Source organism: Mus musculus, chromosome 6 (genome assembly GCF_000001635.26).
Source record: "Mus musculus strain C57BL/6J chromosome 6, GRCm38.p6 C57BL/6J".
Lineage (NCBI taxonomy): Eukaryota > Metazoa > Chordata > Mammalia > Rodentia > Muridae > Mus > Mus musculus.
This window is the reverse complement of record NC_000072.6, coordinates 87,994,129-88,064,990: the sequence shown is the minus strand read 5'-3', so window position 1 is coordinate 88,064,990 and position 70,862 is coordinate 87,994,129. Positions and strand designations below refer to the sequence as shown.

The following is a 70,862-nucleotide window of genomic DNA, read 5'->3' as shown; positions in this document are numbered from 1 at the left end:
TGCTACTGGGCGGGGGGTGGGGGTGGGGGTGGGGTGCTCATAGGGCTTGACCTCATGAAAGAACCTGAGGTCAAGAAAGTATTTGAGAGATAGACAATAGTGATAAATTAATGTTCTGTTGTTGTTGTTGTTGTTACTTATTCATTTTACATCTTGCTCACTGCCCCACTCCTGATCAAATCTATGTTCTTAAAAAATACATCTCTCCAGCCGGACGTGGTGGCACACACCTTTAATCCCAGCACGAGGAAGGCAGAGGCAGGCAGATTTCTGAGTTCGAGGCCAGTCTGGTCTACAAAGTGAGTTTCAGGACAACCAGGGCTACACAGAGAAACCCTGTCTCAAAAAACAAAGAACAAAAAACAAAATAAAAAATAAAGATTGTGACTACAGTTGCTTGATTAGCCAGAACCACATACAAACTGTGGTTATGAGGGCCAGGGGAATGGCTCTGTTGGCGAAGCATCTGCCATGAAAGCACACAAACCTGTTCGAGTGTGCTTTTCCTGTAAACACTATGACCAAAAGCACCTTACAGAAAGGGTTAGTTTCACTTTACATTTCTACATCACAATCCATCACTGAGGGAAGTCAGGGCAGGAACTCAAGGAGGGAACCTGGAGCAGAAGCCACAGAGGAAGGTGGCTTATGGCTTGTTCTCTGCCTCCTACTCAGTTAGTTTTCTCATACAGCTCAGGCTGCCTGCCTAGGGGTGGTGCTTCCCACAGGAGGCTGGGCCTCCCCCATCAATCATCAGTTATGACGATCTCTCAAAGACACCATCACAGGGCAATGCTTCTCTTGAAGTTCCCTTTCCACAGGTGATTACAGGTTGTGACTTTTGGTATCAAGTTGACACTAAAAGCTAACTGGACAGGACCTGAGTTTGAAATCCTAGCATGCATGTAAAAGCAAGATATGGCAGGTAACCTCTATAACTTTAACTCCTAGAGGAAATAGGAGGGTCAAATGTAACAGGCCCCAGCCAGACCTTAGCACAACTGACTCCATGATGGAAATACCATTAGGGTCATAAAATTCAGCACGTAGACAGTACCACTTGCCAAAATGAAAATAAATACCTAATCCATCAAAGTCCATAGTTCTGGGAAAGTCCCTAAATGTGCTAACCTTGCTTTTGGCTTCTGTAGTTTTGCTTCTGTCTAACTGTTCTTGTTAACTGAAGTTCTTGTATATATATAGTGATTAAAGGCTCATGACTACATTGGAGATCCTGAACACTTGTCACCAGCTGACTAATAAAGACTTTCTATTGACTTAAACCCATGTTTGAGTAGTATTCTTTGGTGGCGACCTCACAACACAGAGACAGGCAGATTCCCAGAGCTTGAAAACCTGAGTCCAATCCCCATAGTCCCCACGGTGGAAAGAAAGAATGGATTCCATAAGCTACCTTTGACCTCCATACATGTGCCATGGTATGTGCCTGCCTTCTCTCACACAAATGAGATGTTAGAGAAGATGCCCAGTGTTGAATTCTGTCCTCTATCACACATGTATGTTCACCAGCAAAAATTGTGCACACACATCCACCACACACACACACACACACACACACACACATTGACAGCTTTAGTGTTAATGTGTGTTTACCTTGTGTGAGACCTAATGTTTGATACACATGTATGTTAACCAGCAAAAATTGTGCACACACATCCACCACACACACACACACACACACACACACATACACACACACACACACACATTGACAGCTTTAGTGTTAATGTGTGTTTACCTTGTGTGAGACCCAATGTTTGATACACAACACCACCAAGATTAATTGAAGGTGCATTATAATGTAAATGACCAAGATTTTATCTTCTTCCTTTGCACATTTTCTCATCTTTCTGTAAAATGAACAATTTATTCAGAATAGAGGTCTGATTTACAATTCTGGAGGCTGGGAAGTCCAGGAGCTTGGTGCATATATGGTAAACACCTTCATGCTATGTGATCCGTAGCAGAAGGCAAAAGGACAAGAAAGGTCCCAACCTACTTTGGTAGCCAGAAAATTCACTCTCAGTAACTACCTTACTCTGCAGCACTCATCAGTCCATTTTTGGGCAGAGCCCCTGGACCTTTACCTCTTTAGCCCCCATATAAAATCCTGTTGCACCGAAGGTTGAATCTCCAATCCTAGAACTTTGGGATCACGTTCAAACTCTAGCATTTTCCTAGAGTATTTGTTCTCCTGAGACGGTACGGTGAGCTAACAGAGATAAGCACAAGTTGTAGATCCTAAGAAGAACAAAATAGCAGGATTGTGGGGGCTGGGGGTGACCTCGTTAGGATGGTCAGATTATTGGGAGCCTGAAGAGATGCTCCTGGCTTGAGGAACACCGAGTACTTGTTCCCTGATGTGGAATGTGCTTGGCATGTTTGGGGAACAGCATGTTATGGCAAGGTGCCTAGAACTGAGTGAAATCAGAGAAGGGGTGTAAGGTAGACCAAGTTGAGCCCAGTGGGATGGGGCAAGGGATTGAAGCAGGGGGTGACATTTAAGAGCTGAGAAATCTATACAGACCTCTCAACAGGATTCTCAAATACTGTTCTAATTCAATGGGTTATAACATCTACCGGAACCCTAAAAAGAACTAAAACCATTAAACTTGAAGAAGAAACCTCACAAAACCCAGGGAAGCACTTGTTGACGCCCATCAGTTATAGTAGAGCATGCATGGAGAATACCATTAGAGAGCATGGGGTGTAGTGTGGAGAGAGGCTCAGAGCTTCTTCACTCTAGGCTCATACATCCTAGCAGGTGTGCAACCCTCGCCCCGGGGGCTTCTGCACAGTCAGCCCCAGGAGCTGCCTAACCCCATCCTTTGGGTTTTTGAAACAGCTGGTGATCATCACCATCTTCATTTTCTGCAATAGTTGTTTATTAGATCATAAGATGCTCATATCAGGCCAGGCGTGGTGGTGCACGGCTTTAATCCCAGCTCTTGGGAGGCAGAGGCAGGCAGAGCTCTGTGAATTCGAGGTCAGTCTGGTCTACAGAGCGAGGTCCAGGACAGCCAGGGCTCCACAGAGAAACCCTCTTTTTAAATTAAAAAAAAATGCTCATATAACCCAGGAAGTTTCAAGTGATTGACGTTTCAAGTGTCAGAGTCATGGTTGAAATCAAGCATGAGGACAAAACATCGTACACGCACTCCTATTGCTCAGGAAATTAAAGAGGTTCCCAGAATCCTAAGCGAGGGTTTTTCTAGGGCAGGAAGCAATTGTGTATATTTCTTTAATTTTTTTTTAAATTAGCTTTATTTTATATGTATGAGTGCTTTGCCTGAATTCATGTCTGTGTGCCTCTTGCAATGCGGGTGCACTCAGAGGCCAGAAGAGGGAGTCCGATCCCCTGGAACTGGAGCTACAGAAGGTTGCAAGTCACTAGCTGGATGCCTAGAACAGAATTCGGGTCCTCTAGAAGAGCAATCAATGCTCTTAACCATTGAGCCATCTTTTGAGGCCCTAATATGTATGTTTCTTATATTTCATGATGCTGTTGAACAACACAGTTTAAAACAACACACTACAACAATATAGAACTCTATGGAGCACTACGCAAAATATATCAAATAGAAAATTTTTGTTTATTATACTATATGTCTTGATTTTTTTTCCCAGTTAACTTATTTGTTTTAAGATGTCTCCTGAGGGCTGGTGAGATGGCTCAGTGGGTAAAAGCACCTGACTGCTCTTCCAAAGGTCCGGAGTTCAAATCCCAGCAACCACATGGTGGCTTACAACCATCCGTAATGAGATCTGACTCCCTCTTCTGAAGTGTCTGAAGACAGCTACAGTGTACTTACATATAATGAATAAATAAATCTTTAAAAAAAAAATGTCTCCTGAATCCCAGGCTTTCCTAGTTCTCCTGGTCCTCTTGCTTCCAGTTTCACAGCTGCTGAGATTACAGGGCAGGGTGTCCTACCACCACCATCACCACCACCACCACCAGGCCTAGCTTATTTCCTTATAAATTAAGAAACGAAATCCAAACAAGAATGAGTGTGCTTGTTTTGTGCCTAGGAAAAACCACTTAAAGGAGGAAAGACTGACTTGGTCAAGGCTTCAGACCTTACTTCCTTGACTCCACCAGTGTGGGCTGTGCTGAGGTGAACATTATGAAAGGGAACATGTGGTGACGTGCAGGAAGTGGTCAGGTGGCCAGGAAGTGGAAGGTGGGGAAAGAACCAGGGGCCACATAGTCCCTCAACAGCACACTGGAATGCCCATTCAGTATAGTCCAGCCATGGGCTAATCCATGATGAAACTAACTAACACTGTGAGGATCCATCCCCTCCAAAGCCCCACCATCTGGAGACCAAGCTGTAGGGTGTGAGCCCCGTGTACGGAACAAACATTTCATAATACAACTCATGACAGTGAGCAAAGGAGTTAAACAAGCATCTCTACCCTGGGGAGTCAATAAACACGTGAAATAATATTCAATAGTGCTAGGATGAGAGAAGCAAAAACCAAACTGCAATAGGACCATATTACATTAGTTAGGACAATTATTACTGGCCAGGCGGTGGTGGCACACGCCTTTAATCCCAGCACTTGGGAGGCAGAAGCAGGCGGATTTCTGAGTTTGAGGCCAGCCTGGTCTACAGAGTAAGTTCCAGGACAGCTAGGGCTATACAGAGAAACCCTGCCTCGAAAAAACAAAACAAGATTAAGTATTACTAAAGCAAATAAAAACAAAAGCTAAAAAGAAATGGAAAGAAGTGTTGTGGACTGGCTGGGTGCTGTTTGTATGTTGATGCTAATTCCACTCTCCTGGGAGGGGTTGTGGACAAGGAGTGAGTCATACTCAGGTGACTTCTGGTGAACCAATCCCTAATGAATAAAGGAGCCAATTACTGGGCGAGTAGATGGGACTTTAGGGTTGGAGAGGAGAAGAGAGGAATCAGGAGAGAGTTAGGTCCTTTTGAACAGGGATAGCGTGAGGACAAGATGTAATTACAAGTGTCTACTGGTTTCAATGGCGCAGATAAGTCAGGATTCGCCACTGGAGGATTTTGATTTAATAAGGCTTACAAGTTAAGATTTTCGTTGTTGCGCCCAGCGATTGAGTTACTGTAGTTTCTGAACTAAGTTTGTGCTGCATTTTCCTTCACACAGCAGCTCATCTGGGTTCTAGAGAGAAAAGTAGAGCGGGCAAAGTGTGAGTTTGCCTGATGTGCGCCACAAAGGCCATGGGGGATTTGAAGCACAGGGTTGGCGTGTTAGCGAACTACCAATGGGAACTTGGCAAGCTCGGTGGAGACATTTCAGGAGCTCTGGGCCAGAGAGTCTCCATGAGATTAAAAACAGGTCAGCCATTGCCCGCCAGTGCATGGCCGGCCAGGCCACCGGGGCAGAGAGTTGCCAACTCAAGTGCAGGAAATGTGCGGGTTTCTTTTTAATATTTCCCACAACATCAGGAAAGAAAGTAGTATAGCTGGTATGGAAAACAAGAACCTAAATAGAATCATCATAAACATAAGTAAACATGTATATGTGCATATATATTATATGCCTTAAATATGTGCAACTTTTCCTGTGGAGAATTATTTTTGTTTTGTTTTATTTTGAGACAAGGTCTCTCTATGTAGTTATATGGCAATGGCAATCCTGGAACTTGATAAATAAACCAGGCTGACCCTGAATTCACAGAGACCATCTTGCCTCTGCCTCCTAAGAGCTGGGCTTAAAGGTATGTGCTGCCTACCACATCTGGCTGATGTACAACTTTTTTTTTGCTGTTCTTGCAGAGGACCCAGTTTGGATTCCCAGCAGCCACAGAGGTTTGTAAACATCTGTAATTTTAGTTCTAGAGCCCTGACCGTCTCTCCTGATCTCCACAACAGCCTCTTCAGAGGTGTGCCAGAAATGTAACTGGTGCACATACAGACAGGTAGGCAAAACTCTCACACACTTAAAACAAACAAATAAATAAATCAACACATTAAAAAATCTAAAGATCGGGGGCTGGAGAGATGGCTCAGTGGTTAAGAGCGCCGACTGCTCTTCCAAAGGTCCTGAGTTCAAATCCCAGCAACCACATGGTGGCTCTCAACCATCCGTAACGAAATCTGATGTCATCTTCTGGAGTGTCTGAAGACAGCTACAGTGTACTTACATATAATAAACAAACAAACAAACAAACAAACAAATAAATCTAAAGATCATTTTAGCAAGAAAAGTCAAACCCAACCGAGAAGAACAATGTCCTTAGAGCTGGGGCTATAGCTCAGTGATGAACTATGATGAACTCAGCTTGTACCAGGCCCCAAGTCTAACCCAGCACCACACATTGTTTTTAAAGTACAACTATGATTTGAAAAGATGTTCAGGCAGGAGTATTCATAGTAGCCAACAGATAAAAGCCAAATGTCCACCAGTGGATGAAGAGCTAAACAAAGCATCATATTTATTGAACATGAGAAAGTAGAGAGTGGTAGACAAGCTTATAATTCCAGCACATAGGAGGTTAGGTGGTGCAGGATGGTCACCACAAGTTGGAGGCTAGCCTGGTCTACCTTAGTGACTTTGAGCCTAGCAAAGACCACAAGGATTTCTGTTAATTTCCCAGCCTCCACTTCCCCTCAAAAACAAAAACAAACAAACAAAAAAACCCCAAGTTTTTAAAGGAAAGAAATTTTGAGGTCCTCGGTTTGTAGAGTGCCTACCTACATGCACAGGGCCTGAGTTCAGTGCCAGCACTGCATACACTAGCATGATGCCTTACACTTCTAATCTCAGTACTGGAGAGATAAAGGCAGGAAGAACAGGAGTTCAGGGTCACTCTTGACTACACAATGAATTCAAGCCAGCATAGACTACATGAGACCTTGTCTAAAAACAAACAAGCAAACGAGGCACGGGGGCACACGTGTTTAATCTCAAGAAGCAGAGACAGGAGGATCTTTGTGAGTTCCAGGCCAGCCAGAGCGACATAAGAACTCATGCTATGGAGTGAAGACAAACACAGCAAGGCTCCATTTTTAAGAGGTCAAAGTAGTGAACTGTTCACTTCTTTCCTTTCCTTTGGGTTTTCAAGACGGGGTTTTTCTATGTAACCCTGGCTGGCCTGGAACTTGCTCCTGTAGACCAGGCATAGAGATCTGCCTGCCTTTGCCTCCTGACTGCTGGGATCAAAGGCATGTGCCACCCACCGCCTTCCCCCACTTTCTACACCTCCACCTCCATTCACTCCTGGATGAATAGTTGACTTCTTAGAGAATGAGGGAAAACTGAAGTAATAGGGGCTAGGGAAGGTTGAGAGAGATGAGAATGGAGTTACTATTCAAGGGCACAGGTCTGTAAGATATTGTACTGGCTGCTTCCCATCTCTGTGATGTACTAGTTACTTCCTTCTCTTTTGCTATGATAAAATACCAGAATTGTGCCGCATATTCTAACAATGATCTTAATCAAGTTATGGAAGGAAGAATTTATTTTGGTTTGCAGATACAGAGAGCGAGAGAGAGGAGAGAGAGAAGGAAGGAGAGAGAGAAGGAAGGAGAGAGAGAAGGAAGGAGGGAGGGAGGGACTTGATGCAGACTTGCCAACAGATGGCCAGAGCAGGAAACTGAAAGATTATGTCCCGTCCACAGGAAAGGAGCAAAGGGAATGAACTGGAAGTGGGCGGAGACTATAAACTCTCAAAGCCTACCCCAGTTATATACTGAAACTGGCAAGGCTGACTCCTAAAGGTTCCATAACCTCCCCTACACAGCACTACCAATCAGCACCAAGTGTTCAGATCATGAGCCTGGGACTGGTGAAGTGAAGAGAGATTTGATGAGGTTGTGTTTTGAAGCTCCTGGGTACACGGTCAGGCGGCTCCATTGGTTTGCCTTCTGGCAAGAAATGAATCATGATGGAAATGTCCGGTAGGCACAAGCAAAGGCAGAGGAGAGAGACAGAGACCCAGGCTCTCGCAATTCCCTTCATAGGCATAATTCCAGTGACTCATGCACCACCCACATCTTACAACGCCTACCAGAACCATGCTCTGAGGAACTTTCATGAGCTTTCAACTCAATGCTCCCCAGCCCTGAGAAGACACTTGGAAGTGAAGTCTAGCAATGGGATTTGCCTTGGAGGAGAAAGAGCAGCAGGAAAGAGGAGGGAGTGTCAGAGAGAGACTTGAGTCTAAGACTACATCCTGCGGTTCACAGTAATCAAGCACACCAAATGCTCATGCTTTGGGGTATCATGTTCTGAACCCGACCCCCATCCCCAAAAGGAAAAGTAATATCTGGGAGGGCCATGCTTAACAAAACTGGGGGACTCATACTATCTGAAGCTGACTGGCATACACAGAAAGACTTAAATTACAAGGACAAACTCTCCCTGGAAAACAGAGAGGGCAAACTATAGGTGAATTAAACTCACACAACAGAGAACAGGAAGCCATTCTTAATAGCAAGAAGTGCACATTGTTCAGAGATGTAAAAGTAACTACCAGGACAACCAATGACAAGAACAGAACAGCCCGAGAGTGGCGGCCACAGTGAGGTAGGGTGGTGCACGGCTGATTCCCAACCCTTGGAAAGTACCAGGAGTACAAGATCATCCTTTGCTACATAGCAAGTTTAAGACCAGCGTGGGCAACTGGAGTTCCTGTCTCAAAAAACAAAATATCAACAACCGAAAGATTGACAGCTGCTTATAGCAGTCCCGGGACAGGAAGAAGTGGGGCAGACATCTGTACTAACACAATTAGTGCTGTTCAGGGTTTGTTCTGTTTAACCATATGCGTGTACTTTGGCTTTAAAAAGTAAATAAGGTGCTGGAGAGATGGCTCAGCAGTTAAGAGCATGTACTGCTCTTCCAGGGGACCTGAGAACCCCCAAACTACCTGTAACTCCGGTGTTGAATCTAGGGGATTCAACACTTCTGGCCCCCATGGATACCCACACAGAGATACACACATATACACGTGCTTACAAAATCTAAATCTTAAAGAAGTGATCGAAAAGACTGAGGCAGGAGAATCAAGGCCAGCCTGCGTTCACTTTGGGGCTGTCAAGACAGCTCAGTCAGGCAAACCAGATACCTGAGCTGGATTCCCAGGACCCAGTGATGAGAGGAGGTACCAGACTCCTTTGACCTTTGTCCTTTAACCCTCACATGCACTAGCTGACATTCACACTCTCCCCTCCCCCACTACGTGAGTTTAAGGTTTTTTTTTTTTTTTAATAAGTAAATAAAACTTGTAGAATCAAAAGCACTTGCCTAGTATGCTCAAAGCTCTGAGTTGCGGCCTGAGCAACACAAATTAAAATAGACTAGATTTAAAACTTTTAAAGTTATTTTAAAAATCAAATTGCAAGGCTGGGTGTGGTAATATAATTCCGGATGTCCTGACAAATCAGGGGAGCCCTCTCCTTGATATGCTGGGGTAAGAATGAAGCAGTTAGAGAATTGTTCAAGTTAACAGTAGGCCTTTTTATAAGCAACACTTTCAGGTTTGTGTGTGTGTGTGTGTGTGTGTGTGTGTGTGTGTGCACACAGGGTGAAACAGTTGAGAGGAAAACCCCCAGTTTAATTCTTCAGGTGCCACCCTGTCTTTGAAACATCCAGGTGGGCTCCTAGTAGACTCAGCCGTCTGCCCAGTGAGTCTGCTTCTGACTCCTCAGGGGAGGGGATCATGACAGATGTGAACCACCAAGCTTTGCTTAGAAAGAAAGAAAGAAAGAAAGAAAGAAAGAAAGAAAGAAAGAAAGAAAGAAAGAAGGAAGGAAGGAAGGAAGGAAGGAAGGAAGGAAGGAAGGAAGGAAGGAAGGGAAGGAAGGAAGGAAGGAAGGAAGGAAGGAAGGAAGGAAGGAAGGAAGGAAGGAAGGAAGAAAGAAAGAAAGTATGGCTCTTACTTTGTGTGGTGGTGGTTGGGGGATTATTGAGACAGTCTCTCTATGTACTCTGGGATGGCATGGAACTAGCTATGTAGGCCAGGTTGGCCTCAAACTCAAAAAGATCCTGCTGCCTCTGCCTCCCAGATGCTGGGATTAAAGGTGTGTGCCACCATGCCTGCTGAGAATCTCACTTTATAACCCAGTGTGGCCTCAGATTTGTACTTTAGCCTCCTAAATGCTGGGATTACAGGCATGAGCCACCGTGCACAGTCTGGCTTGAGTACTACTTCTGTACCCCTCACCCCCATCCCCTGTGTGTGTGTGTGTGTGTGTGTGTGTGTGTGTGTGTGTGTGTGTGTGTGTGTTCCCATGTTCCCATACGCCTATGGAGGACAGAGGTTGATGTCCAGAGTGCTCTCTGATTTGGCTAATCTAACTAGCTGTCATGCTGGGCTTCAGCATTAAGCTGCAGGGTTAATGTTTTGCAGCAAAGGATAGCGGATACAAAGATTTGGCCCATTGTCCTCCTGGAGCAATGGTTGGGAAGTCTGGTATTCTATCCTCCCAGAGGTGGCTAGCAGGCAGCATCCCCTAAAGTCTCCATCCCCTACCCCTACACTGCCTTGCTCTCCTTCCCAGCTCTTGGAAGACTGAGAACCAGCCCAAAACCATGCCCTGCCTCCTTACACGCTGCCTGAGGAAACAAGACACCTGTGATCCTGGCTGTCTCATGTCTCAGGCCTTAAGAACACACGTCTTAGGACTCTTTTTGGCAGCGGTGGGGAAGGAGAACCCATACGCCTGAACCCCACAGCAGTCAGTGATTTATGTGAGCTCCCTCCCTCACCTTTCCTAGCTGCTCCCCATGGGCGTGTCGAGGGAGGAGACTGTAGTGGTCCACTTCTGCCACTTGCTAGTGAACTTCCAAGAACCTGTTTTTCTCCATTCTTAACAGACTTTCTGAATTCCCCCTAACATGTGAGGTCCACTCTACCCTGCCTTCGATTATGTCTCCCAGTTGTCAATACCAGGAAAATGGGAAAAGTCCCCCATCCATCTATATCTGAGCCAGGAACCCACCACAATTTGCCCTCTGCCTGGATGCCTTGGTCTAGTTTCCTGCTCTCTGACGGCGTAGCTGAGCAATGTAGCCATCAGCAGTTTCCAGGATGAGTTACGACACCCTGTCTCCTCTCTATACCTCACGTGTGCTTGTCTCTCTGCTGACAATAACCTTCCTCTTCCTATACTGGCAGAATAGGTTTTGTCTTCCGGAGTCACCTGATAGCTGCCTCCTCTGGGAAGTTCTCCCTGAGTGTCCCACCTCTCTGATGACATTAGGAGCTTCTCCCGGCTTACTCCAGCTTCTTTGCTTTCTTCAGATAGCATTTATTCTGCTGGACTAATGGCAGAGACAAAAAGTTGTCCACAAACTATTATTCCTTTCCATGGCATATGCCTGTGGCTAAGAAAGAAGCTGTCCAAACTGGAGCCCCAGGTCGAAGCTTCCCTGGCTTGTGGGAGTGGTCATACAAGTTGCTCCTGCCACAGGTATGTGAGCAGAGTGATGTGTCACTAAGTGGGTGTGCCTCTCGACACACTTGTCCTGTAATCAGCTGTCTATAGACAATGACAAGCTGCTTTAGAATAGTGCTGAAGAATGGCTCTCAAATGGTACCTTGGATCTGTTGATGGAAGGAAGACATCTGCTTTTATTTTGTTTGAAATGGAATTTCTGTGGAGGCAGAGTTGTCTCAAATCCAAGTACTAAGTAGCCCTAAATCCTTATCGTCTAAGATTAGATAAGGTTGGGTGCAACAACAGCGGTGGTATGGCTATAGGCCAGATATATTGCATAGCATCTCGGGCTGTCTTACTTAGAACATACCAATACCTTAGTGTTCTATGCACTCCTTGCTGGACTGCCTCTTTGCTAGACTGCTCTCAAAGAAAAATGGGGACTTTTTTTTTTTTGCAGTGAAGGGAAGGGGGACAAAGGAGCATGGAGCAGATATGCAATGCTGTGGATCTTGATGAGGGCGAGGGAGTTCAGGCTCCACACGGGGTTCTACCACTGAACAAGACAGACAAGGGCACGAGTTTTAGCGGGGAAGAATCACTGGCCGTGTGAACCCTTCACTGTAGAGTTTTTTCCAAATGGTGATGGGGAAAGGCAGCTCTGTGAGAAAGGTGGAGGCGAGGCTGGACTAGGCAGGTGGCTCCTCACTGCTTCCTTGTTTGACTGATTCTATGACACTCACCACGATCTAACATACTACACCACACATTTCCCTCACTCACCTGTCTCCAGTTTGATTTTTATTTTGCACTCCTGAAAATTGAACTCTGGGCCCCGTGCATGGTAGGTAGAGCTATATGTGCACACTTAACCTGCTCTGTTTTCTGTCTCTTTCATAAACATATACATTCCAGGAGGGGAGGGGCTTTTACTGGTCTTATTCACTTCAGTCTCCTAACCAGCGCTACCTCAAGCTGTCTGTGCCTGCCAGGCATAATGTTCAGTGTATGCTTGCTAAGTGAATTAATGAACGATGCACATGAGTTGGATGGGAATCGAGCCTTCAATAGAGCCTTCAGAGTATCTGAGATGCACACAGAGAGAATAAGGCAAGGGACTCTCAGCCAGGTCAGGATAAAGCCAGAGCTTCAGCCCACTCTGTAGAAATAGTGGGGAAATGGAAGCATCTCTGATATTTATGAGTGTGAAGTGATAGGCTGGGAATGGGTAGCTGCAGAAGTCGGCTGAGGCAGAATTAAGGAGATGTCGGCTGTGTGAAGTGCTGAAAGGGACCCACAGTCATGGTGTCTTTTCTGCGTCTCTGGGCTCACGTGCCTGCCATCTGCGGTGTTGGGTATTGAGTGTTGAAGGCTCGGGTGTAGGAGGTTCAGTCCAAGGCTGGTGAATCAGCAGAGGTGAGTGGGTCACAGCTGGATTCAGTGGGTTGATCCTTTGGACAGCTCATTTTCAGGGGCTGTCAGGAATGAACATAAACATCAGGTTGGTAGGAAGCGGGGCCTGGTTGGAGGGATCACGGGGCGGAAGTGCCTGAAGGGTCACCTTGTCTGTGATCTCTTTCTGCTTCCTGCCAACCATCAGGTGAGCAGCTTTTCTCTACCATGCCCTTCTGCCATAATGCTGTGGTAGATGTGGACTGAAACTTCCCATGCTGTCATTCTTCTCTCTCTCTGTTAGTTATCTCAGGTTGTTATTGAAGGTCCTAGAAAGAGACTAACACATGGCTATGGAGTGATCATGGAGTGGACACTCTGCCTATGTGGAAGGGATTGGTATCCTTTGGGGGGAGATTTTTTGTTTGTTTGTTTGGTTGGTTGGTTTCTCGAGTCAAGGTTTCTCTGTGTAGCCCTGGCTGTCCTGGAACTCACTTTGTAGACCAGGCTGGCCTCGAACTCAGAAATCCGCCTGCCTCTGCCTCCCAAGTGCTGGGATTAAAGGTGTGTACCACCATGCCCAGCTACTGGGGGAGGGTTGTTAAGAGAGAGTTTCTCTGTGCAAGAACTCTGGTTGTTCTTGAACTCTTTGTAGACCAGGCTGGCCTTGAACTCACAGGTATCTATCTGCCTCTGCCTCCAGGAGTAAAGGCCCTTGCACCCAGCAGGGATTATCATCCTTATCCCATAAAAGAAGGAAATGAGGTTAAGTACCTGGGACTCTGGAGGTAAGAGGTGGAATTGTTTGAATTGGCACGCGTGTCTTGGCAGCCTAGGACAGAGGCTGAGAACAAAGCTCAATGGCTTGTTGCTGACTGTGGCATCCAACTTAGGGCAGCAAGACTGATGTAGAAGAAAAGAAGAAAATATAGAGGCGGTTTATAACCTGTCCAAGCAGCGCAGTGCTCCATCCATCCACAGAGGACTGCCTGATCAAACGCAGGATGCACGGTTAAGCATGAAGTATAGATGGCTATGGATAGTGTCAGCACACGCACTCATGTGTGCCAATTCGGACAGCCCTGGTCCCCGGAGCTGTCTCTAGAGAAGCTGGTCATATGAAGGCTTCACCTTTTAGCCCCTCTCCAAATTCAGAGTCTAGTTCTTCAGTTTACCCTGGGGAATTGTGTTAGTTAGATCACTGTAATAAATGCCTGACAAATTTATGAAGACAATAGGATTGTCTCTTGGCCTTTGGATTAAGATCAAGTGTAGTTGAAGAGGAAAGCTTTATTTTGCCTCATGGTTTTGGATGTTCTAAACCAGGTGCCTACACACACACAGGCACGCACGCACGCACACGCACCAGGCATAGATGTATGTATACACACTAGTAAATTAAACAAGCAAACAATGCCCCTGCCCCCAACATATGGCTTTGGAGGTTCCTGTCTGTGCTAATAAAGTTGTGTCAACTTGACACAAGCTAGGGCCATCTGAGAAGAGGGTAATGCAACTGAGAAAATGCCCCCATCAGACTGGCCAGTACCCATGTCTGATGGAGCACTTTATTGATTGATTGATTGATTGATTGATTGATTGGAGGGCCCAGCCCACTACGGGGAGTACAACCCTGGGCAGGTGGTCCTGGGAAGTGTGAAAGAGCTGAATGTGAGCTTGAGGGAAGCGGAGGATCAGAGTTCCGTCTCCAGCACCCACATGACTGCTCACAACCATCTCTGACTCCTTTGAGGGGCTCTGATGTCCTCTTCTGGCCTCAGAGAGCACCAGTAACACATGTGGTGCATAGGCATACATGCAGGGGTAAAAGCATTCGTGCACATAGAATAAAATTAAAATAACATAAAATGTAAAAAGAGCCCAAGGGCAAAGGTGGCACATGTCTTTAATCCCAGCACCCAGGAGGCAGAGGCAGGCAGATCTCTGATTTTGAGGCCAACCTGTTCTTCAGAGTGAGTTCCAGGACAGCCAGGGCTACACAGAGAAACCCTGTCTCGGGAAAAAAAAAAAAAAAAAAAGAATTAAAAAGAGCAGAATTGGAAAAGCAAAAAAAAAAAAAAAAAAAAAAAAAAAAAAAAAAAAAAAATCCCCCAAGATTATGGTTCTAAGTCTTTGGGAGGTGATTAACTTATTCACGAGGGCCCTACAGTTACAAATGCGGTTGGTTAGTGGCCGTAGATCATGGCTCAGGGAGTCTGGTCATTCCTTTGCCCTCTTCTGCCAAGTGAGGATGCAGCAAGGACATTCCATGTTGGAAGCAGAAAGCCACAGCCCTCACCAGTCACTGACTATGCTGATGCCTGGAACCTGGACTTCCCAACCTCCCAAGCTTCAGGAAATAAACTTCTATTCTTAGACATTCCCCTATGTAAGGTGCTCTGTTTGCGGGTGTAGCTTTGTTTGTTGCTGTTTTAAAGACAGCGTCTTCTGTGGGACGGGCTACCTCTGAGTTCTCTACATAGCTGAGGACGAGGATGGCTTTGACCTTGTGACCCTCCTGCCTCCTCTACCTCCTGAATGCTGGAGTCATAGGTCACCACACTTGGCTGCAATGGGCATTTAAAATATCAACATTGGAGCTGGAGAGATGGCTTTGGATTAAGAAGACTAGCTACTCTTGCAGAAGCCCTGTGTTCACTTTCCAGCACCCACATGACAGCTTACACCTAACTGTAACTCCAGGGCTGGGGCCTCTTGTACCCTCATACAAACATACATGCAGGAAAACACTAATGAACATAAAAGTGATGTAAAAATATAAGATATCAAAATCAAGGACTGGAGATTAGCTCAGTTTATGAAATGCTAAGGATCAAATCCTAGACCCCATTTCCTCAGCATATCTCCCAAGTTAACACGCTCCTTCATTTGTTTGTTGTTTAATGTTTAACCCATGTGTCCATTTAGTGCAGTAATCTGTGTGTAGGGGGTCATGGCCAGATTAGTAGCTTGTAAATGATTGGATGAGCTAACCTTCATTTCCTTAGCACCTAGCAGACAATTGCCTTAAGCCACTGCCCACAGTTTCCCTTACCTGGCAACCGCCAGGCTTCAGTCACTCCACGGTATCAGATGGAGTGTGTTCATCTTGTTCACACACAATCTCCCACGGTAAGGTGAGGCTTATTATCCACCACATTGTACTTGGTAAACGATTGCACTGAAGCTCAAGAGAGCTCGGCGTTGCTATCAAAATCAGAGTTGTCATGGAAGCCAGAAGAGGGTTGGGGTAACCAAAGGTGGAAGAGGAGGGGCTGCTGGGTAAGCGCACACAGCCTGCCGGAGCCCAATGAGAACTAGGGAAGAATCTGGCCAAGAATGGCTACAATAACAATGCCCTTTTCTCTCTCCTCTGATTATTGTGAACTTATTTATTTAGAGACAGGTATTTGCTGTATACTTCTGGAACTTACTCTGTAGACCAGACTGGCCTAGAGTTCACAGATCTGCCTGTCTCTGTTTGTAGTTAAAACCACCTGTAACCTTGGGGTTTTCCACTTGTTCACTTTATTCCCAGAAATAACAACTCAGACTTTTTATATATAAGTAAATGCTGAGGCCAATAGCTTTGACTTTGTTCCCTAGCTAGCTCATATTTTAATTACCCATTTATTTTATTCTAAGACATGCCACACGGCTGGTTACCTGGTCCTCAGTTTCAGTTTCGTACTCTTTTCTGGGAATCTCCTGTGCCTGATGATTTCCCAGAATCCTCTCTCTGTACTGGAACTTCCTCCTCCCTATTTTCTACCTAAGTTAATAGGCCAACAGCATTTTATTTACAGAGCATGTTTCCATACAGTACAAGAGAGTCTCTCTACATCTGCCTTCTGAGTGCTGGGCTTACCGGCATGTTTCAATATTCTTGGCTAAAACTGATGGTTTTGTTTTGTTTTGTTTTTGCAGGATATCACTATGTAGGCTGGCTGTGAGTTCAAGTCTAGCCTGCCTGGTCTACCAAGAGAATTCTAGAACATCGAGGATTACAGAGAGAGACCCTCTCCCCCCCCCCCATAAATAAATACACACATAAATAAATAAATCAAAATCAGGGGCTAGGGTGTAGCTCCGTTGATAGTTTGCCTGCATGCAACTACAGCACTGATAAAACAGATGTGGCACAGCCAAGTAGAAGGAAGTAGGAGGAGCCCCAGTTCACACAAAATCAGACATCGAGCTGAGTCATGAGGTTGTGTCAAGATCTTTCCATGGCCAAGAGGTTCATTCAAGGAAACAAGAGGAAAGGGTGATGCCTAGGTCTCTCTCTCTCTCGCTCTCTCTCTCTCTCTCTCTCGCTCTCTCTCTCTCTCACACACACACACATACCTTTAGGACTTCTTTTCACATAGGGTATAAAGGCCATGACTCTGAAGCCACTGTAGTAATGGCTCTACTTCTCTCCCCAAGTTTCTTCTCCTCCCTCACCAGCTCTGCTTTGACCACACTGGCTGCTGTTATTCCCTGGACAAGATGCTTTCTTCTGTACAAAACTTTTGTTCTGTTGTTATGGCTACATGCAGCCCTTCCTGTTCACATCGGCTGCGTGTGTCAGCTCGTCCTGCTCAAATGTTGCCTCCTCAGACATGACTTTCAGGACACCCATGCCTGGTAACATCTATTTCCCATCACTATTCTTTAGCATTTTCCTTGTTTATTGAGGTGGGCTTTCTATATGTAGCCCAGTCTGGCTCTTATCCCCTTGGTGATCCTCTGGTGTCAGTTTCCTGATTGATAGGGTTACAGGCTAGGCTTACCATGTCTGGCTGCATAACATCACGTTATCACCTGCACTGCACTGATTACTTAATGGATTTGCTTACTTTCCTTATACCCATGTCGGGGTGGGTGGGTGGTGTGTGTTTGTGCACATATAAGGAGGTCAATGTCAGTGTCTTCAGTTACTTTCCACAAAACCAATACCTGTGGATGGCGGTAGCACACACCTTTAATCCCAGCACTCAGAGCTACACAGAGAAACCTTGTCTCTTGAAAAACAAAAACAAAAAATATGTAGGTTTTATTTGTTTGTTTGTTGTTTGTTTGTTTTTTTGGTTTTTCCAGACAGAGTTTCTCTATATAACCCTGGCTGTCCTAGAACTCACTTTGTAGACCAGGCTAGCCTCGAACTCAGAAATCCGCCTGCCTCTGCCTCCCGAGTGCTGGGATTAAAGGTGTGCACCACCACACCAAGCTGTTTGTTTGTTTTGAGACAGGGTCTCTCTAAGTACCCCTGGCTGACCTTGAAATCACTTTGTTGACTAGACTGGCTTTGAACTCACAGAGATCTACCAGCCTCTGCCTGCTGAGTACTAGGATTAAAGACATGAGCCACCATACCTATCCACTTTCTATCTAGTTTTATCCACCCCCATACCCCCTTTTTTTTACTTGTATGAGTGATTTGCCTAAATGTGTATATAAAGACAACTTGTGCATGCAGTGCCCGTGGAGGTTAGAATAGGGCATTGGCTGCTCTGTGAGTTACTCTAGGGGAACTAAAGTCAGAAGAGATGAAAAGCAGACACAGTTCCTGTTGGGCCTCATAGTTGTCTCCCACTTTCCTCCTTGGGTCTAGTGTATCACTGCTCTTAGCCACATGCAGCTTTGCTTCCAAACTGCTGGTCTATCTGCCATGTGGAGGCTGATGCTATATCCAACATGAGGTAGAGAGACAGGGCCTGAACCAGCTTCCTGCATCCCTACAACTGTGGAAAGTCTGACTGGACCACCAGATTCATATGGGTCCTACTATCCGGTCAAATTTTAATAGATAACCCAGATAACTAGTTGCTGAAATTTGTACCCAGCAAGTATGTGTTTTTTTTTTCCCCAACAAGAACCAAGAACTGTCACATATACATCTTTGCACCCTACTTTGTCACTTCATATTTCTTGAAGATTTCACTTTGCATATGAATATACATAGACTTCCTTTGTTCATATCTTAGTTTCAAAGTATTCAGTCAAATGGCCAAGTAATAATTAACTAATGATTGAAACTGAGCAAACTCCTGTGTGTGTGTCTATTATATCAAATGGTGAGGATCTTGGCAGAAAGGTCTTGTTTTCCCCTATTCCTTAGGACCTACAAACCTTCTCTATTCCTTATATGCTAGAACATGTACTAGTGTTGTGGGGTATTCACCAGAAAAGACTACTCAGATATGGGTTTAAGCTAAGAAATGGCAGCTGGTTACTGCACTGGGTGTTCAATACCCCAGGACAACCTGAGTCTTTCTCAGGGTGAGCTTTTAAGCACACAAAAAAACATGTTCTGGGTTGACATACTTCAGTTAACAAGAACTGTCAGCCATAAACAGAACTACAGAAGCTAAAAAGCAAGGTTAGTACATTTTGAGACTTCCCCAGAAAGATATGGACTTTGATGGATTAGGCCTTTGTTTTAGTTTTGGTGGGCGTGACACTAAAATCAGCCTCATGTCTCTTCAGTTCAGCAACTCCTTAGCTCTCTTTCCATTTTCCTGAACCATCTGCCCTGCACAGGTAGCTCCTATTTCATCACTGGGTCTCCAACACTGGGGACACTGTAACTGATCATTTCCATCCACATTAGAGATTGTACCCAGTGGACTCAGAAGACCCTAGACTATACCCTGCCTGATACATGGCTGACTGACTAGCGTGTTCCAGAGGGGGACACTCTGGAAAGACCAAGTGACTCTCCCTCCTTTAGCTCTGTTTATAGGAGCGGGGTGGGATGAGGGGGGGGGACACCACTGCATTATCAGTTCTTGGCCCAATATGGTGCGCTCCAGCTTCTGCACAGCCTTCAAAGATGGCAGCCCCCATCTAGAAACGGCCATATTTAAGCCCCAGATGCCAGGCTAGGGCCTGACGCGACCGGAACGTGACGCAAGGTGGAGGTGGGGCTCCTCCCTCCAACCCTGGCGTCGGGCGTCTCGTGACAGACACTTCCGCTCGGGGCGGCGGCGGTGGCGGAAGTGGAAGCAAGGCCGGAGCTTTGACCATAAAGCCCAAGGCGGCGGCGTTGGCGGCGGTGTTTGGGGCCGGGCAGCTCCGAGGAGCCTGCTGGAGCCGGAATCGGACGTCTCTGTTGCGGCCTGCGTTGTGTCTCCTCCTCCGTTGACCCTGCGGTGAGCAGCGGGCCCCGGCCGCCCTTCCCCCGCCGCCGCTTGGGCCTCCGGGCCTGGCGTCCTCGGCGAGCCGAGCGCCGAGCTGGGCCGGGCCAGGCGGGGCGGCGCCCGGCGGGCGGAGGGCGATCGGCGATCGGTGGGTGGCGGGTACGGGATCCTCGGGCTGGGCGCGTCCCCACCGGCAACCTGCTGGGTGGGAAGAGCTACCGGCCGGCCGGCCACCGAGGCAGTGCTGCCAGGCGCGTCACATGCCCCGGCCCGCCGCCGGCACTGGGAGACAGGAGCTTTCAGGGTCCTGCAGGGTAAATCCCGTTTCCGAAGTTCCGGGAAGAAGGACCTCCCGAGTGCCTTTCAAATGGCCTGATGTCCTCCTGGCTCATAATCGTGCCGATGTTGAGAGTAAGGTTGTGAAGATTTGAGATTTCTCGGCTGCTGGGCTGCGTGGCAAGACCGCACAAATTGCCCTGTTCTCCCAACAGCCCCTCCGAAGCACCGAGGCAGTGCCTACTTACAGAGAAAGCGAAGAACAGAGAGGCTAAGGCACTCGACCAAGGTCACACCGCTGATAAATTTCAGAGTGAGAGGTTGAAACATAGGCAGCTAGACTACTTAGCACTTACTGGCCTCTGGCCTCTTGTACTTTAGATGCCCCCAAAGCCTGCCACCTGTTATCTGCCATCAGCACCCCCCTCCACCTCCTGTCTAGTGATGTCATTTGAGAGCCTCTTAGTCCTACCTTAAAGCCATGTTGTATTTGTACTTGTGACTTACAAGGCATATTACAAGGCATATAAGGTAGTGTAGTGTCATCAAACCAGAAGATCTTGAATTCTGGCAAGGTATGTATTGGATTTGAATAGGTTTCTTAGCCAGCTCTTTTCCTTGAGTCAGGTCTGGCATGCCTACTGTGTGCACCTTTCTACAAGAATTTCTACAACAACCTAACCTGTTGACTCTTCACCGTTGAAAATCTTGTGTTTTTGGTTTTCCAAAGAATAAACTCTTGTCTCTTTCTTGTGACTTCAGCAACTGATACCCACATGATTGAGTTAATAAAATCTCTTGTTGGCATATTTCTCTTCGATCTTGGTAATATTGGATCAGAATTGAGTGTAAGAACTGGAAAGTGAATTATAACTACTTCTGAAGCTGGCCAGACTAAAGTTTGGTGTCCTTGGTTGTCAATAGTTTAGTTTGCTACCCGGCCTGGTATACTTACGGGCTGTAAACCTATGTAATGAGTTTAGAAGAGGAATCGCTAAACGTGATTCCCTTTTTGTTGTATGATATTTTTGTCCTCCCTCGAGGGGAATTAGATGCCACTTCGTCCAGTGCACTGTCATGTGTGAGCAGAGGCTGGAGAAGACAAGTGGCTGGCACCTTCATTTGGGAGATGTTTTTCTTCCACATGTGTGTCAGGCATTACTGGGTCCTGACTCAGGGAAGAAGGCATGGCTGGGTTGTGTCCTCAGAGAATTGTAAAATGATGAGTCTCAGAGCCAGGAGCTGTTTAGGAAGGAATGACTCGGATGTAGAAAGAATCGGAGGCTTCTGCAAAAAGTAGTTTTTATTTTATTTTATTCCCTCAGGTGAATCAGATATCCAGATGTGTATTGTTCTGGCTAACTACTTGAAATATTTGCCAACTCTTTGTGTGTTGTGTATGCATGCACATGTGCATCTGTGTGGGCCTGAGGTGGGTATTGGGTGTCTTACTTTACTGCTCGCCTTTTTAATTTTTAATTATTTACTTTTTGAAGACAGGGTCTCTTCCCTGACCCTGGAGCCTATCCACTGCTAGCAGGCTAGCCAGTGAGTGCACGCATGCGCACACGTGCACACACGCATGCACACACGTGCACACACGCATGCACGTGCCCGAGGGTGTTGCAGATGCCTCTGAACCTACCCTTTTTCTTTTTCCTTCATTTTTGGGTTGTTTGTTTGTTTGTTTGTTTGTTTTTTTGGTTTTTCTAGACAGGGTTTCTCTGTGTAGTCCTGGCTGTCCTGGAACTCACTCTGTAGACCAGGCTGGCCTCGAACTCAGAAATCTGCCTGCCTCTCCTTTTCTTTTTCTTGATTTAAATGTGGGTCCTGGGATCTGTACTCAGGTCCTTACACTTGTCTGTCCGACAACTGAGCCAACCTCAGCCCCCATCTCTGTCAGCATTAGGTTTGCTCCTGTAAGAGAGGGCCATAGTCTGGTGATAGTCTGATCACCTCTTTTAAAGAGTAACCACCAGCACTAAACGTGATTCCCTTTTTGTTGTATGATATTTTTTGCCCTCTCTCAAAGGGAATTAGATGCCACTTCGTCCAGTGCACTGTCATGTGGGAGCAGAGGATGGGTTTTCCTTTTTAGCTGACAAGAAAGCTTACTGTCGCTCTGCTAGACTTAGTGATGCATGCTGGAGAAGCCCTGTGTCCTCTGCTTGCCATGGCTCTCTGGTTCCCTCCATTCAGGGGCCCAGGTTTTACACTGAAGGTAGAACCTCAGGAGTAAAGGAAGGAGGGTGGAACTGGCATGCGCTCTAAAAATAGCTTTATTAGTGAAGTCTTCCAGGTGACTGCTGACAACCACATGGTGACTTTCCTGGTTGCCTTCTTTTTTTTTTTTGGTGTCAGTTGTGGTTCATATTCAGAGATCCTAACCCTGTAAGAGCTGTCCTTGTACGAAAGGAGTTGTGAATCAGTTTCTGGCTCCACCACCAAATGAGGCAAGGAAGTTTGAGCATTGGCTATGCTGTTACTCTGTCTTCAGAGAGGTCTGCACTAGTAATACTTTTACATTTGTCAGTAACTTTCTATGAAAATGTGGTGTGAACCCAGATTCAAAGGTTCAGTCGTCATCTTCTGCATCTATCCTCCCTGGGGTCTGGCATCAGTCTTTAATTTTTTTCAATGATAAATCATCTAAGTTCTATCCAAGTTGGCAAATGTGGCTGAGATAGATGAGTTTCCCTGGGGAACTAGGAGGTGGCCTCCTAGTTTGAGCTGAACAGCAGCTCCTCTTTAGAAGAGTTCTGAAACTCCCTTATCTTTATGTCCTTCTTTCTGCACCTCTTGGTGTTGCTCTTCTCGTTGTGACCAAGACCCTTACCTGTGCTGGTCTGTGCTCTGCTCTGTGGTCTGGGTACTGCATTGTCCGCAGTTGCTGCAGACATTTTGCAGAATGTTTTCTTGCTTGTTATTTATCCTTACATTGTTCACCTTTTAGAGAACATTAAAGACTAGAGATCATGTGCATCTTTGTTTTAAAGTTGAAATAAAACACAAAACCAAAGCCTGGCTGTAAGCAGTGGTTGTGAGCAGTGATTGTAACCCAGAGGTGAATGTGACATGATAGTTTACATCAGAGCCGCCTTGAGGACTCTCCCTGACCAGTTTCCATTTTAGTAATGCAGACTGATTCCAATACCAAATTTAGAACAGCTACTTGCAAAATGTCCCCTTAAGGAGAGAAGAAAGCTTGGGATTTGATTCCAGTGGTGATGCATTCGCCTGTTCATCTGCTTAGGACGCAGTAATTAATGCACAGGGTGGGAGTCCAGCCAGAGGTCTGTTTTGGTGATGTCATCACTGGTTTGGAGATGTGATTGATTCTGTTATCCGTTTCCTGGTCTCCTAGGATTGCCTGTGTTGGCACAGAGCAGATTTGAGGCAGCCTGAGGACCTGAGCAGTCTGTAGGGATAGCACAGCCTGGCCTGCTCCTCCATCAGCCTTGCTGATGGTGCTGCCAGGCAGAAGGAAGGAGATTCTGGATGCTTCCCAGCGTCAGGTGACAGTAGCCTCTTCAGGGAGTTAACTCACTTTACTTCAGGAACCAGGAACCAACTATAACAGCTACTGTGCATGAACAAGATGCACTCAATATAAGTATGACAATGTTATAAATACATGTCAATAAAATTAAAATAGTTAACGCATTTATTCTGTTCTTGTATCAGTGTGATTTTTAAAGTTATTTCAATTTAGTTTTGAATTGACCACACAATAACAAAGTTACTATGACTTTAAAAACTTGAAACTGCATTTTATGAAAAATAGTGGCCCCTCACACATGTGCTTCATAGGGTCTTTTGTAGTCTAGGCTGCCAAAAATTCTCCATGTACTTTCAGATTTCGGGAGCTTGAGGAAACTCTAGGTCTTTTTTTTTTTTTTTTTTTTTTTTTTTTTTTGGTTTTTTGAGACAGGGTTTCTCTGTGTAGCCCTGGCTGTCCTGGAACTCACTATGTAGACCAGGCTGGCCTCGAACTCAGAAATCCAACTGCCTCTGCCTCCCAAGTGCTGGGATTAAAGACGTGCGCCACCACTGCCCGGCTCTAGGTCATTTTTGCAGTCCCTATTATAGAACTGTTTCTAGGGTGTGGTGGCATCCACCTTTTGAGACCCTGCCTTTAAATTAAAATGTAGGTTGGATATGTTGGCACACATCTTCAGTCTTAGTCTTAGCAGTTGGCTCTCTGTGAGTGAGGCCAGCCTGGTCAACATAGTTCCAAGGCAGCCAGAGCTACAAAGAAAGAGCCTGTCTCAGGGGAAAAAAAAAAAGCAGCTCTTTATCCCATGTCTGTCATTGAGTCAGTGACTGCAGGAGAGCATCACTGTCTTGTATAGGCCTTCCTACCCAGCATTCCTGTCCTTCCAGGTCCCGGGACATACAATTTTTTGGGCACTTGTTGTTGCCTGTGTTACTTGTTGAGATGGTCCTGGTTAGTTTGGGTGGCCCAGTTGGAGTAGAGTGGCATCGTGCCTTTTCTATCATACGGTTTCCCTGAAGGTCTCAGTTGTTGATTCCTTATGCAAATGTCTTTCTTTCACTAACTTATTTAAAGTCATGTCTTATTTTGCTGATTATTGAACTAATCAGAACCTTAAGAAAAGTAGGAAGTAGAAAAAAGTGATTCCATACCAACCATTTTTCCCTTCAAATATAAACTTTAACTTATCTTACTTTATTTGGTTTTATTTTTCAAGATAGGGTTTCTCTGTGAAGCCGTGGCTGTCCTGGATGGAACTCACTCTGAAGTCCAGGCTGGCATTAGAGATCTGCCTGCTTTTGTCCCTCAAGTATGAGGATTAAAGGCATGTACCACCCCAGTGCCCTACTTTTTTTTTTTTTTTTTTTTCTAGACAGGGTTTCTCTGCGTATCCCTGGCTGTCCTGCCTCTGCCTCCCAAGTGCTGGGATTAAAGGCGTGTGCCACCACTCCTGGCCCCACATGGAAATAAATATAAAAATAAGAGAATTTTCACAAATTTTCACTCCTTGTGCCTTTTTCAATCCATTATCTCCTTACTGCTGTTAACTCAAGTGTACTGGTTTTTTTTCATCTTTGTAAAGCTATTTATTGAGCATCTTCTCCAACCCCGGTCCCATCCCACTCCCACGCTCAGGACATGAAGCCAGCTGCAGCTGATTTCTAACACGGTGACTAATCTTGCTTGGTTTGGATTCCTTTGTGTGAATGGAATCATGCACTGTGCAGTCATTCTCTGTATCTCTGAAACCTGTGTCATGTGTGGTTTTAATTCCATTTTCATTACACTGTAATATTTCATTGGTGATGTGGCGTGCATCTGAAGTCTTGTTACTCTGGAAGCTGGTGCAGGACCATCTCTTGAGCCTAGGAGTTCAAGGTCAGCCTGGGGAGCTAACATATGAAGGAAAGCCTGTGTTTTTCCTTTTTCTTTTTTTTGGTTTTTCGAGGCAGGGTTTCTCTGTGTAGTCCTGGCTGTCCTGGAACTCACTCAGTAGACCAGGCTGGCCTGGAATTCAGAAATCCACCTGCCTTTGCCTCCTGGGATTCGGTGTGCAAAGCCACGCCCGGCTCTGTTTCAAAATATAAATGAATGAATAAAAAGTGGAAAGGCAGGGCTTTAGTCTGTGTGTCTGTCTGTGTTCCATGAACCCAGTAGTTTAAACAGCAGCAGTGTATTCCTTACAGTTCTGGAGACTATGTACCTGAGCTGCGGGTGGACAGAAACCTCTTTTCTGTCCTTCATACTAGCACCCTTGTTTGTGTGTGTTCTGACCACCTCCTTTTAGCTATGCTAAGGGCCAGCCCTAATGACCTCATCTAGCCTGTAACCCCTTTAAAGATCAGTAAGTCCCATTCTGATTTGGGGCCCAGCTTGGAATGCATGGGGCAAGGGTGGGCCAAAATTTAGCTGTCTTTCACTTTAATTGACAGGGCTGCTGCTCACAAGAAGCTGACCCTTTGTGGCCTCCTTTTCCCTTACCAGTGCAGGAGACCTGAAGTGGGTAAGACGGAGTTAGTTCCTAGAGCAGTGTGCCCTAGTTTGAGATTACTAACAATGCTGCTTAGCTGTGTGAGAGGTCGAGGCCGAGGGATGCTCAGCATGTGCCTGAGCCTGGACTTGATCCCTTAGCTCCTCAGAAAGGAAAACAAGTAATGCAGGGATGACTGCTCTGAGCATTCTGAGAAAACCAGAACGACTCAGTATGGTTCATGGCCGTCCCTGTGCTCTCTTTGCTTTCATGATCTTTGATCTTGACCCATCCCTCATGGGCTTCACCTGTGGAGACAGCAGCTCATCATAGCAGAGTCTGATGATCTGACGCCGTGTCCTTAAGGTGGCAGAGTTCCTCATGCACACGTTAGGAGCTGGGCTCTTGCTGTTCTTATTGCCGTTCAGGTTGGTATTTGCTGGCATCAGACTACCAACTTTTTGGCTGAATGATCTTGAACTTTGAAAATCAGATCCTTAGTTTGAAGTATTATATGACTTTGCTTCTTCCCACATCTCAGCCTCATTTAAAGATTTAAAATTCTGCACCTGTAATTCTGCAGTGTAACTTAGCTTTTAGTAGCATGTGAGTAGTTTCCAGACCAGTAGTTACTTTGTAGTAGATTTTTATTATCTAGTATAAGCAAATACTATGGGGAATGTAAAATTAAGAGTCTTTAAGATTCAGGAGTAATTGTAGAATCCAGGAAAAATAGCTTAAAGAAAATGTTAAAAGTTCTATGACTAAAGTGGGAGAGAGGACCTTAGTGGATTTTGGGATAATGTTGGCATGGAAGTGTGACTTAGTGGGAAGGCAGGCACTGCAGCTAACAGGTGCCACCGATAGTGCTGTACCAGGTAGACATCTCTCTCTTAAACCTATGACTGCTGAAGAGACTGGATATGCCCCAGTTCTGGGAGAGGACTGGCTTTGTTGTGCTAATGTATTATTTCAGTTGGCTGGGCTCCATGAGCTAGGCAGTCGCTTCTCTGCTGAGCTATCCTCCTTTTCCAGAGTTGCCTTTAACAGTGTGTAGGAATGAGAGGACTAGGGGTGGGAGAAGGGGCTGAATTTGACTCTCCTCTTCAGCAAGCTGGCCATGTAGGTTCCTCCGAGAAGCTTATGCCAGGCCACCATTGATTATCTGTGATAATCTGAGTTGAAATTAAAACTTGTGGAGCTGTTGAAATAGTTCTTACATAACTGCCTGTGTGCCTAGCTAGCTGTATTTCTTGCCTGCCTGCCTAACAAAAAACAAATAAAGAAGCCTATCATCCTTGCCTTTTCATCCAGCTCCTCCCCTCCCTGCCCAACACCACCACCACCAAAAAAACGGAATTGCTTTCCAAGGAACTTGCTTTTTGAAAGTTGCTTTTTGTTTTTTTTTTCCCCCTCTGGGAACATGTTACCTGGAACAGAGTGAGAATAGTCTGTACATTGCATCACTTCACAATTTCAAATGAAACTTGACGACATGTCACTTTGTTCCAGGTGAGGAAGCAAGGAGACCCTCAGTATTGTGAAGCACTGCAAAGAAAGGCTGGGTCTAGCATCTCATGTCTTAAGTTTGCAGAGTTCTGTGACCCTAACATGAGAAGAGCATCTTCTGTGAGGGTGTGGCTTCCTTAATTTCATGCTTTGTGTTTTCAGCATTATTTAAAAGTCAGATCTAGGGCTGGAGAGATGGCTCAGCGGTTAAGAGCACTGACTGCTCTTCTGAAGGTCCAGAGTTCAAATCCCAGCAACCACATGGTGGCTCACAACCATCAGTAATGAGATCTGATGCCCTCTTCCAGAGTGTCTGAAGACAGCTACAGTGTACTCACATAAAATAAATAAATACCCTTTAATTCCAGCACTTGGGAGGCAGAGGCAGATGGATTTCTGAGTTCGAGGCCAGCCTGGTCTACAGAGTGAGTTCCAGAACAGCCAGAGCTATACAGAGAAACCCTGTCCCCCCCCCCCCCCCAAATAAATAAATAAATAAATAAATAAATAAAAGTCAGATATACTTGCTCTTCTGTATCTGATGTGAAAATATTCAGGAATAATGACCTTTGACACATTAGCAGGCATAGCAGATGAGGCTGTTCTTTATAACTCCCTCTGAATGGACACAATAGCACGAGGTTCTTGGTTTACTGCTGGGCTTTCTGTTTTATTTGGTTTGGAGAAGAGTCTTTTTTGCCTTGTTAGCTCAAGCTAGCCTTGAACTTGAGATAGTTGTTCTTTAGGTAGAACCCAGAGCTTTGTGCAGACTCAGCAAGTATTCCACAGTGAGCTAAACCCTGGGTCTTCATACTCCTGCAGGAGCATTTTTTTAAAAATATTTATTTATTGTATAAGTACACTGCCTTCAGACACACCAAAAGAGGGCATCGGATCCCATTACAGATGGTTGTGAGCCATTATGTGGTTCCTGGGAATTGAACTCAGGACCTCTGGAAGAGCTCTTAACCGCTGAGCCCTCTCTCCAGCCCCCAAAAATGTGTAGCCCAGGCTGGCCTAGAACTGGTGATCTTCCTGCCTCTGCCTCCTTCAGCAAATCCTACTGGCGTGCTCCACCACTACAGACCAGCAGCATTCTTGATGTGCAAAAGGAATAAACAAGCTAACTTGCTCTGTAGACCGGGCTGGTCTTGAACTCGAGATCTGCCTGCCTCAGCCTCCCAAGTGCTGGAATTAAAGGGGTGTTCCCCCTCCCCTGCTTGTAGCCCTTCCTTGGCCCATGTGTGATGTTTTGTTTTGGCCAGAATCTTTCTCCGGCTGACTGTTGTTTAGTGCTTAATTGTCTTGTCTGGTCCTCATTCTCGAGATACTGTTGTTAAATGAGTTCATGTCTCTCTGTCCCCCTCTCCCTCACACACCCCCTTTCCCCTTCTCTCCCTTTGCTCATGTCTTTTCCTCAGTCTCTGGGACAGTGTCCTTCTGCTTTATGTTGTGTTTGGGTAAGCCAGGCAGTTCTCTGTCCTTCATAGAACTCCACTGAAGTTGCTTAAATACTGGTCACTTATTCTAGTCCATTAATCAGTGTGACAGCCGACTCAGTCATCTAGAGTCTGCTGGTTGCTTAGAGAGGAACCTTTTCCTAAGGTGTCTTCAAAAAGTGAAGCAGCTAAGTACTTGCCCTGTTCGTGTATGGGATACAGATATTGGGTACTGCGTAGTTTTCCACTGGTTAGAGCTGTAGAGTGGTAGAAGATGTGTTTTTGACTCCTAAGAGCCCTGGGTTCTTTGGGGCAGAGTAATGGAGTGATGGATTACCTTTGAAGAAGCAAGTGCCAGTCTGTAACATGCTTGCTGTGCAAGCTGGAGGACCTGAGTGTGGATCAGTACCTACAAAAAGCTGGGTGTGAGGGGGCACTTCTGTGACTCCAGCATAGGTAGGAGGCATAGGTAGATCTTAGGGACCTGCTGGTCAGCAGCTGTAGCTGAAGTGGTGAGCTGTGGCTTCAGTGAGAGACTGTTTCAAGATCCAAGTTGGAGAGCAGTAGGTGAGACACCTAGTGTCAGCCTCTGGCGTACACAACTCCTCACACACACACCTCCTCACACACACACCTCCTCACACACACACCTCCTCACACACACACCTCCTCACACACACACCTCCTCACACACACACCTCCTCACACACACACCTCCTCACACACACACCTGGGAGCATGCACTGGCACTGATCAATAACAACAAAGAGTTCACAGCAACAGTTACTTCATAATCTAGATGAATTACTGTTTGTTAATTGTTGTCTTTGAACTGGGTTCATCACTCCTGTGGAGAGTTGTTAATGGTGGATTTTCTGTTTTATTAATTGAAAATATTTTTATTTTATATGTTTGGATATCTTGCCTGTATGTCAGGCAGCACTCCTGAGCCTGATTCCTCAAGGGGGCCTGAAGAAGGTATCTGATTCACTGGGATTGGAGTTACAGATGGCCATGAGCCACCATGTGGGTGCTTGTCCTTTGGAAGAGTAGTCATTACCCTTAATTGCTGAGCCACCTCTTATTTTGGCAGATCAAGAGACAATTAGTTTTTACAGAATAGACTGTTGGGCCAGTTTTTCTTTTCAGAACTTTTCAAGGAACTTTTAGCAGTCTAAGTTGAAGAAAATGATTGCCTTCTAGACAGAAGTTCACGGGTCAGCCAGGTCTTCCCGTTTTTCATTATCTTCTGGAGGCTGAGCTAACGTTTGTCCAGGTCATATGAAGTCTGTCTCCCTGCACCTACTCAGCTGTTCCTGCCAAATGGATATCTTTGTGGCTTACAAATCTGTGAACTCATGACATTGCCTGAAGTTGTAGAGGATCTACTATCTGCTGGTTGTCCCTGAAAGATAGACCCTTCTGGGCAAGGTTTTTTAAACCCTAGTAGGGTTTTAAAGCAGGCCTGATTAGAAAGATTCCCCTGTATGGTTAGTGTGTGTAGTTAGAATGAGTGTGTGTGTGTGAGTGTGTGTGTGTGTGAGTGTGAGTGTGTGTGAGTGTGTGTGAGTGTGTGTGTGTGTGTGAGAGTGTGTGAGTGTGTGTGTGTGTGTGAGTGTGTGAGTGTGTGTGTGTGTGAGTGTGTGTGTGAGTGTGAGTGTGTGTGTGAGTGTGTGTGTGTGAGTGTGTGTGTGTGTGTGTGAGTGTGTGTGTGTGTGAGTGTGTGTGTGTGTGTGAGTGTGTGTGTGTGTGAGTGTGTGTGTGTGAGTGTGAGTGTGTGTGAGTGTGTGTGTGTGTGAGTGTGTGTGTGTGTGTGTGAGTGTGTGAGTGTGAGTGTGTGTGAGTGTGTGTGTGTGTGAGTGTGTGTGTGTGTGTGAGTGTGTGAGTGTGAGTGTGTGTGAGTGTGTGTGTGTGTGTGAGTGTGTGTGTGAGTGTGTGTGAGTGAGTGTGTGTGTGTGTGAGTGTGTGTGTGTGTGAGTGTGTGTGTGTGTGTGAGTGTGTGTGTGTGTGTGTGTGTGTGTGAGTGTGTGTGTGTGTGTGATGGGTAGATGGCATGTATAGTTAATTAGTAATTTCACCTGTTCAAACAGTGCTGGTTAGAAACTGAGCAGTGAGTTGGCTTTTCTGTTTCTTTCTCCTTGCTGCTGTAGAGAACACTGAGTTCTATCCTTGGGATTCAGGGGAAGTGAAAGTATAGTCAGCGGGCAGGCAGCCTCAGCATGCATGGTGCTGAGCACTGTGCTGTAGAAAGGCCTGGGGAGGGACGAAATAACTTAAGTACATAAATTAAAAATTAATAAGGAAGTGCCATCAGCAAAAGAAAATAGTATAAAGATATTACATGCCATACTCAAAGTTAAGATTTCGGTGACTTTAGTATATTACTAGTGGCTTTTTGTATTATTTTGTAGTTTGGGGCTGCTGAACCCGTGGCTCTGTGCAGGGTAGACAACCATCTACCATTGAGCCACAACTTCAGCTCCACCTTTGTGAACAAACAGTAATTTTGTTGTTATTCTTTTGTGACACAGGGTCTCTGTGTAGTCCTGGATATTCTAGAACTCACTTTGTAGACTAGGCTGGCCCCAAACTCACATAAATCCTCCTGCATCTGCCTCCCAAGGCTTGTGCTGTAATGCCTGAACAATGGTTTTATTTAGAGATCTAGTTGTACAGAAAGAATTCTCCCACTCCCACAAAATACAAGGGATTTATTCAGAAGTAAAATTTCAAGGTGGATACGGTACAGGGTATCGGTGGATACAGGCAGAATTGCCTAAAAATCTTGAAGTCTTGGTTTGTTTGAGGCATTTGTGTGTGTGTATTTTGACACCAGGTTTCTCTAACAGAACTCTGGCTGTCCTTGGCTCCCTGTGTAGACTAGGCTGGTCTTGAACTCACAGATACCCGCCTTCCTCTGTCTCCTGAATGCTAAAGTCACAGTTCTATACATTAATCATCTCAAAAGGATGATTAATAATAAAATTATTTCATTTGTAAAAGCATGGAAAATAATTAACCAGGTTAGACGAAACAAAGTCACAAAATACTGATGAGAGAGAGTGAAGTGCGAGAGAGATGACTAAACGACCAAAAGTGGCAGCCGTACAAGTGTCTCAGTCACTTAGTTACTGTGCTACTGTGAAGAGACACCACAACCATGACAACTCTTACAAGAGAAAGTGTTTACCTGGGGCTGGCTTATGGTTTCAGAGGCCTAGTCCATTATTCTCGTGGCAGGAGCATGGTAGACATGGTGCTGGAGAGGTCGTTGAGTGAGCTACATGCTGATCCACAGGCTGACAGAGACACATGGGTCTGGCCTGGGCTTTTGAAAGCAAAGCCCACCCTCAGCGACACACTTCATTATCTAGGCCAAGTCTACTAAGCTTTTTAATCCTGTCAAGGACTTCCACTCCCTGGTACAAGCCAGGGGGGCCATTTTCATTAAACCACCACAAGTGTGATGACCCAAGTCAATCTGTAGAACCTACATAGAAGGCCAGATGCAGCAGGGTGCATCTTAATCCTGTCACTCCTAGGGGAAAAAGAGAAGCAGAAATTGTCTAGAAGCTTGGGGGCTAGCTAGTCTGGACTCTACAGTGTGGTGCAGCACACGTTCTCTCTCTCTTTCTCTCACACATTCTCTCTCTCACACACACACACACACACACACACACACACACACACACACACACAAATACATTGTTTTAAAAGATTTCTTCAATGTATATAAGTGCTTGCTATGTGTGTGTATGTGTAGCATGTGTATGCCTGGTGCTTTGAGGAGGTCTGAAGAGGGCATTGGATCACCAGAAAATGGTCACGAGACACCATGTGGGTGCTGGGAACCAAACCCCTGCCCTCCCTCTGCAAGAGCAGCAAGTGCTGTTTGCCTCTGAGCTCCAGACATTGAAGAGGCCGTGATAACTGTCTGAGAAGAATCCATTAAAGGAAGAAGTGGTTGTTTTGGTTTGCAGTTTGAAAATGGACAACTGGGGCTGGAGAGAGATGGCTCAGCGGTTAAGAGCACTGACTGCTCTTCCGAAGGTCCTGGGTTCAAATCCCAGCAACCACATGGTGGCTCACACCTGTAATGAGATCTGATGCCCTCTTCTGGTGTGTCTGAAGTCGGCTACAGTGTACTTAAGATATAATAAATAATAAATAAATCTTTTTAAAAAAAGAAAGAAAATGGACAGCCTATCATAGTGGGAAAAACATGGCAGTAGGAGCATAAAGTGGTGATTACTTACCTCTCTGATGTCAGGAAACAGATGCTCACTGGTGGTGAGCATATCTCCTGTCTTTCAGACCCTGACTCCAGCCCAAGTTGCTCTCATTTAAGGTGGGTCTTCCCTGTTCGGTTAAAAGGCAGCAAACACTAGCCAAAGCACTAGCCTGTCATAGTGATAAGTGTCTTTAATTCCAACACTGAGGAGGCAAACTCAGGCAGATCTCTGAATTTGAGGCCAGCCTGATCTACATAGAGAGTTTAGGACAGCTAGGGCTACGAGTCTGTCTTCAAAAATCCTTCATCACTTGTCCTTTCACGTGCTTGCTTTAGCAGAACATCCTCTCCTGTGTGCTTCAGTGAAACGTTTTTTCAAGAGTCTGCCTTAGCCTTTCACACCTGTGTCCACTTTAACAAAGTGTTCCTTCACGTGTTTGCCCTAGCAAAACAACATTGGACTGACTTTCCAAAGACTCCTTAAATTGCCACTTCAATAGCCCTAATTTTTTTGCTTTTGTTTATCAAGACCGGGTTTCTCTGTATAGTCCTGGCTGTCCTGGAACTCAGTCTGTAGACCAGGATGGCCTTGAACTCAGATCTGCCTGCCTCGGCCTTCTGAGTGCTGGGATTAAAGGTAAGTGCTACCACAGCCTGACAGAACACTCCCAGTTTTAATTATCTGCCTTTTCTGGGTATTGCAGCATACAGCTGTAACTTGAGCTAATTTTGCTAGCAAAGGCAGAAGGATCAAGAGTTTTAGGCCAGCCTGGTGCTACAGCATAGTAAGATTCTGTTTCAAAAAGCAAGCAAAATTATAACCTACCCAAAATTTATCTTCTATCTCATGGATTTCTGAATGTCCAAATTGTCGTGACTGCTCAGAACTAGGTTGTGCTGGAGTCAGAGTTCATGATTTCAAATTTTACATCAGAGCAAGCCAGGCATAACAGAAAATCACACCTGAAATCCCAGCTCTCTGGAGGCTGAGGCAGGCAGATGACAAGTCCAGACCAAGCCCTACTTCCTTAAACATAGTGAAACTTCCCCAAAATAAAGCTGCTCCAATCACAGCAGCTTGGTATTGGCACAAGTTTAGATTTTGGTTTATAATCTTTTTTCCTCCTTAGTGTCTGTTGATAATAGCAAGAGCATAGTAAAAAACATATTCTTGACATTTTTTTTTTCGAGACAGGGTTTCTTTCTCTGTGTAGCCCTGGCTGTCCTACTCACTTTGTAGACCAGGCTGGCCTCAAACTCAGAAATCTGCCTGCCTCTGCCTCCTGAGTGCTGGGATTAAAGGTATGCGCCACCACACCCGGCTTCATACTTGACATTTTTAAATTTAATTTTTATTGTGGTAACAATGTATGTGGTGTAAAATTGGCCATTTTTAATCTTGCTTATTTTATGTTGTTGAAGGCACATTTTTGGTTTGTGTATATGTGTATGGGGTGTGTGTGTGTGTGTGTGTGTGTGTATGTATGGGTGGCTCATGCATACATGCGGTTCTGGGAAAGAGCTCATGCTGTCTTCTGTTAGTGTTCATTGTACATATTGAGAGGTTGGGTCTCAGAGCTTGTGCTGCTTCAGCTAGTCTAGGTTGCCAATTTGTTCCAGGGTCTCTTACCTCTGTTCCCGCCTTGCTGGAATTACTGACAGGCCATCATGTGTCGCTGGTATTTACATGAGTGCTAGTGCCAGGTGGAACATGGCAAGTGGATATCTTGGGGTTACTGACAGTGAAGTAGACAAAATAGCATAGAGGGTTGATATCTGCCAAGCTCTAGTGCCTTAAGGCTTATTATAAAGCTTATGTGTCTCTTTGGGAACTAAATGCTCAAGGTTGAGGAGAAACCCCCAAATAATATTTACCACAACATTTTGGCACCCCACATTGGGTGCCAGTTGTAAATGGAATTAATTGTTCTATCTAGCCCGTAAAAAAGACACAATCTAGGTATTTTATTTACAAGCCATAAGCCTAGATGGAGCAGGTTTGGAGCTATTCTGACTTATTTCCCAGCCATAACGTCCCTTGTTACTTGCTGGTCCTGGCCATGTGCTCATGGTCCATCTCTTCTCTGTATCCTTCCTTCTTCTTCTCTCTCTCTCTCTCTGCAGCCTCTGCAGCCCCCTCGCACCATCCTCAAATCCCACCTTTCCAATCACACCACGCAAAAAAGAGAAAAGATTGTGAGTGTCACAGCACCCCATCTTACTTGAAACCACAAATGGGTGCTTGATTAGGTTTCATGTCTATCTAGATAGGACAGCATTTGTCGACTTGATTAGACCTTGGTTGCCCACGTCCTTACCTCAAAATTGTTTTGGCTGTGTCTCTGAGGGTGCTTATGTGGGAAGCATTTGAGTGGGACACTTGAGGAAGTCAGATAGAAGTCTGTGTTGACCAGAAGGCAGAGGATGAAAATATGCTCTGTGCATGTCTTTCATGTCTTTTCATATACACATTCTTACTGTAAGGTCCTGTGGTCTGTTATCCTCCATAATAATAATAATAACTTATTATTATTGAGACAGGGTTTCTCTGTGTAGCCCTGGCTGTCCTGGAATTCATTCTGTAGACCAGGCTGGCCTCGAACTCACAAATCTGCCTCCGCCCCCCCAAGTGCTGGGATTAAAGGTATGTGTCACCAGTGCCCGGCTGTAATTCTTAAACTGCAACTATCATCAGCTAGTATAGAGCTTGTCTAGGATGAAGAGTTCCCCACACTCCAGTGTAGCTGGTGACAGCATTCTGATGTTCAGTGGGTTTCTATTTTTCTTGTGAAGTAGGGTCCTGTGATAGAGTAGTAAATGCTCTTAACTGCTGAGTCATCTCTCCAGCTCTTCAGCTTTTGATTTTAGTCTTTTTTTTTTTTTAAAACAAAAACAAAAACCCAAAGAGGTTTTACACACCCAGAACCGGAAATCAGATCCCATTACAGATGGGTTGTGAGCCATCATGTGCTTGCTGGGAATTGAACTCAGGACTTCTGGAAAAGCAATCAGAGCTTTTAACCACTGAGCTATCTATCTAGCCCTGAGATAAGACTAGTTTAAACTGAATTCAAGTCACAGGTACACAGAAGGGCTCCTGCATTGACTTTCATGTCCTTTCCCACTGGACACCAGGAGAGTGCACAGTGGGGAAGAGGAGGAAAGAAGCCAGTCATAAAGTAGGCTAGGAGGCTGTGCACCTTTTGTCTCACATCGGCCAGCTGTGGGGCCTGCGACGAGGGACTTTGCATCCCCATCTGCCTACCTGACCTTTGCATCATTCTTTCTGCTCAAGTGAAAGAGCGAAGAGCCAGTGACAATTGTTTAAGAAAAAACTGAATTTGGGCCAGAGAGATGGCTCAGCGGCTAAGGGCACTGACTGCTCTTCCAAAGGTCCTGAGTTCAAATCCCAGCAACCACATGGTGCCTCACAACCATCTGTAATGGGGTCTGACACCCTCTTCTAGTGTGTCTGAAGACAGCTACAGTGTACTCGTATAAATAAAATCTTTAAAAAAAAAAAAACACCCGAATTTAAGAAAGCTCATTTCTCAGGTTTCTTCTCGGAAAAAAAATCCAAGTTGAAATGGTGGTGTTTTTTTATTGTTTGCACAGTGTGACTGGGTTGGTTTTGTTTCTGTAGACCTTTCTATCCTGATGGTGGAAGGCTTTCTCACCTCCCAGGCATGTGCCACTATGCCATGCTTCTGCTGTTGCTGCTACCTTGATTTTTGTACAAATAATGCAAGTGATTTTTAAAAGTTATTTGTTTATTTATTTGTGTTATGTGTGTGAGTGTTTTTCCTCAGTTTTGGGACTTTGGAGGTCCTGCTTGGGGTTTAATAAGGAAGTGGAGACGTGTGTAGTAGAAAGCTGTGGGCCTATTTCCCCGGCAGTCTCTCAGCTAGCCCATCTAATCTAACTTTAGTTCTTCTTCACCATCTCGCTCTGCATGGCTCCCTCTGCTCTCCCTCCCTAATCTGCTCCTGTTCTCTTTCTCTTTTGGCTCCAGCTTTGCCCAGCACTTTATTGCGCAAATGCCACACTTCTTTCTTCTGCGAAAACGCTATTAGCATAGTGGGAGAGATTCCTCCCCCAGGGCAGCTTGCCTTTCCTTTTTGGGAGGTGAGGAATTACTGGCACAGCAATTAACAATTGAGAATACAGGGACATACCTTCATAGCCAGTTGATACAATGTGTGTGGGGTGACTTATCCCAACATACATCCCTCAGTGTAGTATATATTCTATGTGTGTGCCTACTTCTGCAAAGGCCAGAACAGGACTTCCTGGAATTGGAATTACAGATGGTTGTAAGCTACCGTGTGTGCTGGAAGTCAAACCCAGTTCTCTGCAAGAACAAGTGTGTTAAGCCACTCTCCAGCCCCCAAGTTAAATTTTTGAGAGCCAGCAACTTACTAAGAAAAGAGAAAGAAAGCTCTGTTGCAGTTTTCTTAATTCGTAACTATTCAGAGAGAAACAGCTCCGGTCTGTGGCACACATCTGTCACCCTCAGCCCTGGGTGGCAGAAGCAGGACAGGTGAGTTGTTGGAAATTCAAGGTCAGCCTGGGCTATCCAGGGGTGCCTGTTTCAACAAAATCAAGGACAGGTACCAGTACTAACCGAAACATGGTAGACACACAAGTGGTCCCTAGAGCCTGTGGAGTGCTACCCTGGGCTTTAGGAAGGAGCTGCTGTGCTTGCCAACCAGGAAGCACTACTTTAAAGGTGACATACCATAGATCTGTTTGTTTATAGTTCCATGGGACCATACATCTTCTATAGATTTAGAAAATCTGTGGTAGGCCAGGAAGGCCAAATTGCTTAGCCTCTGCTTACACAGAATAACACATTTCAGCCCTTGGTGAGTTTCTTCTACCAGAGGACATCTGGACATCCTTGTGAACCTACCTAAGTCCTATGTTATACTTTAGGTATAACTTGCTAATGTGCTTTAGGGTTTGGAAATGTGTGTTTATTTAGGTACTGGGGTCAGACTCAGAGCCTCACAGGTAGTAGCCACATTCCCACTTTGATATTTAAAACTGACATCCTTGGAAATTTTTTCTGCTTCAAACCTCTGCTGAGGGTGTTAGCCATATCATGTGACCTTCAGGCCTTCTGACAAATAGTCATACTCTGTGTTTTGTTGTTTGTTTATTTTGTTTATTCAAGACAGGGTCTCTCTTATAGCCTTGGCTGTCCTTGAACTTCCTCTGTAGATCTGGCTGGACTTGAACTCACAGCAATTCTACCTTGGCCTCCCAAGTGCTGGCTTAAAGTGATTAAAGGTGTGCACCACTGGGCCGGGAAGATGGCTCAGGAGTTAAGAACACTGGCTGCTCTTCCTAAGGTCCTGAGTTCAAATTCTAATAACCACATGGTGGCTCACAACCATCTGTAATGAGATCTAATGCCCTCTTCTGGTGTGTCTGAAGACAGCTACTGTGTACTTACATATAATGAATAAATAAATATTTGGGGGAAAAAAAAGGTATGTACCACCACTGCCCATTTTATTTTTATTTTTACGTGCCTGCAATGTATATGCATCACATGTATGACTGGTACCTGTAGAGACTGGAATTGGATCCCCTGGAATTGGAGTTACAGATGTTTGTGAGCCACCATGTGGGTACTGGGAATTGAACCCACATCCTCAACTCCTCACTTCGAAACCTCTGGGTTATGGGAGAGGAGGCAGGTTTTTACAAGCTTGATGGTTGATGGTAGGCTCTGCATCATTTGCTACATTCATATTTTTGAGCTTTTTTGTCTTTTTTTTGAGACAGGCTCGCTTATCCCAGATTGTCTTCAGATTTGCTCTGTAGCTGAGGCTGGCTTTGAACTCTTGATCCTTCTGACTCCACCTGCCTAGAGGATGTGTGCTACCACACTCAGCTCTGATTGTGGAACTTTAAACTTCCAAGTATGAGTATAGATTACTATTTATTTACCTGGCTGCTTTTACTTTCCTTTGAGATGCTGTTGAGGAAGTGAACAAGAATTAGTTTGTATGAGAAATGTAACAACATGAAACACCTTAGTTGGGTTTTTTTTGTTGTTGTTGTTTTGTTTTGTTTTTCAAGACAGGGTTTCTCTGTGTAGCCCTGGCTGTCCTGGAACTCATTCTGTAGACCAGGCTGGCCTTGAACTCAGAAATCCGCCTGCCTCTGCCTCCCAAGTGCTGGGACTAAAGGCGTGCGCCACCACGTCCCGCTACCTTATTTTTTTTTAAGCTTATGGTATACATGTTTGGGTTTTTTTTGTTTTTGTTTTTGTTTTGTTTTTTTTTAATACAAATACATTGTGGAATAGCCACATCCAGCTGGCTATTAGTGTACTCCTGTTTTTCTGTGGTGAGAACACTTTCAAATGTACTCTGTAGTTTTCCAGTATCCAGTCTATTGTTACTTACTAGTCACCATAGTGTATAAGCATTCCCTTCTTCATGCCTGGCCACGGGTGACTGCCACCTGCTGTCCAGGCTTCTTTGGGTTTGAGATCCACCTGAATGTGTCTTCCTGTGTCTGGCTTATTTTCTGTGACATATTTTTTTCACCCGTTGAAGTATAGTTGGCTTAGTTTCCATATCTTGTTCAGCCCCACAAGGCTAGTAGTAGATCCAACAGATGTGCTGGCAAGTAAATGCAAGCTGGCGAAGAAGAGTGATCTTCCTTCTTCCAGTGTCCTTATGTAGGTCTCCAGAAGAAGGTGTGGTCCAGATTAAAGGTGTGTACCACCACACCTGGATCTGGGACTAGTCTTGTCCTAGGTTGACCTTGAACTCAGATCTCCTTGCCTTAGTCACCTGGGATTCATAGCCACTATGCCTCAAGATCTCCATGCCAAGATCCAGGTCAGAAACTTGTGTCTCCCAGCCTTAAGATCTGGATCACAGGTGAGCCCTCCCCCTCTGGATTGTAGTTCATTCCAGATATAGTCAAGTTGACAACCAGGAATAGCCATTACAAATAGTGTACACATGCATGCACAGTCATTTTTCAAGCCAGAAAAAAGGAGGGGAAATTACACACACACACACACACATACACACACACACACACACACACACACCCCAGTATATTACCTAGCCATAAAGAAGACTAGAAGCTATCATTTGCTGAAAGTGAGCAGAACTGTAGGTCAGTACATTAAGTGCAGTGATCTAGACAGACAAATATATCATGTATATGAACAGTTAAAATTTTTTTTTCAAAGTAGAATAATGATCACTGGAGACTGGGAAAGATGTGGGGAAGGGTGGAAAATGGAGGCTACATCTGATCAGCGTGTATATTTATCACTATATGCTTATCAAACTAATAACCCCACTAAATTCCATTAATACAACTAATACTATTATTGAACATTCTTGAAAACAAGATGTTCGCCTGCTTGCATTTACTTGCCAGCACATCTGTTGGCTCTACTTCTAGCCTTGTGGGGCTGAGAAACTACTAGACCCCTGGACTTCCCATTCATAGCTGACCATTGTCGAGGAGTTGGACTACAGATTGTAAGTCATAACAAAGTCCCTCACTGCATAGAGACTACCCACAAGTTCTGTGACTCTAGAGAAGCCTGACTGATACACTTTTGGAGGTCATCTTTTGGAGTCAGTTCTTCTGCCTTCATTTGGGCTTTAAGAGTTGAACTTAGGTCAGCAAACTTGTTCTGCAAGTGCTTTTGCACAATGAGCCATCTCACAGGCCTCCTGGTGTGTGTGTGTGTGTTAATTTTTTATGCAGTCTTATGGCAAACTCAGTGTGTAGCTGCGAATGACCTCCAGTTCTTGATCCTCCCAGGGACTAAGATTACAGGTGTTCTCTGCCATGGCTGCTCTGTCCCCATTTTAATCCATTTATCTCTTGGTGTTTATCGACTGATTTCATGGCCTGTGTTCGTGCCGCAATGAGTGTGGGTGTGCAGGTGTCCTTTGGTGTGCTGCAGTAGTGCTGCCAGGACTGGCTGTAAAGGCGCACTGTGGCTTGAGGCGCTTGGTGTTGTCTAGGCTCTTACCCTCTGTGCGTTGGTTGAATTTCTCTTTGCTCTGGTGTTACTCATGGTTGTTAGGACTGTTGACAAGCTTAGTCCAGACTTCCAGGTAGTGTTGGAGCATCTATGGTCTGCTGAGACCGTGGTCACAAATATTTTGAAATGTATTCTCACGAAGAATTCACATATCAGATATTACTCATTGTTTGGCATTGAACAGCCAAGATTTATGCTGTGCCTTCAGGAGGGGGAGAAATGGGTTGGATACTGGGTAATGGAACAAGAACGGTTATAGGCTTAGATTTGAGTTGGTAGGCTATATATTAGTCCTAGTACAATACTTCACATGTTTAGATCCACACTGTGCAGCAGAACTTTGTGTCATGGTATAAGTCTCCATATCTGCCTTTTATAGCTGGTGATTATTAACTAAGCACTTAAACTGGAGCTAGTGCTGCTGAAGAGAAGTATTTCATTTATCGAGTTGTTTTCATTAAAGTATAGCAAGCTGTAGTTAGTAACGACTAAATTGCAGATTCAAGTATTGACCAGGGTTCCACAAGCTTTTCCCATTACCAATCTCCCTTCCTACTTGTGTCTCTAGACATTTTCCCACAGTGTCTTCAGGTCTTGCACTCTATCTACTTAGCAGCATTCCCCTAGCGCACAGAGAAGCTGTTAATTCCATAGATGCACGAGTGTATGTACTGTGCCCACTAGATCTAAGGTCACCTGGTCATTGATTAGCATCCTTTTGGGGAATGCATGATCAAAACTAATGGCAGATAGTAGCATAGTGAAGGCTAACCTAGAGTCAGCAGTTGCTGTGACTACTAAGGCTATCATATTTGTGACTTGTATAGTTCACAACTTGAAAGCTGAGGGAAGCTTTGGAGGAGCTGTAGGACTCCGTTATCCTTTGTCTTTAGGTAACATTCTTATATTATCAATTTTGTTGTTTGGTTTTGAGGTCTCATGTAATTCTGACTAGCAAAAGGAAGAAAGAAAAAGCTGGGCACTGGTGGTGCATGCCTTTAATCCCAGCACTTGGGAGGCAGAGGCAGGAGGATTTCTGAGTTCTAGGACAGCCAGGCTACACAACAACCCTGTCTCGAACAACCAAATAAATAAATATACACACACACACACAAATTTAAGAAACTATCATTAGAACCTGGCCTGGAGCTGGGTTTTTTGCTACCCATGAAAACAAATGTTTAAGTGCTGGAGGATGGTTCTTGTAGGTTTTTTTTTACGTCATTGAAGAGTGGAACTCAAGATATGCCATCTGACACTGCATACTGACTTCATAATCTTTAGCTGTGACCATTTAACCGTATTCTCTGTAGGCCTTAAGCAACAAATTACCATTTGCAAAGTAGCTGAGAGGATGTGTACTGTGCGGGGTAGACTAGTTCTCCCTAGTGGTGTAGATGGATGCCACACGGTTAGGGAAGCTTCTTTCTTGTCACCTTACAAGCAGTGTCACCTATGATAGCACCACATAAGCTCCCTGTGCCTACACAAAGGGACAATAGTGTCTGAGGGCACCGAGACTGACTTGTAGAAATTAGCAGCAAAAGCCTCCTAATACTTAGCTTTTTTGTCTGGTAAATGAATTCCAGCTTGCCTCATGGCAATAAGATACAGGACCATGGGCAGAATTTGTTGAAATTTGATGGAGAGAGGAGTTGCCAGTTCTAGGGTTTTTTTTGGTTTGCTTTCTTTTGTTCTGTTTTTCGAGACAGGGTTTCTCTGTATAGCTCTGGCTGTCCTGGAACTCACTTTGTAGACTAGGCTAGCCTCGAACTCAGAAATCCGCCTGCCTCTGCCTCCCGAGTGCTGGGATTAAAGGTGTGCACCACCACGCCTGGCCCAGTTCTAGTTTTTAGATTTCTTCTAATCTTCCTAGATTTTTGCTCTCTTCTTCAGTCATCCCTTTAGGGAATCAGGCTACTGAGCAAAAAGAAGTATTCTTTCCAACTGGGGGAACACCTGTTTAGCATTTGTGAGATCCTGCCAGCATGTTTGATTGATAACATCTTAAAAAAATAAAATTGGTCCCCCCTTGTAAGGGAGAGCATAGGGAACATTTATTATCTTGCTGCTTCAGAGACCTTTTTCCTTTTTTTTTTTTTAAAGATTTACTTATTTATTACATGTAAGTACACTGTAGCTGTCTTCAGATACTCCACAAGAGGGCATCAGATCTCATTACAGATGATTGTGAGCCCTACGTGGTTACTGGGATTTGAACTCAGGACCTTTGGAGGAGCAGTCAGAACTCTTAACCGCTGAGCCATCTCCCCAGCCCTAGAGACCTTTTCTTATCCACGAAGTACTGCTGACATGTCCCTACCTTTGCCTTGTTCTGCTTGGACTGCCTGGTATCCTGCCGGTTTCATTTGACTTCCCAGATCGCAATCGTCTGGAAGGCAGCTCTTTCCATCAGTTCCATTTATATTGCATTGTATATGTGAAGAATGCTGGTGTTTCCAATTTAGCATAGGGTGGTAAAATCCCAGCACAAACAAGCATTCCTTTGGGTGAAAATTAAGTCCCAAATAATCACATTATTTTATTTTATTTTGAGACAAAAATCTTACAATACTATGCAGCCTTGATCTTACCATGTATCCAGGCTGTGTTTTATCTGCCCAGCTCTCTAGCCTTGCTCACAATCAGGGCCCCGCCTAAATCTCTTCTGCCCCTGGATGTTGTTTCTCCTCACTTCACCTCCATTCTGATGTCACCATCTCTTGCCTAGATAGCCACAGCATTTCCCAGCATTGGGCCTTTAGGACTTTAGTTTCATGACTTTCTCCTGGCCTGCAGCATCCAGACAATGTGGCTAATAGGCTGCCTGATTTCTGAGGTCTGTGCACATGCTATTCCCTCTGCCTGAATCTCCTTGCTATTTTCTGCTTTAGGCCCAGGCTCTGCTAGTTCTTCTACAGGAATTGTTCCCAGTTCTTGAAGCTGTCATAATTACCTTCTACATAGTTTGATCTTAGTACTCTACACATGAATATACAGTTAGCATACAAAAAAAGAGGTTTCATTGTGACATTTCCCTACGTTGTTTGTTTAGTGTCTCCTTCCCACCCCACAGTATTTTACTTCTTGTGTTTGGTATGGTTTCTGCCTGTAGCCTAGTGCAATTTTTGCTTTTGATATTTGTTAGTGAATATAGGAAGATTATTATGGCACTGGGTTGAAGGGTACTGTCAGTAGCATGATTAAGGAATAAAATAGTAGAGCCCACATATACGCATGCAAGCAAGACACTCATATTCATAAAAGTAAATATTAGAGTAGAGTTTCCAGCATCCCTAGGAGAGAGAACAGGACTAAAACTATAAGACATGAGACTGGAGAGATGGCTGAGAGTTTGGGTTCTTGATGCTTTTGCCTCTCGAGGACCCAGAGTTGATTCCCAGCATCCATACAGTGGCTCAGAAGTGTCTTATGACTTCAATTCCAGGAGATCCAACATCCTTTTTGCCCTTTGCAAGCATCTGACACACATTTGGTCACAGATTCATGTAAGAAAACACTCATATATATATAAAGTATATATGAAATACAGGAAAAGAGCAAGACATTTGAGCAACTCTGTTTTGTCGTCCCAGGTGTTTTTGACTTTATCGTTTCCTCCTAGGGTGTTTTTTTTTTTTTTTTTTTTTTTTTTGCATTTTCCTCATGAATTTCTTTAGAGATGGTAGTTCTAAATTAAACTACTGGAACATACAAATTAGGCATGGCTGTTGGGCTGTGGATTTCAAGTCTTAGTACATTTTAGCATCTCAAAAAACAAGTGAAAAACACAAACTCACGCAGGTGGAAGCAGGCTTTATTAAGAGGATGGTGATTTGGCAACTGTTCTCACCGGGAACGGCAACGTGGCTGGCTTTCTGGCACACTCTTAGAGTTTTGGGCTATTCCACCTTCTCTCTCAAGCTCCATCGTGTGCAGTAGCACCTCAGTTGCCCAGGTACAGGAAAGGCCCCGGAAGGTTGGAAAGTGGAGGTAAGGTTGGGCTCTTAGACAGGAAAACTACAGACAGGCCCTTGCACCCTGGGGGCATGGAACTCCGGGGGGAGTTCTTAGCTAAATTGCCAAAGGCACTTTGCCACACAGTCAGAGAGGTACATAAACCCAGTGAGACTAGTTCCTGTATTCTGCCCTCAAAAAGGACTTCATTATTTTTACTGCAGTGATCTGGCTAAAGCCACTCCCTCATTCCCTTCCTTCCTCACCTGCCTGGTGGATTTTTCATTCTTGCTCTCTCAGAATCAGCTGTCACTGTCTCTCAGTTTGCATGAGCACTCCAGAAAGTATAGCCGAGCCTCTGCTTCCTGCCTTCTCTCTCCACTGTGCTAGGGGATGGATGCCAGCATTTGTACTGACTGACCTGGGGGTATGAAGCATTTCCAGTTGGTCTTTCTTGTTTTAATTAGTGAAATTTTACTGGCATTTCCAGTTATGTTCAACTTCGGTCTCTTAGCTTCATGTTGTTTGAGGTAATAATAGTGTATTTCTGAGCTCTCTGCTTTAGAAACCTCATTTTTCATTTATATTGTCTTGGGTTGCATTTTGGGGCTAGTAGGTGTTCTTGTGACTTGAGGTGCTTGTGGAGGTCATGGGACAGTGGGGGCAGTTGGGTTATTTCTGTGGGTCTCAAGCACTAATTTCAGATTGCCAGATTCAACAGCAAGACCATTTACCCACTGAGCCGTCTTGCCAGCCAGAGTCTATTATTATGTTCCCTTCATCTCCTGTGTACAGTTCTCTGGTGTGTAAGTTTATTTTACATAAGTTGTTGATCAGTACATTCAAGAAGAACAGAATTGAATGTGGTCTCGCTGCCCTGAAGAGAGGTGTGCTTGGTGTGGAAAGGTGGTCTGTTCAGGACTCTGAGACTTTGGGGTCACGAAATAGTCAGTCCCCAGTCCCCGTTCTCCAGACATGCTGCTGCTGCTCTCCTTAACTCCACAGCTAGGTCCGTAAGAACCATAAAAACAATTGCAAGATGGACATGTGTGGCCTTCTTCCTGCTTCTGGGTGGACTTCTTTCACTATAGTTCTTTCAAGGTTGTGACTTTCTAAATGTAGATCTGCAGCTCTCTTGAGGGCAACAGGCATATTTCTGAGAGAGAGTGTCTTGGCGACAGTTACTGGTGGGCATGCCTTCTCCACACTGATTGGCCTCTTGGGGTCTTTGCCAATTTCCTCCTGGGCAGTGTTTAGCGCCACGGCCACTGTCCTCCTCGCCCAGCCCACCAGCAAGCACGAGGAGGCAGCCTTACTGAATGTTCTTTTATTTTTAAAAAAATATTTATTTTGTGTATTTTATGTCTGTGAGTCCTCTGTCTCATGTACATCTGCATGCCAGAAGGAGACATCAGATCCCATTATAGACAGTTGTGAGCCACTGTGGGTGCTGGGAATTGAACTCCCTGAACTGCTAATTCATCCTCCAGCCCCGAATAACTGAATTTTCTTCACCCTTGGGTTATTATTCAAAGTGGCTGCTCTTCATTCCTACCTGTAAAAGACCAGTTGACATCTGTCACCAAGTTTTCCTACGCATCATGCTTTCCAGACCATGTGAGTGTTCTGTCTGGAGGTATGCCTGCATGCCAGAAGAGGCCATCAGATCTCATTACAGATGGCTGTGAACCATCGTGTAGTTGCTGGCAATTAAACTCAGGACCTCTGCAAGAGCAGCCAGTGCTCTTACGTGCTCAGCCATCTCTCCAGCCCACAAACTCTTAAGTTTTTTATTTTTAAAGGAAGGAGTTGAATATATATCAGACACACAGAGAAAAAGACCCTCTGTGAAGCAGAGGTGGGGCTTTGAAAGCCAAAAAATTCCAGAAATAAGTTCTTAACCTGAAAACAAAGGCGTTTGGTCTGAGGGCTTCCACACAGGTGGTGTATTGAGTTCGGGCCCTGCTGAGAGGATCTCCCTCTTGCATTTGACCTCTTCCCCCATGGGCTGTTAGGTACCCTCTGTCCTGCCAGCTTGCATACAGCTGAGGGGAACCCTTTTTCACCTGAGTTGTTTTTCGTTTTTTGTTTTTTGTTTATTTTAAATACTGAGATGGAATCTCAACTATGTAGCCCTGACTGTCCTGGAACTCACTCTGTAGACCAGGCTTGAAAATACAGTGCTCAGTGGAAGTAGCTAATGCTGCTATTAAAGTCTTTCATCTTAAACTCCTCAGAATGAAAAGTCCAAAGTTATATTTATATTTTTCTCTTTTCCCTGTTGTGTTCACAGACTGATTGATCTTAGAAACAGTCTAATTTTTATCAAGACCATAACAAGTTTTCATTCACTTAGACCTCTTTTTACACAGTGTATGTGCGCTAGGTGTTTTGCTGAGAGCAGTGAAAGCTGGTGTCGCCTGTGCCTCCTGAGCTGCATTGGTAAAAGCAGAATATACCCTGATGTAGGATGCTGAAGCCCACCGTGGGCCTCCTGAGGGCAGTCAATCACTTGGGAACTTTTCCCTGTAAGGAATAAATGGCTCTGCTAAGAGTGACTCTGATATCTGTGAGCCCAGCCATATGCTGAGTGGACTCTTGTGGGTGGGAGCAAGCGCCCACTGCCTCCTGCTTGCCGCGTGTACTCTGAGGGTGAAAGATCTCTCATTCCTGACTCCTCCTTCAGCTCCTGCTGCCTCTCAAGGAAGAGTGTCCCACAGACAGAGGGGTGCACTTACTTCTCTTTCCCCTCTCCCTCTCTCTGGTTCCTCTCTCCCTCTCCTTTTGGTGCTGAGGATCAGACCTAGGGCCTTGCATGGGCTAGACATGCCCTCTGACCCCAGAGCAATGCTTAGCCCCATTCTCAACATCCTCCTTTCCACATTTACCATAAATTAACAACCCGGGAGACTCAAAATAACCAAATCCTATGCTCAAAACACCGTCCGCTGTTGTGGGAATCAATGGCTTTGGGGCAGCAACCCTGTGTAGTTTCCAGAGTTGGAAGCTGAAGAAAGTGACTCTTAAGGTGTCTCACTTCACTGCGGCCCAGTCAGCATGTTAGGTGCTTCCTTTCTGATACTCAAAAAGGCTACTAAGAAATCAAGCTATGGCCAAGCCATATATATATGGTGCACATATTTAATCCTAGCAGTCAGGAGGCAGAGACAGAGGCAGTGGTGGGTCTCTGTGAGTTCTAGACCTGCCTAGTCTACATAGTGAGACTTTGTAAAAAGAAGTTTTTACAACAGGTATCCACCGGTATAGTGTTATTCATCTCAAAAAGTGATACCAGCCAGGCAATGGTGGTGCACACCTTTAATCTTGGGATTAAAGTACTTAGGAGGCAGAGGCTGACAGATCTCTTAAGTTTGAGGACAGCCAGGGCTACATGGAGAAACCCTGTCTCGAAAAACAAAACAAAAAGGTGATGCTAGATCTTCAGTGAGACTGAAACCTTGCTGAGTCAACACAGACTCTGGGACGGTGGGGTTGGGAGTAAGACTCCATATGTATGTATGTATGTATGTATGTATGTATGTATGTATGTAATGTATGGTTTAGAGTATGAGAAAACTCTAGATAGGACAGGTGGCTGAAGGAAGCTGTCTCCGAGGGTTCAGCTTCCTTACACAGCCTGTGGGTGTTTTTCTTATCAGTGTCACTGAGCTTAATAGGCTGTCATGCACTATGGGGGTGGGGTGGGGGTGGGGCAGCATTGGGCAGTGAGAATAGGCAGACTTTGTCTGATAGTTGATCTTGGTTGCTGACTTCATTTGACTGAGAGATACTTAGGAAATGTATAAGGCTTGTCTCTGAGTGTGTCTGTGATGGCATTTCCAGAAGTGATTTTTTTATTGTATTGATTTTATTGTGTGTATATGTGTGTGCATGTCCCAGCATATATGTGGAGGTCAGAGGACAACTTTCACAAACTGGTTCTCTCCTTCCAGGCTTTAGGACCGGGGATTGAGCTCAGGTCATCAGGTTTGGAGGCAAGAGCCCTTATCTGCTGAGCCATCTCACTGACCCCAGAGACAGTTAAGTAGGGAGACAGTCTTTGAATGTGGGTGGCACCATCTCATACCTTTTGGTGGGAGGTGGAGGCTGATGGAATAAAAGGGACAGGAGGAAGTCTAGTGCACAGGCTTTCTTGCTGTGTGTTTTCTGGGTATTGTGATGGCACCAGTTTCACTCCACACTCTCCCTACCGTGATCTTATTATGGGCCCACAGTCCTTGCAGTTGCCCTGTTGCCTTTGAAACTGTGATCTAAAATAAATCATTTCAAGGGATTACCTGCTTTTTGTCCTAAGCAAATGGCTCATTAGTTCTTGAGCTACCACTCCCTTTGCCACGCTGTCCCTATAGCCAGAGACAATGGAAACAGTCACTTTGAGGGACATAGGGTTCCACTTCCTTGTGAGTCAGTTGGTACAGCATCTCCTGTGTGCTCTTGGGTGTGCTATCACCCATTGAAAAGGCAGTTGGCCCTGAACTTCTTCCCTTGTCATCTGGACTCTATTCTGTTCTCTGTCTGACCTGTGTTTGGGACATATATTAAAATAACAGCAACCAGTACTTGTCAGTTTACACCCAATACTCAGCTAACAAGCGGTATTTTTGAAACCCAATCATTTTCTGGTAAGCTCTTTCTTTGTTAAAGATCAAGGATTGACAAGACCTGGAAGAGTGAACCAAGGGTCAGCATGTTACATACTGTACAGTCATGGAAGCCAAGGCTGCCTAGTTTTTTGGCAAAAGGTTGTCCCTAAACAGAGTTGCACTGTGAAGCATTGTTCATCCTCCAGTCTCATGTTTGATAATTCTTTACTTGGCACCAGGCAAATAGAAAACAAAACTGTCCTCATGGAGAATTTTAGAAAGTGGAGAATATATATATATTTAGATTTATGTAAGTGGGTTTTTTTTTTTTTTTTTGGTTTTTCGAGACGGGGTTTCTCTGTATAGCCCTGGCTGTCCTGGAACTCACTCTGTAGACCACGCTGGCCTCGAACTCAGAAATCCGCCTGCCTCTGCCTCCGGAGTGCTGGGATCAAAGGCGTGCACCACCACGCCCGGCCTATGTAAGTGTTTTAAAGCAGCAAACAGTAGTTGGGGGAGAGGGAGGGGTGTCTTAGGTTACAGTTGCTGAGATGAAGAAGCTATGGAAGATTGTTATTTACTGGACTGTTCCTCATAGCTTGCTCAGCCTTCTTTCTTATAGAATCCAGGACCAAAATCCCAGGCAGGGGTGGCACTACACACAAAAGGCTGTGCCCTCTCCCATCAATCACTAATTAAAAAAATGGCCTACAGACTTGTTGACAGAAAATATTACAGAAATATTTTCTCAGTTAAGGCTCCCTTCTCTCTGGTGACTTTAGCTTGTGTCAAGTTGACATAAAACTAGCCAGCACAGGGCGCTCCTTAAATTGGTTCCTAACTGGCTGTGGTGGCACACACTCTTAATCCCAATGCCCAGGAGGCAAAAGCAGACAGGTCTCAGAGTTAAAGACCATCTCGTGGTCAGCCAGAGCCACACAGAAACCCTGATTCTAAAAAATGAAAGAAAGGAGGAAGGGAGAGAGGAAAAGGAAGGAAGGAAGGAAGGAAGGAAGGAAGGAAGGAAGGAAGGAAGGAAGGAAGGAAGGAAGGAAGGAAGGAAATAGGTTCCTTTGCTGAGAAAGTAGTGCTTAATCTTCACTTGTGAGATTTGTGAGTCTGTTTGGAGTGTTAATCCCAACTGCTGATGCCAGTAATGGACCCAGCACTTGAGGAGAGAGAGGGCACCGGCATCCGTTCAGCCCCTGCCCTGCTGTCTTGTTAGGTTAGCTAAAGGGTTCACAGGCCGGGGGCCAGTCTGAGTGAGGGCTGGGGCTCAGCTCCTGGCAGACCAGAGTGGCTGCACTGTAGACAATGCAAAACTGCCTTAATGTTTCTTCAGCTCACCTGCACTTTCTCCTCCCGACAGCTTCAAGGATGACCTCTAGGAAGAAAGTGTTGCTGAAGGTCATCATCCTGGGGGACTCTGGGTAAGTGTTTCTCACGAATCTGACCTCAGATTGGCTTGGAGCTTCATCCTCACTGATCTCAAGGCAGTTCCACATTCGGCTCTGGGCCTGGCCTCTATCCTTTACTGTTGGGGTTTCCTGTGTTTGGCCTATTGAAATGCTTAAGGAACCCTCAAACAAGTATTTTCTTGTTTTTGAAAGTGCCTTCCAGTGGGGTAGAGTATAGGAATAGTGTCTCCTGCCCAGGACTGTGAGAAATGGCATACTGTCTGAAAGGAGTCTCAAGGCCTTTGAGGATTACAGACCTCACTCTACTTCTGTAAATTCTAATTGTGTTGCAGAACTGGGTAGAACCAGCACCTTAGACCACTGGTCAGCCATTGCGCTATACCCCTGGCAAGGCAAGCACTACTGTCTTAGGCTGTATGTATGTGCACTCTTTGTGGAAAGCCTTGAACAAGGAAAGCATTGGCGCTTTCTTTAGGTTGCATTACCCTGACCCTACCCTTATCTTACTGAACACTTGGTTGGTGAGTTTTCTTGGTGAAAAAATTCCTTGGGAGGGACATTCTTAATGTTTTATTATGTATGTGCATATGCGTGTGGGTGTGAAGGTCCGTGCAAGAATTGTTTTTCCTCCTGCTCTGGGGGCCCTGGGATTGAATTAAGTTTTCAGGCTTGGCAATAGGTGCCTTTCGCTTTAGCCATCAAACAGGCCCTGTTTTGTTGTTTTGCTTGGGCTTTAGTTTTGAAACAAAAACTGTGGCTCAATGCCCTTGAACTCACTGTGCAGCCCAGTCTAGCCTCAGGCTCTCAGTGCTGCTGCCTCTATCTCTAAGCACTGAATTCCAGGCATGTGGGGCTACACCTGTCTTGGAACATTCCTTTCTGGCTACATACTGCTGAGTGGCTTCCTCCTGGTGTTACTTGACCACACTGAGTGATGCATAAACACCTGAGATTACAAAGCCGTTTGGAGTGATCTTATCACAAAGTTCCATTTAGGAGTGAGTGAGTTTGTGTGTGTTTCTTTTAGTAAAATGCTTTGTTTTGTTTTTAAACTGTTGCAGTACCGGGAGTTAAACCCAGGCCTGGTGTATGTCAGGCAAGCACTCTACCAACTAAACGCTCTTCCTAGCTCAGGCATGTTGCTTTGAACATTGTAAACACAAATCCCTTTCAGTCCCTTATTTGACTCAGACATGTGGGTTTTGTTCAATTTCAGTGTTGGAAAGACCTCTCTCATGAACCAGTATGTGAACAAGAAGTTCAGTAACCAGTACAAAGCCACAATAGGAGCGGACTTTCTGACCAAGGAGGTGATGGTGGACGACAGACTTGTTACCATGCAGGTGAGCCACTGCTCAGCCTGGAGCCAGACTGCCAGCTTACTGAGTCTTCTTTAAATGAAGTCTTCTTTAAATGGTGGGTGGGTGGGTGGGGGTGGAGTTGGCTTGCTTTCTTCCTTTCTGTGAGTTGTAGGGATTAAACACAGGTCATGAAGCTTCTGTGCGGAGCACTTCACCTCTGGGTAGCACCTTCTGTGCTGAGCCCTCGTGTAGGCCCAGTTGATTGCATCCAGACTGTCTGTCATACCTCCGTGCTTTTCAAACTTACCATTATATTTGTGGAGAATGGATAATTGGCTGCAAATAGTGTTGTTGGATAAAATAGCAGTAAAAGCACGGTCGGGAGCATGGTGGAGACAGAGCCCGAGCCCCATGCAGGCTGAGTGCACATGCTCCCGCCATGCATGAGCACGGAGCCACACCCCAATCCTAAATTTGAAATTTATATTACAAGACAACTAGGAATTTTTGTAAAATTTAATTTTAGCTACAGTTATTGTCTTTTTTTTTTTCATTTCTTTTCCCTTTCTATTTATTTATGTTTGTTTTTTCAAGATAGGGTTTCCTTGTATAGCCTGGCTGTCCTGGAACTCACTCTGTAGACCAGGCTGGCCTCAAACTCAGAAAAATCCACCTGCCTCTGCCTCCCAAGTGCTGGGATCAAAGGTTTGTGCTACCATGCCTAGCTTCTTTTTCCTTCCTTTTTTCCTTCCTTTTTTCCTTCCTTTTTTCCTTCCTTCCCTTCCCTTCCCTTCCCTTCCCTTCCCTTCCCTTCCCTTCCCTTCCCTTCCCTTCCCTTCCCTTCCCTTCCCTTCCCTTCCCTTCCCTTCCTTCCTTCCTTCCTTCCTTCCTTCTTTCTTTCTTTCTTTCTTTCTTTCTTTCTTTCTTTCTTTCTATAAGGATTTATTTATATGTAAATACACTAAAGCTGTCTTTAGACACTCCAGAAGAAGGCATCAGATCTCATTAAGGATGGTTGTGAGCCACCATGTGGTTGCTGGGAGAATTGAACTCAGGACCTCTGGAAGAGCAGTCAGTGCTCTTCACTGTTGAGCCATCTCTCCAGCCCCTTCTTTTTCCTTTCTAAACTTAGCAACCTACCGGTTTCTTCTGTGTTCTAAAATATCTTTATTTATTTATCTTTCTTTCTTTTGGAGGCATTGGTGTCTGTATTCATGACTGACCTTGAACTCATAAATTGCACTGGGGTGCTGGGATTAAAGTTCTGTAGCTTATCTAAGTGCCTTTGTTCAGTGCTTCAGCTTGGAAATCTTTCTGGGTTTTCCTAACTTCTGATAGCAAATATTAAGGTAGTAGTTAACTATTTAATTGTTGACTATCCTAAATTGATGTCTCGGTGATTAAAAGTGATTTAAAGCACTAGCTGCTCTTTACAGAGGACCCAGCTTCAGTTCTCAGCACTGCTGTGTATAACTTCAGTTCTAAGGGACCTGATACCCTCTTCTGCTCTCTAGGCAATTTGGTGCACAAGTGCAGGCAAACACATAAATAAAAACATTTTTATAAAGTTGAGTTCTGTAAGGCTGATTTAGTGTTTCCATATGTCTGCGCACCTTATGCCCCATGTGTATTAGTATACATGGTTGTTGAGGCATTTTATGTAGTGTGTACACTGGCTTGTGCACGAACGAACACCTCTTGAAAAAGAATCCCAATATATTTGTCTTGTCTTCTGGTCCATGATCTCGCTGAGGTAGTTGGTACAGTGACACCAAACTAAAGAAACAGGAGAACATCTTTTTTGTTGTTGTTGTTGCGTTTTACGTTAAAACTGAGGTCAGGCCGGGCAGTGGTGGCGCACGCCTTTAATCCCAGCACTTGGGAGGCAGAGACAGGTGGATTTCTGAGTTCGAGGCCAGCCTGGTCTACAGAGTGAGTTCCAGGACAGCCAAGACTATACAGAGAAACCCTGTCTTGAAAAACCAAAAAAAACAAAAACAAAAACAAAACTAAGGTCAGTCACCGTACATGTTTGTGTGGTGTGGTAGTGTGTGTATGTGTGTGTGTGTGTGTGTGTGTGTGTGTGTGTGTGTGTGTGTGTGTGTGTGTGTGTGTATACAGGTACATGTGTACCAAGGAATGAGTGTGCCAGTTAGAAAACAACTTCAGGTGTTCGTCCATCCATCCATCCGTTTTCTTAGGCAGGATCTCACTTTGTAGCCCTGGCTGTCATTGAACTCAGAAGAAATCAACTCCTAACTGCTAGGATGAAAGGTGTGCACCATTTGAGACAGGGTCTTCGAAATTTATATTCTGGTTTTTCTACTACATACACAAAGCATACACATAACTAAAGCAACAAAAACAAAAGTGGGGCAGGAGAGGTGGCTCCATGGATGAAGAAAGCCCTTGCTTGCTATGCAAAATGTGAGGATCCATGCTGAAATTCCCAGAACCCAAGTAAAACCAGATACACAAGGGATGCATCTATGTGGCGAGCACTATAACAGGGAGACAGGAGACAAACAGGCAAGCGCTGTAAGGTAAGAACTCTGAATTGGCTCACAGTTTAGGATGGGGGTAATGTGAGTCGGCCTTGCCTAGCACATATGCACATACATTGGAAGATACTCAAAATACCTGAGTGAAAGTTAAGACACCAAATTTGGGGAAAGGACATTTCTGGAACAAAGAGGGAAGTGAAATTGTGATAGGCTCAGAGGGTTGGGATGGGATGATTTTTAAGTTTTAACTTTGGAAGGAGTAGAGATGTAAGCTTCTACTCACGTGTGGAGTCAGAACTGAGAGACACCCTCTTCTCGCCACTCCATCCCCAGCAGACACACACTGTACACCACATGTCCAGTCCCCACAAAGAATGTAAAAGCAGGACAGGGAGACAGGCCAAATATGTGGCAAGACTTCTGGGACTCAGAGGTTTGAGATTGCCCCATTGTCTCCCTGTCCACATGTGTGGTGGTTCCTGTGGTGTGTTTAGGGAACGGAGAACTTGGAATTGAACCTACAGTCTCTTAAGTGCTCTGCTGTTGGGCTTTGTCCCCAGACCTTTTCAAATGAGTGTCTTGAGACAAGGTGTCATTTTGATACGAACTTGAACTTGCAAATCTCTTGTTTCAGCCTCCCCAGGAGCTAAAATTAAAGGTTTGTGCACCTAGATTCAACTTGATGTGTGTAGAATGTAAGTTTATACTCTTCAAAGAATAGGGACCTCTATCTTAAAGAATTTAACAGAAACACATGCCCTTAATGACAAAAGTAAGATTTCTCTGTAGGACACTTACAATTGGAGTGAGAGGATATATGTTCCTGGCCATTTGAGGAAATCATGTCCCAGGTCATCTTCATAGTGACTACCGTTTCTTAAAACAGGAATAGAAACCAAAATGGAAAAAGTGCTATAAAAAATGAGGATATGGAAAATTTAGAACTTAAAAAAACTGGGGAATGCAAAAACACCAAAATAAGTGAAAGGCACCGTTAAACTCTAGAAGTGTGGGTAAGCTGCAGGGTTTGGGCAGGGGTTCGGAAGGCCTGGCTAGGTGTAGTGGCGCATGCCAATAACCCCAGCATTTGGGAGGCAGAGGCAGGTAGACCTTTACCAGTTCTGTGGACCTCTATGAGGCCAGGCTGGTCTACACAGGAAAATATATTCAGAGCTACATAGTAAGACAGTGTTTTGGAAAAACAACAAAACAAATTAAACAAAAAGGAACTCAAGACTGTAGGAAGCCAAATGCTAGGCCCAAGAGCCCCCAGAAAGAATGTGTGACTTGAAGGAAGGGCAGTGAGGCTGGTGTTCTTTCCAGCAGTAGGAAAACAGGTGCTGATAAAACACAGGAGTTGCACAGACCTGCACCATCTGCGCCCAGCCCAGGATTGAGAGCCACACTCACTGCTGCAGTGTATCCCACAGATAGCGTCAAATGAGCCACACTGGAGACCCAAGCACAGAAGAGTCCAGGAGAGAGCAGGATGAGGTAGCCACTTCTGAATGATGGTGCAGAGTCTGGAGTGAGCCCGCAGAGTCAAGAGTTTTTGCAGGTTGTAGTAAAAGATAAGAAAAGGAATACATCACACAGAAGAACCCAGTGGTGACCTTCTTGGTCTTTGAGAGTGCTTTTTGTACTTACAAAGGAGCCAGGTCGCTTTCACTGCTAGTTTAGGCTCATCCATGACAATTGATTTATTTTTACAGGTGAGGGTTTACTCTATATAGCCCAGGCTACTCTCAAACTCTTGCAATTGTTTTACCTGTGTCTTCCCAAGTGCTAGGAATACCAGCAGGAATTGTCAGACCCAGTTAACATATTAGAACTCCTCCCCTCTTTAGGGGATGGGCAGTGTTAGGGCCTTAGCCTAGAGCCTCCTACAAGACTAGGTGTTCTACCACAGACCTCTGACTCCAGCTCTGTACATTGGTTTTAATTTAAAACAAACAAACAAAAAAACCAAAACAAAAAAAACCCTTACATCTGCAGAGAACAAATAGGCAATATAGATTTGGGGAGAAAAGAATTAAGTTTCTAGAACTTGGGAAATTTCACTTATTAGTAGATTGGACATAGCAGAGAGGATGTGCAAAAAAGAAACAGAAAAGAAAGCTGGGTGAGGCCACACCCACTCGTTTTTCCCATGTCTTTACACATGCCCAGCGAGTGATTTCCATTGAGCTGTATATAAAAGAATTTGGCTCCTACACTAAGGAGACCAGGATTGGCGTTGCACATTGTCAGGTCCAGTGGAGTAGTGATGGCTGTTTTACCATTCACGTTTCTGATACTGTTGAGGAAAAGCTACAAGTCAGTGTGCAGTGCTGGGCACAGCTGGGTAGGTGTGCATGGACACTCCAGGCTTTGTAAGCCATCATAGTGAAGCCGTGGAGTAGCGTAGATACACAGAAGGCCCACAGGATAGGACAGGACACGGGCGACAGGGGCCTTGCTGGGAACTCTAAGGGACACAGGTTGTACTTGACTGGACCAAGACCTTCAAGTGGAGCAGCCAGAAGGTTCAGGACCCGAGGTAAAAAATGCACAAAGTAAAAACGTGCACATGGAAAGTAGAGGAGTGAGAACAAGTCCTACAGGTGAAGCTAGTCTGAGAATACTTAACCTACCCCAAATGGCATCACTCTCCATTCAGTAGTCCCTGAACAAGGGTGTGTGCTCACAGGAAGCTGGTGGTCAGAAAATAGAGAACAAAAAATGGCAGGTCACAGACAAACCTTAATAGCCAGAAGCCAGGTTTCAGGGAATTGGAGTCATGTGGAGGTGGAGGTAGGCAGGCAGGCACTGTGCTCTCCTGCAATGTGGCCATGTCTCCCAGCATAGCTTATGTTTCCACTCCCCGATCCCGCATCCATAACAATATGATAATGGCAATCACAACCTGTGGCCTAAGAGAAATGGAGTCGAGAATGTCTGGAGGCTGATGGAGACCTCAGGAGATGAGTGAGCATGGCAAGAGCAGACTCTAAGCAGGCAGGCTTCAGCAGGATAGCTCCTTTAACCGGGGGTAGGAAGGGGGAGTCCTATTCCTGCCCATCTCAGGACGAGATTTCTGGGGTTGGACATGCCTTAACCCTACTCTTGCTCTGGACCAGCTCTTCCCAGTCCCACTGCTCCAGTCCCAGTTTCTGTTTCTAATGGTTTAAACCTCATCTTAACTTTTGGCATGAGGAGAGAAGTGTAAGAATAATTATTGCAGTCCTGCATGTAGGATGAATGGCCAGGAAATAAAGTACAACATAAGGCAGTGAGATACAGCAAGTTTGGATATGAACAAAGGTGAGTTGCAAGAGACTTATAGCAGAGCACTATTGGTGTAAGAAGTTTTCTTCAGGCACCATTTACTTCTGGAGAGTTCAGAACACATGTCACTGAGGTGGTGTTTCATGTGCTTATATGTATGTGTATGTGTGTGTATCTCTCTGCACCACATTCCTGCCTGGGGTGCCCAGGCAGCAGAAGGCATCTGAGCTCCTGGAATTTGAGATTATGAGCTGCTATGTGGATGCTGGGAACCAAACCCGCGTACTTAGAAGAGCAGTGGTGGTCTTAACTGCTGAGCCATCTCTCTGGCTATAGGTTTACTCTTTAAAAAATAATGAAATAAGCACAGTGGCAATATTATAACTTATCAGCTTATCATGCATGTTAGGTCCATCTGTAGCATCTGCCCAAATTATCAGTAATGGATAAATAAATATATGGATATAGAATATATGAATATGCTGGAGAGATGGCTCAGCAGTTAAGAGCATTGACTGCTCTTTCAGAGGTCCTGAGTTTAATTCCCAGCAACCACATGGTGGCTCACAGCCATCTGTATTGGGGAGTGCCCTGTTATGATGTGTCTGAAGACAGCTACAGTGTACTCATATACATTAAATAAATAATTCTTTAAAAAATATAGATGGATATAATTTTGGAAATAAAGAAGAAACTATTTCCTTTGGGGCTCTGTAGATGAGCAGTAGAGCTTGCTCAGAGCTTACAATGCCCTGGATTCCATTCCCACCACCAACTTCCAGAAAACTCTAGAAAGTTTAAAAGGACCGTTAGACATAGGGCTGTATTTTTGTTCTTGTTAATTAACAAATATGAATTATCCTTTTGTAAGTTTAAAGGGGAGGTAATTTTCAAAACTTGCTGGGACGACGACACAGTTTTCCTTCATTTTATGTCTGTTCTATGTCTTTGGATCCCATGTACCATCTGTCCCCAAGTTAAACATGGCGCAGTAGGACAGTGTCTGTGCTTAGCCACTGGGACTTACTGCTTGCTTCAACTCCAGATATTTTTATCAGGATTTTTGGTCAATTTCGGTTTTAAGTTATAAACAATGACCACTTTTTGATTAAAGAAATGACATTGTTAAAAATCTATAGATAAATATTAACTTTAGCCTATAATCCCAACACCCAGGAAGCTGGGGCAGAAGGATTACAAGTTTAAGACCTGCCTAGGCTACATACATCAGAAAATTCCCCCCAGAATCCATTAGTCTTGAAGCTGTAGCTTCGTGTTCTAGGTACATACCTGGGAGAAGAAAGGAGCCATGTCACTCCTACAAGCATCTCCTAAGGACCAGGTGTTTTGTGTTTGTGTCTTGCAGATCTGGGACACAGCCGGTCAAGAACGGTTCCAGTCTCTTGGTGTGGCCTTCTACAGAGGTGCAGATTGCTGTGTTCTGGTGTTTGATGTGACTGCCCCCAACACTTTCAAAACCCTCGACAGCTGGAGAGACGAGTTTCTCATCCAGGCCAGCCCCCGGGATCCCGAGAACTTCCCTTTTGTTGTGTTGGGAAACAAGATTGACCTGGAAAACAGACAAGTAAGCGCCGACTGCAGTTACGTCAGAGATAGGCCCCGCTCCTCTGGGACCTGAGAGTTCAGAGCGCTCTCTACCAGGCTCAGAATTACGTGGGAAAGAAGGTGCAGGTGGGCGTGCTTGTCGTCCCGCGGACCCCAGTGGTGTGGGGCAGCCTTTGTTCTCAGAGCCTTGGTTACCCTTCTGTAACTTAAAGGAAGGAACTGCTTTTCTCATTTTGGGGTAGAAGGAGGCTGTGGGCTTGAGTCAGGTTGCTCTGCCTTAACTCTGCACGGCACTTGTGTTGAAGCATAGCTTTGTTAATTATAGCTCAGCTTATTTCTGACATCTCTTTCCTTTTCCAGATTTTGTCTGTTGTTCCTTGGCTGGGGCTGGGGCAGGAAAGGTCTAAGGGGTGAACACTGCAAAGTGTGTCGCCTGCCGCTTCTAGATGAGAAGAACAGGGTTCATATCAGAGATGAGCTGGGGACCCCAGGATCTCTCTCCTTTGGCTAAGGGCCACGTGGTCTGGCTATGGACAGAGGTAGCTGCAGTTTGGGTCCCTCGTGTGGGCAGCAGAGTGAGCCGACCTGCAGGTCTATAGGCCACATTCTTCCTCCTTCCCAGATGTATTCTCACCAGCGTGTAATTTTCCTGATAGGAGGACTGAGTCATTTTCTGCTGTTCATGTCACTAGTGTCCTTCTCCCTCCCATAGGTGGCCACAAAGAGGGCACAGGCTTGGTGCTACAGCAAAAACAACATTCCTTACTTCGAGACCAGTGCCAAGGAGGCCATCAATGTGGAGCAGGCCTTCCAGACAATTGCTCGGAATGCCCTTAAACAGGTGGGTCTCAGGGCCCTCAAGCTGCATGATGCCCTCTGGTGAGGTCTCACGTTCTCTCCTAGATGCCTCTCCCCTACCTGCATCTGGGAAAAACTAACGTGCTTCTCTGGGTGGCTAGGTCATGACAGATTCTGCGTCAGCTCCTGTGAGGTCTACGGCTTTATTAGTCATCTGAAAGACGTGGGGCAGAGCTGGGGTATGGCTTGGTATAGCACACTTACTTAAGATACAGAGCATTTCAGGGCAGCCTGGTCCTTGAGCAGTGAGGTCCAGACACAGCAAAACCTCAGGAACAGAACAGGGACATCCTTGTGAAGGACGTGTGAACTTGTCCCTGGGTTGGTTGGTTTTCATGTGCATTTTAGCCAATCAGGCCACTTAGGGGTCTCTCATCAGATCCCTGATCTTTTTAATGAGATAAACTTGAATCATGTCCCAGCTGCTGTTGACACATTCGTGTCTGAGCTTGTGCGCCTCATACAGAACCAACGCCAGCTTCAGAGGGTGTGATTACCCAACAACTCAGTACCAGGAACTTGCTTTTCCTGGGAGTAGGTATGTACATGCACAAGTAAGAGATAAGAAAACAACATCAAGGAACCCAGAGCTCCCAGCTACCCTCGTCTGTGAGACAATAGCACTGTGAGCTAGGGCAGGATAGAAGCCTATAATTCCATCTATTGGAGAAGCCAAGTCAGGATGGCAAGTTCAAGGACAGCTTGGGCAACATAGTAGGGCTGGAGATAGATATATATATCAATACAGAGTTGTTTGCCTAGCATATGTAAGGTCCTGGTGTTTGTTACAGTTTGGGGGGAGGGAGGTTAAGTAAAAAAAGTGTAGGCTTGGGGTCCTCCAACCAGCAGGCTGTCGGTGCCAACTCTTAACTGCTGACGCTCAGTTGCCACCTTCAAAGCAGCGTCCCTTTGAGCCTCTCATTCTAGGCTCACTACTGTGAATGGCCAGCATGTTCTCAAGAGGTTTGTTGGACATCTTCGTGTTTCATCTTTTCTTTACTGGTGTCCTTTTGAATTCTCCCTACCAGGATACCTTTAGAATGGGGCCTTTTACTTCCGAGTCATCTATGGTCCTTATATACCAACATGTGGTCCTTTCTGAGGAGTCCTCGGGAGTGTGCCCAGAGTGATCATATGAACTCTTGGTGAACAGACATTACCTTCACCTACCCTCCAACACCTCCCCACCCCCCAGTTCTTTTATTTGATAGCCTTTGGTCATAGAAAAAAAAAGGCCATCTTAGCTGGGTGTGGTGGTATCTGCCTATAATTTCAGCACTTATAGAGAGGACAGCAAGTTCCAGGACAGCATAGACTACACAGAAAAAGACATGAGATGTGCTAGAGCATGCTATCATCCCAGCATTTGAGAGGTGGAGGCCGGAGGATCACAAGTTCAAGGCCAGTCTCAGCAACCATTCTGGGGTATAAAAGACCTAACAATAAAACGTCATCTCTGTGTCAGATACATTTTAAAGGATCCTTCTCCCTGCTTCCAGTGAATGTGAGTGCTGGGAAGCAGCCATTGTCCCCTTGAAGTGTGTCCTTTGTTTAAATCATTCATGTTTCTCTTCCAGCACGCACAAACTGCCCTGGCCATGGCTGGGTTCCTTTGTCTCAGTAGTTCTCAACCTTGCAAAGGCTGCAACCCATGAATACGGTTCCTCATGTGCTAGTGACCCCCCAACTCTTTATAACTGTAATTTTGCTAGTTAATACATTGTAATGTGAATGTCTGATATGTGACCCCCTAAGGTGGTCATGATTCACATGTTGAGAATCACAGCTGGACCATCTTTATTTCAGCATCTCTTAAGTTTTATGAATACACTGTCGCTGTCTTCAGACACACCAAGAAGAGGGTATCAGACCCCATTACAGATGGTTGTAAGCCACCATATGGTTGCTGGGAATTGAACTCGTGACCTCTTGAAGAGCAGTCAGTGCTCTTAACCACTGAGCCACCTCTCCAGCCCTTATTTCGACAACTAGGGTACATCCTGCCAACCTGTGGCTACCCTAACCCTCTCCCACCCAGGCCGACAGCTTGTTGAGTTTTTGGTTGGAATTGTACTGGTCTAGCCATAAAAAAATACCACAGATCAGACAGCTTATACAGAAAAGGTTTTATTTTGTTGTCACAGTTGTACAGTATGGGACTCTCCTGGCCTGTACATGGCTGTCTTGTCTTCTTGCTATGTCCACACAGGGCGGCATTGCTCAGAGAGCAGATGTGTTAACATGCCCTCTGGGTTGTCAGTTGGTAACAGATTGCTGTCCTGGCATGTGTGAGATCCTCCAATCCATCTCTACTACCACATAAATCTAGCATAGTAATACATGTCTTAGACTCCCAGCACTAGGTGGAGGCAGGAAGATTTAGGAGTTCAACTACATAGCAAGTTCAAGGCCAGCCTGGGATACATATGAGACCCTGTCTGAAAAGGAAAATTGAAGTCCTGTGAGAGCTGATGCCACAGATAACCTTGTCTAATCTGAAGACTGTAGGTACAAGTAGATACATGGGGGTAGGTGGGTGTGTGGGGGCTTCAACATACAAACTTGGGGTTGACACCCATTCTCTCCAAGGTTGTCACTCATATTCTTTGCTTTTTGTGTTAAATGTGTATATTAGTGTTGACATGAATATAAATTTATTGCTGTTTATAATAACCAAAAAGTCAGAACATTGCAGATGTTTACAAACTGGTGACTGTCTCAGTAAGTTGGTCCATGTACTCCAGACAGCACTCTGCCAACAGGAGCTCGGGGCAGGAGCAAGTCTGTAACACAGAGGTCAAAACAAATCCAAGGCCAGGCTGGGCTACAGAGTAAGGCCCTGGACTAACAATGAGAAGTGTGGCCCATTGGCAGGCAGAGGACTTGCCTAGCATGTGTGGAGCCCTGGCTTCCTCCTGCATTTGGAGGGAAGGAGAGAACATGACTGGTTGCTGGGGAATAAGCAGCTCACTCAGCACAGGGTTTCCTTTTGGGGTGATGAGCATTCTGACGTGATGGTGGCCCACACCGAAACCAATGTGTTACATGCACACTTGGGTGTTGGGCCCTAGTAAACCTCTTAACTGTATATTTTTTAGCTAGTGTGAATAAAATGAAAATAACACTGTTAGGAACCTTTTTCCCCTTCTTGGGTACAGTGCTGTGGTTGGGCCCTAGCGCTTGGTGTGTAGGCACTCAGTCACTCCTCAGGCGAAGACCCCAGTGACTCAAGTCCATGCAACGTGGGGGTGACGGCATCACGGTAGCTCTGCCCCTTCAGCTGCTATGTGGAAACAAAGGCTGGGAAGAACCAGCTCCCGGCCAGCAGCCCAGAAGATTGAGTGGGAGCAAGGCGAGCATCCCGAGACCATGGAGCCTTGAGCAGAGCCCTAGCCGACAGTTAAGAACTGGCAGTGACGTGAACCCTATGACAGAATGACAGAAATCCAGAACCTTAGCTGTGTGTGGTCCGCAGTGGTCAGAACTTGAGTTGGCACACTTCTGGCTGTGGCTGCTGCTGACACTCCTCACAAATTCTGCCACCCTTTCATATGGGTACACAGTCAGGATCTGTCCCTGTGACTCCAGTCATCAACCTCCCTCCCTCTCTCTCTCCTATCCAGGAAACAGAAGTGGAACTGTACAATGAATTCCCTGAACCCATCAAACTGGACAAGAATGACCGGGCCAAGGCCTCCGCAGAAAGCTGCAGTTGTTGAAGGGGCAGTGAGCACAGAGTCCTTCACAGACCAAGAACACACACGTAGGCCTTCAATATGCGTCCCTCCTCCTCCAAACAGACCAGAACGTGAGCTCTCACATCCAGCTGCCAAAAGAAACTCCACCGAACAGTTACCCAACACACACACATACACAAAACACACTCGTGCACACAAAAACACATACACACAACACACACACAGCAAGCAAACTCCAGCCTGTGCCTGTCAGGGCTCCTGGGGCAGCTGCCCGCCTCGTGGGCCCTGTGTATGGCAGGCATATGGCAGAGACCCTGGGTGCTCTGGGGTGCAGTGGGCATGGAAAGCTTACTCTTTTTGTCCACTGGAGAGTGAGAGAACTGTTCACAGTTCATCTGTGTCTAATTATCTGATTTTTTTTTTAACGGTCTTGTGGTCTTTTACCCCTCCCTCCTTGAAGGTCCTGTGGGAAGGCTGGTGCCCAGGCTCCGTTCTGAGCAGGCTGTTTTGTATGTATCTGTTAATGCTTGTTACTTTTAACTAATCAGATCTTTTTACAGTATCCATTTATTATGTAATGCTTCTTAGAAAAGAATCTTATAGTACATGTTAATATATGCAACCAATTAAAATGTATAAATTAGTGTAAGGAATTCCTGGATTGTGTGTTTAAGTCCTCTAACGCAGGCGTGCAAGGTGGAGGGTTGAACCCTGTCTGGATTACAGAGTGTTAGAGACTCAAGTTTGGAAGTCCAGCTAGCGGCAGTATTCTGTACAGTAGACACAAGAATTATGTACGCCTTTTATCACAGACTTAAGAGCCAAAAAGCTTTTCATCTCTCTGAAGGGAAAACTGAACTAGACAGTTCCCTTCTGTGTCTAAATTTTCCAAAAGGTTGATTTGCTTAATATAGTAGTGTATACAATGGATAAATTGCTGTTACTTCAAGAATTAAAATTCTCATTTTCTCCCTTTCTGTTTTTTTTCCTTATATTCAACACTTTATGATGCCCTTTTGTCACTATCCTACTCAAAGAGGAAAGGAGAACCCACCAGACCTGTCCCAGTGACTCTACCTTTGTTCTAGAAGGCGCTCCTTTCAGGGTTGTGGTACCTGTAGGTTAGCAGACCCTCCTCCTTTCCCACCCACCCAAGTGTGGCCCAGCACTAACCCACCGTCTCTTGGGTTGAGCCCTGGCAGTTCTGTCCCTTCCCGAGGTCCTGCCCTGCATCATGGCTTGCTTCCTGGAGCACTTCCCCTTCAGAGGTCTACATTCTAGGGTGTAGGCTGAGTTCTTCTGTAAAGAGACGAACGTGATGCCAATAAAATTTAACAAGAACAAAGAACAGCTGCTGTCTGTCTTTTTCTCTCAAAGATCAAGCTATGTGGGGACATTCTGTATGTTCATGGGACTCTTGGTGCTCAGAGGCAAGGGGGTGATCCCTAGACTACCTACCCTAGTGTGGATCTTTTTCTTAGCCACTGGAAACAAAACCGTGGCCTTTACTCTGGTTATTTTGCTGTTTTCCTTTCTCCCTATCACAAGCCAGATTGATTTGGGCTGTTGAAGACATTTTGAGACAAAATATGGTTGGGTGTGAAGTAGGAAGGCCCTCTCCAGAGCCAGCTCATTGTGCTCAAGCAGCCCATGACAACTTAATGTACACACAAAAAGCATTTTTCTCTAAGACTGAACTGGCAGATTGCAATGAGCAGGAAACTCACTGAGTTCTGGCTGCACCCTAAGTACCTGGCCCCCTCATTTTGCCCAGATGAATCGTACCTACTGAGTCGTGCATTGGGAAGTTTCTAAACTCCAGTTCATCCATGGTCACGAAGGTTCAAACTGACATGGTATCTGTCTCTACCAATGTCTAGACTATACTTTGGCTAGGCCTAGGTGACTAAAAGTCTGTAATACCCTGTGATGTCTTGAGACTGCTGTGGATGCTCTGTGGATGTAAGTGGGTCTGGGTTTCTGCAAGGAAAACATACCAGGGGATCCTGGGGCCATGCCTCCTGACAAAAGGAAAAGGAGACAGTTGAGTTCCTGAAGATCTAATTCTGCCCGGTGTTTGAGGCACAGCTGATCTTAACCTTTCTTGGAATAGATTGCTCTGGGTCAGATTGGCAGCCTCTCTTTCCCAATCTGTCAGCAGAGAGCAGCTAGTGAGGTCTATATCTTACCCATGGCTCAGACCCTATTATGTCCCATTGTTCTCCTTTAATAGACCACACAAGCTCTGGAAAAACCAGAACCAGAAGCCCCATTTGCCTATGTGATGGGTGCTCTGCTCCAGCCTCACATGACCTCACAGCCACAGCTGGCTAAAGAACCTAATGCAGAGAGAGGTGGTGGATAGGCGCCAGCTCATTACCTATTGATACACTAGGGGGCGCCCAAGAGCCAGTATTGATCTGCTTGTTCTGGACCCAAACATCTACCAATGCAGTCACTTGCAGACATATACACCCCCTCCCCCCAAACCTGAGTAGAACCTGGCTGTCCTGGAACTCACTCTGTAGACCAGGCTGGCCTTGAACTCCTGATCTGCCTGCCTCTGCCTCCCAAGTGTTGGGATTAAAGGCATGCGCCACCACTCCCAGCTGGGAAAAATTTTTGACATACTTAGGGAACATAGGAATTCGCCTCTTACGCTTCTTCCAGTAAGAAGCCAGTCTGACCTCTCAAGCCATAAAGCCTGCGCACAGCTGTGCGGTTTGTTAACCAGTGTCCCCTTCTTAGGGACCAAGAGATGTCAGGTGGTAAGGAGAATCTGGGAGAGCCTTTGCTGATTACCCATCTAAAGGACAAAAGATACACTGGAATGTCCTCCAAATCCTGTCTCCCTCTGCAGAACATTCTTAAAACATGGGCATGAACGCACGTTCGTGTGGAATCTGGCACTAAACCATTCGTAGACGACCTGCTTCTGGGTCAGGGTTTCGTACGTAGCAGAGCCGCTCCCTCGCTGTGATCTATTGAAAGTCAGCCCTCGGGGCTGGTGAGATGGCTCAGCGGTTAAGAGCACTGACTGCTCTTCTGAAGGTCCTGAGTTCAAATCCCAGCAACCACATGGTGGTTCACAACCATCCATAACGAAATCTGACACCCTCTTCTGGAGTGTCTGAAGACAGCTATAGTGTACTTACACATAATAAATAAATAAATCTTTAAAAAAAAAAAAAAAAAAAGAAAGTCAGCCCTCGACACAAGGGTTTGTAAGAATAAAGACTATGAAAAAATTTAAAAAATAAAAAAAATTAAAAAATAAAAATAAAAAAATAAAAACATGGGCATGGCTACCTTCTCTAGCTTCCAGAATATTTGCCGCATATGTCCTTTTAAATGCTCTGTGGCCTTAATGAATTCCTTCTTATGAGACCTAACATTCAAGAACAACTCCGAAGTAAACCCCAGCAAGCCGATCCCCTTTTGCCACTAGCTGTTATTGGCACCTGGAAAACCATGTGCGTTGAAGGCTCCTTTCTCTTTTCCCCACCGACTATTTATTGCAAGTGCTGAGGATAGGAACCAGGCCTCATGTGTGTTTAGGCAAGCCTTCCCCCACAGGGCCTCACAGCCAACATGGTGTCTGCTGCAAGGCCAACAGATGCGCACCCCCGACGTGGGGGAGGCCTGGATTAGAGGAAGGAATGTGTGTGGAGAGGACACTTCATGCACACACAGTCTAGCTACGGCTAACCCTGTTCCTGCCACCACAGCCCCTGTGTCAGCGTTCACACAGGAACATTCATACCTCTTGAGAGCTACAAGGAAGGCCAAGATGGCAGACATCGTTGGCATCAGCCGTGATGAGTCCCTCCTTGGAGACAATGCTTTCCATCCTAGTTCACCCAGCAGCTTCTCAATTCCAGACAGCCTACCTTGAACTCAGAGCAATGTTGGCATCCCTTTCTCAGGTCAAAAGAAGACAACTCCAACTTTTGCCTGCAGACTTGGCACAGGAAGCCACAACCAGACTTCCCCCAGGTTGTCCACTTAGCTATTACTCACAGCCCAGCTGAAGTGCCCAAGAGCCAGGACTGACGGAAGGCAGCTCTATCTGGCAGATTCACAGATTCCTAGTGGGGAATCTACCCTCTTCACACCTTCTTCCTTGGGAAGACTATCTGTTCCTTGCTGGGTTTCTTGAGGTGCAGTTCGCAGTCTTTTAGGAATGACGGATTTTCAAGGGAGCAATCTCCTTCCTGCAGGAAAGGTCAGCACACACACCCTCAGAGCCTCTACTCTCCCTTCTGATGGAGGTGGGAGATGGGGTCTCACCATGGGAGTTGTAGTCAGTGGGTCCCCTAGATCAGAAGGGACCCTCAGAGTACTGGGTGGGTCACAGCCACCTTTGAGTTCCTTGCCGAGATTTTTCCATTGGACATATGACCTTGTAGGTCTCCTCAAATCCTGGTAAACCCTCAAGAAATGTAATGGGTGAAGGCTGATGAGAGAGAGTTGATGAATTCATTCTGGCATAAACACAAAATTGAACTGGGGAAGACAGAAGAGACCCTGAGAGAAGAAAGCTAGCAACTTCACGCAGGCAGTGTAGTAGAAGCACGGGGCTGGAAGCCGTTTGTTACACTGCCACTGCCTTGGTTATTTTTTAGGGCTCCTGGACCTTCCCCTTTCCCCTATCAGTCCATAATAGATACCCTCTAACCTTCTGGGAACAGGAAGTCTGCCACAGCTCTCCACGCTTCCCCTGGGAGTAGCCAGAGTCAAAGCTTGTGGTCCCATTTGTGCAGCCACAGAGCTGTCTTCAGTTTTGCTTTAATCTGAGGGCTTTGTTTGGAAACAGGGCTTTAGTGTCCTGCATGCTGGGATGACAACAGGCATGTACTACCAGGCTGGGTGAAACCCAGTGAATTTAAAGAGTATGACTGCACTGGCTGCTACAACTGCCTATAACTCCAGCTCCAGGCCATCAAGTGCCCTCTTCTGGCATGTCCCTCTCCTAGTAAGATATGACTTTAAAAAACAGAGCTAAAGAGATGGCTCAGCGGTTAGGAGCACTGACTGCTCTTCTAGAGGTCACGAGTTCAATTCCCAGCAACCACATGGTGGCTCACAACCATCTGTAATGGCATCCGATGCCCTCTTCTGTTGTGTCTGAAGACAGCTACAGTATACTCACATACATGAAATAAATAAATCTTTAAAAACAAAACAAAAAAACCACACACACAAAACAAACAAACAAACAAAAAAAAAAGATGATAAAACCCCACACAAAGGACACTCAGTATGCCATGTATGCTGGGGTCCACATGAGGCTGCAGGGCTTCGGCCCCTCCTGTTCTAATCCATCATGTGCCTGGTCCACCTGTACTTTCTCCCTGGCCCAAGCCTGAGCAGCCCTGAGAGGGGTCTGACCAGCACTGTGTTTTGCTTGGGTTTTTTGGTTTGTTGTCTTGGTGTTTTATTGGCTTGTTTTTTGGTTTTTGTTTTTGTTTTTTTTTGGGGGGGGGTGTTTTTTATTTTTTGCTTTTTAAATTTCCTGGAACAAAAGGAAATTAAATAAGTAAAAGGACAAGAAATGTTAGTGGTGTGCCATATGGGGCTGTTATATGTCCCTGTTACTGCAGGGACCAGGGTTCTGGATTTGAGATAATGAGCCATAAGGTGCTTGCTGCCCAGGCCTGGAAAATACAGGAATAGGGCCTTTCTTCACCCAATGGTCACTGGAGAAGCCAGCCAGTAGTCTGGTAGTCTCAGGTGGCTGTGGCACCCCAGAGGTCGGCTTGCAGGTTTGTCAGTCTGTCTGTCTCTGTCTGTCTGTCTGTCTGTCTGTCCGTCTGTCTCTTTCAGCTTTCTGGGCGAAAACTAAAGAGGAGACACTTTAACCTGATGTGTGGGAGGGACGCAGTCTCCAAAGCAATGACCTCAAATTACCTGGAATATGGTCCATGGGGAACCCCCTGAAGCCTCCCTCTCTGGCTTCTGGGAAACCGGTCGCCAGATCCATAGGACAAGGGCGTGGCTGCAGTAAACACTAATGTAGGGCGGCCTTGGGGCCACCGAACACATTTTCAAGACCCCCACTACATCCTCCCTAGTTTCTATTGGCTGGAGAAGGGTCTGTGAGAAGAAGGCATTGTGACTGCAGCGCAGGGGTGCTGGTGCCGGTGCCCCTGCCCCCCTTCCCCGCCTCTGCCTCTGTGGCTGGTGGGCGGGGAAAGTGTGGATCTCCATGGAGATAGGATGGGGGCGGGGGAGGGGCGGGGAGTGTTCCCAACGCTAACCCAACGGCCAACTGCTGAGCTGAAAGGCAGTGGGACTGACTGTAGGTGCTGCTGCCTTCCAACCCGA

The 70,862-nt window shown here is 45.5% G+C and overlaps 1 protein-coding gene and 2 long non-coding RNA genes across 10 annotated transcripts; 2 read left to right on the top strand and 1 right to left on the bottom strand.

Annotated features, from left to right (window-relative positions):
• Window positions 1–11,146: 11,146 nt before the first annotated feature.
• Window positions 11,147–16,854, top strand: Gm38855. Its single transcript, XR_869242.1, has 3 exons — window positions 11,147–11,423; window positions 13,486–13,570; window positions 16,710–16,854. It is a non-coding gene; the product is annotated as a predicted gene, 38855 (long non-coding RNA).
• Window positions 16,855–19,720: 2,866 nt separating this feature from the next.
• Rab7 (RAB7, member RAS oncogene family) lies at window positions 19,721–65,885 on the top strand. Of its 5 annotated transcripts, NM_001293652.1 has the most exons (8): window positions 19,721–19,918; window positions 49,273–49,359; window positions 50,271–50,405; window positions 51,293–51,353; window positions 52,558–52,684; window positions 59,780–59,998; window positions 60,692–60,820; window positions 64,461–65,885. In NM_001293652.1, exons 4-8 carry the CDS (start codon window positions 51,301–51,303, stop codon window positions 64,554–64,556), a joined length of 624 nt encoding a protein of 207 aa, NP_001280581.1. In that variant the 5' UTR covers window positions 19,721–19,918; window positions 49,273–49,359; window positions 50,271–50,405; window positions 51,293–51,300; the 3' UTR covers window positions 64,557–65,885. The 5 variants fall into 5 exon arrangements, with proteins under 5 accessions (NP_001280581.1, NP_033031.2, NP_001280582.1 ...); NM_001293654.1 differs by lacking the exons at window positions 19,721–19,918; window positions 50,271–50,405 and adding an exon at window positions 45,196–45,355; NM_009005.3 differs by lacking the exons at window positions 49,273–49,359; window positions 50,271–50,405.
• On the bottom strand, window positions 54,932–59,983 carry Gm34872. Of its 4 annotated transcripts, XR_003956331.1 has the most exons (3): window positions 59,704–59,792; window positions 57,780–57,839; window positions 54,932–56,669 (listed from the first exon to the last, which is right to left on the bottom strand). It is a non-coding gene; the product is annotated as a predicted gene, 34872 (long non-coding RNA). The 4 variants fall into 4 exon arrangements; XR_003956332.1 differs by lacking the exon at window positions 57,780–57,839 and having other exon boundaries at window positions 59,704–59,983; XR_003956330.1 differs by having other exon boundaries at window positions 54,932–57,839.
• Window positions 65,886–70,862: the final 4,977 nt, after the last annotated feature.

Excerpts from the sequence above, each read along its gene's own strand:
- Rab7 (NM_009005.3), top strand. The coding sequence starts at position 51,301 with ATGACCTCTAGGAAGAAAGTGTTGCTGAAGGTCATCATCCTGGGGGAC. Across the intron at positions 52,685-59,779 it reads ACAGACTTGTTACCATGCAG|ATCTGGGACACAGCCGGTCA; the intron begins GTGAGCCACTGC and ends TGTGTCTTGCAG. Across the intron at positions 59,999-60,691 it reads TTGACCTGGAAAACAGACAA|GTGGCCACAAAGAGGGCACA; the intron begins GTAAGCGCCGAC and ends TCCCTCCCATAG.